The sequence below is a fragment of the Quercus lobata genome, chromosome 8 (genome assembly GCF_001633185.2).
Source record: "Quercus lobata isolate SW786 chromosome 8, ValleyOak3.0 Primary Assembly, whole genome shotgun sequence".
NCBI classification, from domain to species: Eukaryota; Viridiplantae; Streptophyta; class Magnoliopsida; order Fagales; family Fagaceae; genus Quercus; species Quercus lobata.
The window spans coordinates 7,806,053-7,878,141 of record NC_044911.1 but is presented as its reverse complement, the minus strand read 5'-3'; the positions used below and the strand labels follow the sequence as shown (position 1 = coordinate 7,878,141).

At 38.1% G+C, this 72,089-nt stretch overlaps 5 protein-coding genes across 9 annotated transcripts in view; 2 read left to right on the top strand and 3 right to left on the bottom strand.

The window, feature by feature from the left end:
- LOC115955664 (prohibitin-3, mitochondrial-like) overlaps positions 1-1,279 on the bottom strand; it is a 4,938-nt gene extending 3,659 nt beyond the window's left edge. For all 5 annotated transcript variants that reach the window (XR_004084166.1, XR_004084167.1, XR_004084168.1 and 2 more), the window contains exon 1: positions 341-1,279. Coding sequence is in view for 2 of the 5 variants with exons in the window: in XM_031073891.1 (XP_030929751.1) it covers positions 350-1,186 (837 nt within the window). In the remaining 3 variants the exon portion in view is untranslated. The remainder of the gene's footprint in view (positions 1-340) is intronic.
- Positions 1,280-20,990: 19,711 nt separating this feature from the next.
- Positions 20,991-28,785, top strand: LOC115955812 (serine/threonine-protein phosphatase PP-X isozyme 2). The gene is made up of 8 exons (XM_031074168.1): positions 20,991-21,251; positions 23,519-23,671; positions 25,291-25,353; positions 25,459-25,544; positions 26,690-26,765; positions 26,837-27,105; positions 27,183-27,261; positions 27,978-28,785. The coding sequence occupies exons 1-8, from the start codon at positions 21,111-21,113 to the stop codon at positions 28,026-28,028; spliced, it is 918 nt and encodes a 305-aa protein (XP_030930028.1). The 5' UTR covers positions 20,991-21,110; the 3' UTR covers positions 28,029-28,785.
- Positions 28,786-31,037: 2,252 nt separating this feature from the next.
- On the bottom strand, positions 31,038-49,256 carry LOC115956263 (disease resistance protein TAO1-like). The gene is made up of 13 exons (XM_031074692.1): positions 48,766-49,256; positions 46,017-47,127; positions 45,583-45,855; positions 43,621-45,501; positions 42,969-43,535; positions 41,430-42,855; positions 41,248-41,346; positions 40,497-40,761; positions 33,350-33,743; positions 32,883-32,974; positions 32,051-32,121; positions 31,850-31,939; positions 31,038-31,620 (listed from the first exon to the last, which is right to left on the bottom strand). The coding sequence occupies exons 1-5, from the start codon at positions 49,254-49,256 to the stop codon at positions 43,230-43,232; spliced, it is 4,062 nt and encodes a 1,353-aa protein (XP_030930552.1). The 3' UTR covers positions 31,038-31,620; positions 31,850-31,939; positions 32,051-32,121; positions 32,883-32,974; positions 33,350-33,743; positions 40,497-40,761; positions 41,248-41,346; positions 41,430-42,855; positions 42,969-43,229.
- LOC115956265 lies at positions 36,608-37,822 on the bottom strand. Its single transcript, XM_031074694.1, has one exon. The coding sequence runs from the start codon at positions 37,820-37,822 to the stop codon at positions 36,608-36,610; it is 1,215 nt and encodes a 404-aa protein (XP_030930554.1).
- LOC115956264 (heat shock 70 kDa protein 6, chloroplastic-like) lies at positions 40,488-41,868 on the top strand. Its single transcript, XM_031074693.1, has 3 exons — positions 40,488-40,631; positions 41,498-41,698; positions 41,854-41,868. Exons 1-3 carry the CDS (start codon positions 40,488-40,490, stop codon positions 41,866-41,868), a joined length of 360 nt encoding a protein of 119 aa, XP_030930553.1.
- Positions 49,257-72,089: the final 22,833 nt, after the last annotated feature.

Sequence of the window (72,089 nt, the reverse complement as noted above, 5' to 3'; positions counted from 1 at the left end):
GCTCTAGGAAGCACAGACATTTCATTAAGGGTGCTATACCCACGTCATATCTGAGTCATGCCCGTATCATACTAGTGTCGTAACAGCTGTTTCATGTTATAATTTTTCAAAAATTGCTCGTGACATGTAATTATTAGGATTTGAAACAATTATCATCAATAGCAATACTATTTTGCATAGCATTGTTGCAATTCAACGTTGTCATAGAGAAATTGCTAAACAATTTTTAATACTTACAAAGTATCACAGTACATAAATTTCTTGTTCTTATAAGTTAATATCACATTAGCAATTTATAAAGTAATGAAAACAAACATGATAATGATAAGAATGAATATACCTTAGCTCTTTAACGGTTGGCATTGAGAGCCATGAGAAGCTTCTGGCCACTGGGCAAGTAAGAGACATTCGGGGACTTAGCAAGCGTGGCGGCATTCTCCCTCATGGCCTCAATCTTCCTGAGCTCAATGAGTCCCGTTCCAGCCTTCTCAGTAGCCTCCGATATCATCTTCGCCGACTCGCTCTCTCCCTCGGCCCTAATGATGGCGGCGCGCCTCTCCTGCTCCGCCTTCGCCACCACAAACTTCGACCTCTCCGCCTCCTGCTGCGCCACCTGCTTCTGCTCCACGGCGCGCGAGAACTCCGAGCCGTACGACAGGTGCGTGATCGCCACGTCATCGAGCACGATGTTGAAGTTCCTGGCGCGCTCGGTGAGCCCGCTCTGCACGAGCGCCGAGACCTGCGGGCGCTCGGTGAGGAGCTGATCGGCGTTGAACTGAGCCACGACGGCCTTCAAGACCTCGTTGCCGATCGAAGGGAGGACCTTCTCGTCGTACTCGAGACCTAGGGTTTGGACGATCTGAGGGAGGCGCGTGACCTCGGGGCGCGAGAGAACGCGGAGGGTTAGGTTGACCATCTGGAGGTCCTTGGTGCCGGAGACGGAGGAGAAAGTGTGGGGCTTCGTGCGGATGTCGAAGATGAAAGGCTTTTGGAGCCATGGGATGAGGAAATGGGTGCCTTCGCCGACGGTTTCGTCGAGAATTCCACGGATGCGGTCGAAGATGACTGCGCGCTGGCCGCCGTCGACGGTGTAGAGAGATGAGTTGAGAGCCGTGGTGGCTACGCCGAGACCCAAGGCGGCGCGTGCGACGTTGTTCAATAAGGAAACAGCGCCTTGGCTACCCATGATTGATACGGTGGAACTGAGGGCTGTGGTAGCACCGTTCAAGTGCGGCTTGTTTTCTGCGTCAGGGTTTTCTGAGGTTTTAGTTAGTTTTTTTTCCTTTTCAAATTTTCAATTTCTATTTTCCTCCCCATATTTTACTAAATATTTGTTTTCTATTCCTAATCTATTAAAAAGTTCGTTCTTCATCCTTAACATTATAAAAATATTTTATTTTATATCCTTAAATTTTACCAAAAGTTTATTTTTTATTTTTAAACTATTGCCAAAAGTTCTTTTATCATCCATATTTTCATTTTTAAACTATTAAAAAAATTATTTACAAATTTAAGAATGAAACAATCATTTTGAAAGTTTAGGGACAAAAAACAAATTGTTGATAAAATTTAAAAACTAAAATAGTATTTTATCATTTTTTTTTTTAAGGGATAGTATGAGGTTTTTTGAAAGCCTCATTTAAAATATTGGGTAAACTACATATTTTGTCCTTATTCTTTTCATCATATTTTAATTTAGTCTCTAACCTTTCAAATTGGTGATATAGCAAATGGCTAAAATAAAATTTTAATTTATTCTCACATCAATAAAAGCTAATTTTTTTATTTTGGCCATTAGACGCATCATCAATTTTCATCCAAAATATAGCTACAAATACTAAATTGACATTGTACTAAAAGATTAATGACTAAATTGACACAATTGAAAAGTTAAGGATCAACTTGAAATGCGGTCTATAGAATAGGGACCAAAAACATTGTTTACCCTAAAATATTTTATGTAGCCTTATTTGGAACACAATTTTTTTAAAACTCAAGTTCCATGGATAAAAAACCTGAGTTGAGATGTTGTTAAGTTCCCATTCATTTTTTGAAGGAACTTGAGTTGAAGAGAGTTGAGTTTTTCACATTGGAACTCAACTCTAGCTAAATACCTAAACAGCTTCAAATAAGACTCTTTAACAACAATTTTCTTCATAATAAATTTCTTAATAAATAACTGTGGGGCCCAATAGTTTATGGGCCAGGCCCGTTTACTCGTAGGGAGTCCAAAGGCCCAAGCCGAAGAGGGTTATGGCCCAAGCCCAATAATATAAAGCATAAGATAGCCTTAAGATACCGCCGAGGACCGCTCAGTCCTCGGCAGACCCAAAATCCCACCAGAGAGAGGGGCAAAAACGGTATAGGACTAAATTTGAAAGAAAATCTAAAATATCCGGGGAAAGCTGCCCTTACTGCCATCCAATGCTCTGCACCTAACAGAGCCGCATTCTTTAGCTTTTACAAGCACCCCCAACGACTTTGAGTATGGACTGATGGGACAAGTATCAATCTTGGAAAGTTTAACCCTACGCGTGAACGAAGGACAGTGGACACGGGCTAGTATAAAAGGAAAAGTGAGTAATCTATAGAAGGGGCTGGAAAAAATGGCCAAAAACCAAAGCCTCCCAGCCCACCTCCAGGAGAAAGACTCCAGGGGTGAAGAAAACATAACCATGTATGAACACCACGAAAAACCCACTGTCTGGTGACCAAGGCCTAGCCTTTCAAACCCACGCTCTACAAATGATATTGTTTGGGCCTTTTTACATGCGAACCCAAACTATTACGGTTCGTTACGAAATCGTGTCCTTACAATTGGCGCCGTCTGTGGGAAAGACTTGTGTGTTGGCATAGACGGTAGGTTGAGAGAGCTCCTTTGTCATTTTTAACAACTGGTTATAGAGTTTTAGTGTAAAGTAAGGTCTATGCTTCTTGACTAGGGGCTACGCTTGGTAGCGTTAATCGCATGGATAAACTCTAGGGGCTTGGCTGAGGAGGTAACTCCCCTAAAGTCAAGGTCCTACGCAAAGAGAAAACTAGGTTTTGGACAGAACCAAGGCATTGCATGGTCCTTGGACTCAAGCCTATGGGGAAACCAACTACTTGGATGAGGAAAACTAGGTTTTGGACAGAATCAAAGTATTGCATGGTCCTCGGACTCAAGCCTATGGGGAAACCAACTACTTGGATGAGGAAAACTAGGTTTTGGACAGAACCAAGGCATTGCATGGTCCTTGGACTCAAGCCTATGGGGAAACCAACTACTTGGATGAGGAAAACTAGGTTTTGGACAGAACCAAAGTATTGTATGGTCCTCGGACTCAAGCCTATGGGGAAACCAACTACTTGGATGAGGAAAATTAGGTTTTGGACAGAACCAAGGCATTACATGGTCCTCGGACTCAAGCCTATGGGGAAACCAACTACTTGGATGAGGAAAATTAGGTTTTGAACAGAATCAAGGCATTGTATGGTTCTCGGACCCAAGCCTATGGGGAAATCAACTACTTGGATGAGGAAAACTAGGTTTTGGACAGAACCAAGGCATTGCATGGTCCTCGGACTCAAGCCTATGGGGAAACCAACTACTTGGATGAGGAAAACTAGGTTTTGGACAGAACCAAGGCATTGCATGGTCCTCGGACTCAAGCCTATGGGGAAACCAACTACTTGGATGAGGAAAACTAGGTTTTGGACAGAACCAAGGCATTGCATGGTCCTCGGACTCAAGCCTATGGGGAAACCAACTATTTGGATGAGGAAAACTAGGTTTTGGACAGAACCAAGGCATTGCATGGTCCTCGAACTCAAGCCTATGGGGAAACCAACTACTTGGATGAGGAAAACTAGGTTTTGGACAGAATCAAGGCATTGCATGGTCCTCGGACTCAATCCTATGGGGAAACCAACTACTTGGAGGAGGAAAACTAGGTTTTGGACAGAACCAAGGCATTGCATGGTCCTCGGACTCAAGCCTATGGGGAAACCAACTACTTGGATGAGAAAAACTAGGTTTTGGACAGAACCAAGGCATTGCATGGTACCAACTACTTGGATGAGAAAAAGATTGAGTTTCATAAGGTTGGTTAATCAATAAAATTTTTTTAAGTTACTCAGTTCTCGGCTCAGATACTGCAAAAGGTTAAGGCCAGTAGGAGTTAAGAAGATGGTGAAACGCCCCACCCTTCAGTAGCCTAGGGGGGCTGTTCATTTTGCGGGTGATAGTTCCTCAGATGATTACTTCCTACACCGCATCGAGCAGTCAGTTATCATCTCGGCTAGTTTTGGGGTAAGTGTCCTTTTTCTCAAGTCGACATTGTTGTGCCAAACAATCCTATTAAAGTTGTGGTGATATCTTTTTCTTAGCAAGTATTTTGGCCCTATGTGTCATTGATTTAAATGCTATATTATTGTGCCGAACAACACTTGCAAATTCATAATAACGCCATTTTCTTTGGTAAAGGATTAGGGCCCCAAGTATTGTACTCTAAGTTCGGCGGTATTGTGCCAGGCCGACTCAGTAAGCTCATCATAATGTCCTTTCTTTTCCTGCCTAATGGGAGTTTCAGCCCTAAGTATCATTCGTTCGATTCAGTATTATTAAACCGGACTGTTTCTATAAACACAGAGCAAGATCTTTTTATTTAACTGGGACTTTGGTCCTAGACGTCGGTCACGGTTTAAAAATAAAAAGAATTCACAAGGGTGTATGTCTTTGCATTGCGTTATTATTTCGAAAATATGGAGATAGAACATGTAAAGTAAAGTGATAACAGTTTTTATTAATATAAAGATGTATTACAACGTACAAAGAGGGGCTTAAACAAGCCTATACAAAATATAGATTGCCAAAATCATAAAAAAAAAAAGCAATCCATTGAGTAAACAGTCAGATCTCTTTTTAAACTCGTCTCCGAAATCTTTCCTAACTCTGCCTCAGTAGCGCCCATATCGAGAGAATGACCTTCCTCAGAAGAAGATGGAGGAGATGAATGAAGAAGATGGAGGAGATGAATGAAAAGAAGGAGGAGAAGAAGAGGGAAGAGATGAAAAGAAAGAAGAAGGAGTAAAAGAGGGAGAAGGAAAAGCACCAGGATGGATCTGGTGCTGGAAAGAAGAAGAAAGAGAGGCAAAAGGAGGCACCAGTGAACGAAAAGAGGAAGAAGCAGGGGCACTTAGTCCCTGCCTCAGTCCTGACTCCTAACACACCAGTGCCATGTTAGGTATGCTCATAAGAGAGCAGTTGGTACTGATCATGGGTGTTCTTGACTCAGTCACGCCGAAAGTTTGACGCGACGAGTCCCTGCTTCGGATTTTGGCTGAAAGGAAGGTGAGACCAATCTTGAGTCTCCGCCATCCTTACCCTGACAGAGCCATTTCGAGTTTTATTAGAACATGGTACTTTTGGGAGGGGTATGGTTCTTTCATTGCTTATTACAATGGTAAACGTATCACAATTTAAGGTATAACCAGAGGGTAAAAGAAAACTCTGCGAGAAGTCTAAGGGTTTCAGATTTTGGGGGGATTAAAGGGGTTTATGTATGGGAGAAATCACTCTCGCCTTTTCTTTTTATATGAGGGGCGAAGCAGGAGGAATTTAATGTGTTCAGATCTCCGAGGAAATCGGCAAACAAAAATATGCCTGTTCCGCTTCCCCACCTCATCAGTAACCGTTAGATCTGAAAGGTCTCGTAAAGGGAGGCTATTAAAGACACGCTTTGGATAGCCAAACGGCAGGAGCGTGTCGTGAGTAAATTAAGGGGAACACCTTGTAAACTGATATATTTTCTGGGCAGGTGGAGAATCGCCAACATCAATGAAAGGCTAAATTAAATGAACCATAATAATGGCTCGGTATTACCAAAACCCACCTTTCCAACTCAAAGGTCGAATAGCAGGGTTTTGAGGGGCTATTGTGGGGCCCAATAATTTATGGGCCAGGCCCGTTTACTCGTAGGGAGTCCAAAGGCCCAAGCCGAAGAGGGCTATGGCCTAAGCCCAATAATATAAAGCATAAGATAGCCTTAAGATACCGCCAAGGACCGCTCAGTCCTCGGCAGACCCAAAATCCCACCAGAGAGAAGGGCAAAAACTGTATAGGACTAAGTTTGAAAGAAAATCTAAAATATCCGGGGAAAGCTGCCCTTACTGCCATCCAATGCTCTGCACCTGACAGAGCCGCATTCTTTGGCTTTTACAACCACCCCCAACGACTTTGAGTATGGACTGATGGGACAAGTATCAATCTTGGAAAGTTTAACCCTACGTGTGGACGAAGGACAGTGGACGCGGGCTAGTATAAAAGGAAAAGTGAGTAATCTATAGAAGGGGCTGGGAAAAATGGCCAAAAACCAGAGCCTCCCAGCCCACCTCCAGGAGAAAGACTCTAGGGGTGAAGAAAACATAATCATGTATGAACACCATGAAAAACCCACCGTCTGGTGACCAAGGCCTAGCCTTTCAAACCCACGCTCTACAAATGATATTGTTTGGGCCTTTTTACATGCGAATCCAAACTGTTACGGTTCGTTACGAAATCGTGTCCTTACAATAACAAAAGATGCCTTTTTAGAATATCGCATTCGAGGTAGTGTTGTTTTTTCTAGCACTAAGAAATAAATAAATTAATAATGAGGTGGAAAATTGTGAGTCCTCCAAAGTTTAAATAAAGTGATCATACAAAGTCAAATACTTCTTTATAGATATAGATATACATATGGATCTAAGTATTTTGGCTGAACATTGCAAAAACTGAGTTTATTGGTGATATAGGTACAGTTTAAAGTTATTTGAAAAAATGAGGAAAGAGAGTGAATTTTGGCAATAGTGTTGCCAAAATAGCAAGAAAAAGTATGAGAGAGAGTAAAGATAAGTGATGTGATGGAGAAAGGAGAAAAAATTGAATTTTAGTAATGAGATTACCGAAATTCTTGCTACCCGAAATTGCTACCCAAGTGAGTGTGAAGTGCCCGAAGTGCTAGTGCTAGGTGGAGTGCCCAAAGGGAAACTAATTGTGGCAACTAAGTTGCCGAAATTGTAAGGAAGGGAGGAGAGAGAAAGTATGAATTGTGACAACCAAGTTACCGGAAAAAAAAAAAAAATTTGTGGCAACCAAGTTGCTGAAATCTTGGGGATGAATTTAAAAAAAAAAAAAATTGTGGCAATTGATTTATGGCATTTTATATAACTAAAATTGAGTCCCTGATTATTATAATACATTTCACATGGCATGGGACATGGCTAGTAGTTAATAAATATATATTCATGCATGGCATCGGCTAGTAATTAAAAAATATAAATTCATTCACAATACAAGTCAAACTATTCAAAAGCTTATAATGGTCTAAGGCTTAGAGAGTAAGATAATATAGAAAAATAATAATTAACAAAATACATTTTTGTGCAACAAATTTTGCACAAGGTTGCCGAAATCTTGGGGAGGCATTTAAAAAAAAAAAAAAATTTGTGGCAATTGATTTCGGCAATGTCATTGCCACAATTTTTTTTTTTTTTTTTTTTAAATTCCTCCCCAAGATTTTGGCAACTTGGTTGCCACAATTCATATTTTCTCTCTCCTCCCTTCCCTACAATTTCGGCAACTTGGTTGCCACAATTGGTTTCATTTTGGGCACTCCACCTAACAGTAGCACTTTGGACACTTCACACTCACTTGGGCAGCAGCTTCGGCAGCAAGAATCGATAACTTGTCGGCATTATGTTAGAGCCAGGGGGTTCAAATGAACCCCCTAACTTGTCAATTTTTGTTTTTTGTTTTATATATATATAATTTTTTTTAACTTTTGTTTTGACCCTTAAAATAAAAATTTGAACACCCTGATTCTAAATTTTATTTAAATCCAACTAAAATAAATTTGAATATGATCATCTTAATGCTACTTTCACAACATTTTCACAATAAATGTTATATGGCAAGTTGTAACTGGTTTTTATTTGGACCCATAATTAACATCACTTTTTACCTACCATTAACAACTTGCCACCTAGATTTAGTTATAAAATTTTTGTGAAAGTATTGTGTATTGAATATTATTAAAAAAAAAGTTTCATTTTTGCTTATAAAATTTTTGTGAAAATATTGTGTACTGAATATTATTAAAAAAAAAGTTTCATTTTTGCTCATTTGTTAAAAATATATATGTATATTCTCTGCAAGACTCTGACTTACTTTACTATTAACAGCAAAATGAAGCTATTTTTTCATGCACTTTTTTCCACCATAAGCAAAAAATTACACTATTGTTGCAACTAATATATCTCTATCTACATTTGTGATTTTTTCCCATTCTCTTTATCTTTCTTTCCTTCTTATGTACTTTTTTTTTGTTTTAGTTTTTCTCTTTATTTGATCAAATTGTTTGATAAATACTCTATAGATTTTCAAGTCCAAAAAGTTTTTTAGTGCTTGCTCGAATTCCAAGAGAGCTATCACATGTATGATTAAAAAGCCATACGTGATTCTAAAAAAGCCATACACTTCAAAAGCAAAAACTTATATTAGTTACTATTTTTTTTTCTTTGTTTCACATTACTCCTAGTTCTACTCTTAGGTGTGTTAGTATTCTTCTTTATCATATATTTTTATTTAATTGATAATACATATAAATATAATAAGTTATTATTAATTTGACAAAAATGTATGATTAATTATTTAATTATATTTGTTGTTGTAGGGACACGATTATTTAGCGGCCCAAGGATGACATTGGGCTCGTAAGTAAAGGGCCCTAACAATATGATTTGTAGAGAGTAGGCTTGAAAGGCAGGACCTTGGTCACAGTTCAGCGGTTTAGTCGTGGTTTTAAAAGGAGCTTATTTACGGGTGGGCTTGGCTTCACTAGCTAAGCCTTCCATTAGCGCGGGTTGTAGGATTTAAGTCCTCGGACAGCGTCCGAGGAGCACAGTATCCCTCCCCTTCTCCCTTTTCGTAGGATTCACCCCCCTTTCTCCTTCGCTTTCTTTTCCTTTTATACTAGTGTTCCTCTCCTCTTTTAGTGTCCACGTGTAAGTTTTACTTTCTGGGGTGCAGATCTGTCCCGTCAACCCATACCTAGAGTGGTTGGGGGCGGTTGGAAAAGTTAAATAGCATGGTTTGGGGTATGGGCCTGTCAGATGCTGGATTCTGTATTACGATGTTGGCAGCTTTCTCCCTTGTCCTGTCCCTGTACGGAGTTTGTCCTTTTCGTCGAGCGTTTTGTGAGGTGCTGAGCATAAGATCGTCCTCGGCCATATCCTCGTGCCTTCATTATGCGTCCTTGGCAATAGCTCTCCTCGGCTTGGGCCTTGGGCCCTAACGTAGAGTGGGCCTGGGCCACGAATTCTCTGGCCTCACAATAGCCCCTCAAAATCCTGCTGCCCAACTTTCTAGTTGGGGAGGAGGGTTTTGGTGATGTTAGGCCCACATCATGGCCCGCTCAAATTCTGTACTTTACTGATATTTGTGTTTTTCCATTTGTAAGTGAGACGTGCTGAACTAAGAGGCATCCCTTTAGTTTTTACTCGTGCGGTGTCCTCTAGTATTTCAGTGTTCGAGGCGCGCCTTCACGAGGATCTTTAAATCTTGGGGTTACAGATGGTGTTGGAAATCGAGCTAAAATCGTCTTGTCCGTAGCGTTCCTTGGAAACCCGCATAAATTAAATGCCACCACCTTGCCCTTTATATAAGCAAGATAGGAGGTTATTTCCCTTACACATAAACCCTTCGGCTCCCTTCAAAATCATAATCCTTTAGCCATAATCACAGTCTCCATACCCAGTGCTATCCACCCTTTGTGCAGTATGTTTGAGGCACAGGTGGGGGTGAAGGGACTACACCCGCCACAGAGGCACCAGACCCCTCCGCGACTCAAGGTGGTGCGGTCTGGACAGGGGAGACACAGACTCAAGATGATCTTCCGTTTTGATAAGGTGGGGATGGTATCTCTGCCTCTTTCAGTCAAAATCCGAAGCAGGTACTGGTCGCATCAAATTCTTGGTGCGTCAGAAGTAAGGTTTTCCGCCATCAGCGCCGTCTGCTTTATCGCAGGCGTGGTTAACATGGAGGCTCATCAACTTTCGGCTCCCTGCACCTTTTCTTCAACGGTGCCAGCCTCAAGTTGGGCTCCCTGCACCTTTTCTTCAATGGTGCTAGCTCCAAGTTGGGTTCTTTTGCTACCTGAGTTATAGGCATGTAAAAGTATTGAGGAATGGTCTCCTCAGACAACATTTTGGAACGGCAGCATCCCTCTTCTCTGTACCACTTCTTCGGCTTTTTCTTCACTCTCTTGTATCTTTTCTTTCCGCTTATGTAGTTAGCTTTTAGTATAAGCTTATTCAAGCTTTTCCATTGTACGTTGTACTGTTTCTTTGTGCTAATAAAAGATGAATTTGTTTCCCTCTAAATACTTTTCTTTTTTGCAGCAATTACTTTGTGAATGGGGTATTATATGTGTATTTTCCTTTAACGATACTTAGAGTAGGAAAACTTGAAACAGAAAGCTACTAATTTAAACTTATCGACATTATCAAGTACAACAATGCTAACTCACAGTAGATTAAACTTGTGAGACTAACCGAGATAACAGCTGAGTACTCCGTAATGCATGTGAGGCAACCGTCCGAGAACGATAAACTCAAAATAAACCACCCGAGAGGGTTGCCGAGCAGTGAGGGACTTCGGCTATGTTTTGATAACACCTGGCCCCATCACAATCGCATCAGTCCCCATAGCATTGAGGATCCAAGGGCAGACTGGGGATTTCATTCAGTCTAGGGTTCGACCCAACTATTAATGGGTAATTCCTCTCCGGGGTAGAGTCTAAGGGCCATATAACGTCCAGGTTGTGTCCAAAACTCGTATTGTCTCTGTTAAGTAGTTGGTTTCCCCATAGGCTTGAGTTCGAGGACCATACAAGGCCTTGGTTCTGTCCAAAACTCGTCTTTTTCTTGTTAAGTAGGTGGTTTCCCCATAGGCTTGAGTCCGAGGACCATGCAAGGCCTTGGTTCTATCCAAAACTTGTCTGTTTCTTGTTAAGTAGTTGGTTTCCCCATAGGTTTGAGTCCGAGGACCATGCAAGGCCTTGGTTCTGTCCAAAACTCGTCTTTTCTCGTTAAGTAGTTGGTTTCCCCACAGGCTTGAATCCGAGGACCATGCAAGGCCTTGGTTCGGTCCAAAACTCATCTTTTCTCGTTAAGTAGTTGGTTTCCCCACAGGCTTGAGTCTGAGGACCGTACAAGGCCTTGGTTCTGTCCAAAACTTATCTGTTTCTCGTTAAGTAGTTGGTTTCCCCATAGGTTTGAGTCCGAGGACCATGCAAGGCCTTGGTTCTGTCCAAAACTTGTCTGTTTCTCGTTAAGTAGTTGGTTTCCCCATAGGCTTGAGTCTGAGGACCATGCAAGGCCTTGGTTCTGTCCAAAACTCGTCTTTTTCTTGTTAAGTAGTTGGTTTCCCCATAGGCTTGAGTCCGAGGACCATGCAAGGCCTTGGTTCTGTCCAAAACTTGTCTGTTTCTTGTTAAGTAGTTGGTTTCCCTATAGGCTTGAGTCCGAGAACCATACAAGGCCTTGGTTCTGTCCAAAACTCGTATTTTTCTTGTTATTTATTTATTTTTCAAAGATTAGCCCCTCAACCAAGGTGGGGAGAGTTAGCTTGATGTTGGAAGCCCCTAGGGCCGCCCGTGCCATTGGCACTACGAGGCGTAGCCCCTAGCAGAAATTTACGTCGGAGCAACAACAGCATGTCGTTGGAAATGGAGGAACCTCCGCAGACCTTTACTTGATAGAGGCTTAACTCCACCGCCACCTATGCCAACGCACAAGCCTCCCCACGGTGGGCGCCAATTGTAGGGACACGATTATTTAGCGGCCCAAGGATGACATTGGGCTCGTAAGTAAAAGGCCCTAACAATATGATTTGTAGAGAGTGGGCTTGAAAGGCAGGACCTTGGTCACAGTTCAGCGGTTTAGTCGTGGTTTTAAAAGGAGCTTATTTACGGGTGGGCTTGACTTCACTAGCTAAGCCTTCCATTAGCATGGGTTGTAGGATTTAAGTCCTCGGACAGCGTCCGAAGAGCACAGTATCCCTCCCCTTCTCCCTTTTCGTAGGATTCACCCCCCTTTCTCCTTCGCTTTCTTTTCCTTTTATACTAGTGTTCCTCTCTCCTTTTAGTGTTCATGTGTAAGTTTTACTTTCTGGGGTGCAAATCTGTCCCGTTAACCCATACCTACAGTGGTTGGGGGCGGTTGGAAAAGTTAAATAGCATGGTTTGGGGTATGGGCCTGTCAGATGCTGGATTCTGTATTACGATGTTGGCAGCTTTCTCCCTTGTCCTATCCCTGTACGGAGTTTGTCCTTTTTGTCGAGCGTTTTGTGAGGTGCTGAGCATAAGATCGTCCTCGACCATATCCTTGTGCCTTCATTATGCGTCCTCAGTAATAACTCTCCTCGGCTTGGGACTTGGGCCCTAACGTAGAGTGGGCCTGGGCCACGAATTCTCTGGCCCCACAGTTGTCTTACTGATCTTTAAACTATTAATAACTTTTTTATATTATTGTAAAATATAGTTGTATTATATACTAAATTGTATGTAGAATACTATTTTAGATTATTGTATATAATATGGAAGTTATATTTACAAAAAAAAAAAAAAATCATTTTATTTTTTATTTACTCCATGACAAATTTCTTGCTCTATCATTGTTGAACCTCCTAGAAAAAAATCTTGGAGTAGCCATTGCTCGGCAACACTGTTGCTGAAATTTACTCTCTTTCCTCATTTTCCCAAATAACTTTGAACATTACCTATATCACCAATAAACTCAATTTTTTGTATTATTCAGCCAAAAGACTCTATGGATCCTAAAACCATTGTTCTGCCAAGTGAATGCCCTAGCCTAATTGTCATATGTATTGCTTGTAAAAATAGGTTCACTATTGATTGTTTACCAACAATCGTAAAATTTAAATGAGTCAAATAGAATAATGGTAAAATTGTCATAATGTATAATTTGCATTTATTATATTAAAGATTAGGATTTCAATTATATAAAGACTTCTTATATTATATTTATAGTTTTATACCGTGATATTTACTGTCACAACATTTTAAAAAAATGGAGATAGGTTTGTACTAAACACAATCATAATATAATCCTAGCCAATAAGTATTTGGATTAGTTTGGGATTGTGTTTAATTTGTTACTCACCTTTACACGAATGATGATGAAGACTAGCAGTGTGTCTTGTAGTTATGCGGAACTCATCAAACCCACAAGAGGGAGAAAGAGCCTGCAGCTAGCTTACATAGCTTGTGTAAAGTGTAAACCATACTTTGATTTGCGTAAAAAATGCAAAGATGTAGTTCCAAAAAAAAAAAAAAAAAAATGCAAAGGTGTATAAGTATAACTGTACAAGTAAGCGAAGGTTTTGTGTTTTCTCTCTCCCAATCTATTTCCCTCACTTTGGCATCGGGTCCCTTGCTCTTAATGATGATGCTATATAATCATTTAATGGCCTACTAAATGAGGGAAAGATCAATTATATTTGCCGGGCATCATTCAATTATAGCAAATATTATATTCTCCTCGTAAACTTTTTTGTTACACCTTGCATTTTTAAAGGATTGGTTTAATGATTTTTAAGGTTTTACAATACTTATGAGATCTTGAGTTTGAAATCTTTTACTCTTTTTTAGGACTCTTTAAAAGATTTCTCCATATAATAATTCTGTGTGTGTGTGAGAAGAGAGAGCTGCACATGCTTGATGAATAGTCAGATACTCAAAGATGTCTCAAGCCCATTTGAGAGATTTTTTTGTTGAGACCAAGTTGGTGTGAAATGTCTCTTTTTGTCTTCCATTCCACCTCTCATGGTAATCTTTAGCTTATCTTAGCTTTTCAGCATTGCTTCCTTCTTCATACATGGCTGGTCTCAGCTTTGTGGGCTTCATTAGCGGGTTTCTTGGGCTGGGCTTCCTAGCCCAACTTAAATCAAAACTACATGTTAATCTTGATTGGCCTCATGAATCAAATCCATTGGTGATATGAGAGTATTTATCTCGATGAGTAAGAATATCTTTCAGTAACTTTTGTCTTATTTTTATATTATTGTTCTTATTATTACTTTTGGAGTGGGGCCAACCCTAAACAGCATGTTGATGACTTTTTAAATTTTTTTTTTTTTAGAAGAAGCATGTTGATGACTTCATACTTCACCAATCACCATCGCACATTAGCATGCTTACGGCAGCAAACTGCAATTAGCATTATAAAAAGGGCTGGAAACCAAAAATAATTTATCTGTTAAAATACGCCTTTTCTACCCCAAAATATTTATATAATTTTGTGTTTTCATTCCTTAAATTGGATAAATTATAGCTTAGTCATTGAAAAATTTTAGGATTTTTGAAAAATATTATCAATGGACTCTATTGTATCTCGTAAGTGCCAATTTACATTGAATTTATGATTCATTGACAATTAAACTATGCACATTAAGTTTATGACGAATCAAATCTTCTAGTAATGTTTTATATTAAAGATTTGTGAATTTAATCACATTATTAACACATAATTTTTATCATATTATCTTATAATTTTTTTTGTCATATTATCAATAATTTTTAAATGATATATTTTTACTAAAAACACATTACCTAATTAAATCCATAGATTGAAAAAAAAATGATAAATCCATTAGACTTAATAAAGAATAAAAACAAAAAATTTGATTTGTCCTGAAATAGATGTGTAAGGGTAAGTCATTAGGGTTTGAATTTTGTCAATATAGTCGTTCACTTTGTCAAAGTGAGTCAATCTAGTTATTTTTTCCAAATATATTAAATGAAGGCATTTGAACATTTTCTTAATGTTTTGTTTTAAACAATAATTATCAAAACAATAACAAGTGATAACCTTAAAATGGGTGAGCAAAATTTTCAGCACGAAAAGTATAATAAGTCAAAGATAAATGATAACCTTTTAAATTTATTATTGTAGGTAAATCAAACTTGGATCGAAGAAAAAAAAAAAGCTTGTACAAATGATGGCAATAACTCTTAAATCACAACAGGCGATACATTGTTGTTAATTAAAACAAGATAAGAACCAATAAAATCTACAAATTCAATTGTTTAAAAAAAAAATTATTGCTTACATAACATTGTTCATAATTTGTTTAAAATTTCAAATTAAAATTGTGGGGCCCAATAATTCATGGACCAGGCCCATTTGCCCTTAGAGAGTCCAAAGGCCCGAACCGAGGACAACTGTGGCCCAAGCTCTGCAATACAGAGCACAAAACAATTTTGGGAGGCAGCCGAGGACAGTTCAGTCCTCGGCAGATCCTGAATCCCACCGGAATAAAGGGGTAAAACTGGTATAGGGACGAATTTGTAAGAAAATCCAAAATATCTTGGGGAAGTTATCCTTACTACCCTTCCAGATAAGACCCAACACATGACAGGGCCGTACTCTACAGCCTTATCAACCATCCCCAACAATTCTGGGATTAGACTGATGGGACAAATATCAGTCTTGTAAAGATTGACCCTACACGTGGACAAAGGACAATTAACGCAGACGAGTATAAAAGAAGAAAGTAAGTAACTCTAAAGGGGGATCCCATCCCACCTCCAAAAAAGAAGGATCACATGGGGGAGAACATCTCAACAACACCGGACTTCACCGAAGAAAGTTCGTCGTTGGATAACCGGGATAAGGCCTCAATGGTCCTCGGATCAACTCCGAGGAGTCCCATCCCATTGGGTGCGACGCCTTAGGGCTTAAATGTTCAAGCCCAACTCCTTTTTTCTACACGAATTCCTCCAAAACCAGGACCGGGCACCGCCCCGTGACCAGCGGCTAGCTTTTCAAGCCCACTCTCTACAAATCATATTGTGAGGGATCTTTCATGCGCGAGCCCAACATCCTTATTGGGCCGCCAGAGAACTGTGTCCTTACAATTGGCGCCGTCTGTGGGAAAGCTTGCGCGTTGGCGCAGGTGGCGGTGGAATCAACTCATTGGCAAGCAGAAATTTCTGGGATCTCCTCCGTCTCCGGCGACATATAGTTGTCGCTCCGACGAAAACTTCTGCTAGGGGCTACACCTCGCAGTACTAAGGGCGCGGGCATCTCTAGGGGCTTCCAGCCTCGAGCCAACTTTCCCCGCCCTGGTGTAGGGGCTTATGGTCGAAAAAATAAATCAAGTAAAAAAAAAAGAAAATCTGATAAGTTTTGGACAGAACCAAGGCCTTGCATGGTCCTCGAACTCAAGCCTATGGGGAAACCAAGTACAAAAAAGAAAATCTCATAAGTTTTGGACAGAACCAAGGCCTTGCATGGTCCTCGGACTCAAGCCTATGGGGAAACCAAGTACAAAAAAGAAAATCTCATAAGTTTTGGACAGAACCAAGGCCTTGCATGGTCCTCGGACTCAAGCCTATGGGGAAACCAAGTACAAAAAAGAAAATCTTATAAGTTTTGGACAGAACCAAGGCCTTGCATGGTCCACGGACTCAAGCCTATGGGGAAACCAAGTACTATGGCACGTAAACCTCAAGATCCATCCGAAGAGAACTTCTCGTTAACGGTTGGGTCAATCCCTTAATTGCACGGGTTCCCCGGTCTACCCTCGGATCCCCCGTACCAAAGGGAATGATGCGCTACGGTACAGCATATTACCCGAAAGCACAAAGTCCTTCGCTACTCGACTATCATCTCAGACGAATTGTTTAGAGTTTATCATTCTCGGGAATTGGTCTAGCGTGCATCGCGCAGCGCTCAACAGCTATCTCGGTTAGTTCCATGAATTTAATCTATTGAAGATTACCATTGTTATACTTGATAATATTTGCGAGTTTAAACTAATAAGGGTTTGTGCTAAAGTGTTCTTCTGCCCAGAATACTGTTAAGGGCAGGCTTAGACTTAATATTCAGACCCAAAGTGGTCGTTGCAAAAAAAAAAGTATGTATAAAGAAACAAACGCATCTTTTATTAAGACAAAAGAACACTACAGTGTACAATAAAAGTTGAAACAAGCTTACATTAGAGTTAACTGCGTAAGCAAAAGAAAAGTACAAAAGAGTGAAGATGATGCCGAGGAGATAGCTCAGAGGAGAGATTGGCTACTGTTCCAAGATGTTGTCTAAGGAAACTATTCCTCGACGCTTCTACATGCCCATAACTCAGGCAGCCAAAGAACCTGACCTCAGGCTAACACCATCTACAGAAAAGGTGTAGGGAGCCGGAAGTGGGGAAGCCCCCGTAAAAATTTGCCTGCTACAAGGCAGACGGCGCTGATGGCGGAAATTCTTTCTTCGGACATACTAAAAATCTGGCATGACCAGAGCCTGCTTCGGATTTTGACTAAAAGAGGGAGGAACCCCATTTTTCTCCTGTCAAAACGGAGGACTGGCCCAAATCTGTGCCATCCTTGTCCATACCGTATCCCCTTGAGGATTCGGTGCCTCTGAAGCACGCGGAGACCTTTCACCCCCATCCACGCCTCAAACATCTTGCTTTAAGGCAGTGGCACTAGAAAGAGAGATCGCGGATATGGAAGAAATATGGTTCTGAGGGGAGTAGGAGAGTTCATGTGCAAGTGAAGTGATCCCTTATCCTATTTATACCCAGAAGTTAACCGGTGGCATTTGATTCGTGCAAGTTTCCAAGGAACGCTACGGACGAAGCAGACTTGGCTCAATTCCAACTTCATCCTCAGTCGTAGGATTTGAAGATCCTCGAGAAGGCGCACCTCGAACACTGGGACGCCAAAAAGTACCGCGTGACCAAAAATTACGGAAATGCCTCTAAATCTGTGGGCCTGGTAAATTCGCGGCCCAGGCCCATTCTGCATGGAAGCTCACGGACTATGGCCCACACCAAGGAATAACCGTTGCCGATGACAACTTCCTGCTCGGCAGCTTATGAGACACCTGAGGAAAGACAAGTGCAAAAAAAAAGGGAGAGCATAAAGTTTTGGACAGAACCAAGGCCTTGTATGGTCCTCGGACTCAAGCCTATGGGGAAACCAAGTACAAAAAATTGTTATTATTACGAGTTTTGGACAGAACCAAGGCCTTGTATGGTCTTCGGACTCAAGCCTATGGGGAAACCAAGTACAAAAAACTATTATTATTACAAGTTTTGGACAGAACCAAGACCTTGTATGGTCCTCGGACTCAAGCCTATGGGGAAACCAAGTACAAAAAATTATTATTATTACAAGTTTTGGACAAAACCAAGGCCTTGTATGGTACTCGGACTCAAGCCTATGGGGAAACCAAGTACAAAAAATTATTATTATTACAAGTTTTGGGGCAGAACCAAGGCCTTGTATGGTCCTCGGACTCAAGCCTATGGGGAAACCAAGTACAAAAAATTATTATTATTACGAGTTCTGAACATAACCAAGGCCTTGCATGGTCCTCGGACCAAAGCCAAGGGGGTAAGTATTACTTTTTATTGGTCTGCCTTATTATGCCAAGCACTTCCATTAAAGTTATGGCAACATCTTTTTATTATTAAGTATTTTGGTCTTAGTCGTCATTGATTTAGATGCTATATTATTGTGCCGAGCGGCGCTTGCAAATTTATAAAACAGAGACAAAACATGCAAAATGAAATAGAAACAACTTTTATTAATATGAAAAATCATTACAATGTACAAAAGGGGCTTCAACAAGCCTATACAAAAGAGGGGCTGCCGAAGCAGCACTAACATCCCCAGTACAGATAAGCAAACGGTCAAGCGCCTTTTAAACTTGTCTTCAAAGTCTCTCCAATCTCTGCCTCATTGTTGCTCATACTAAGAGAAGAACTCGCTTAAAAAAAAAAAGAGAATGAAGAAGAAGGAAATAGTAAGGAAGAAATCAATGAAGAAGATGGAGGACATGAGTAAGAGAAGGAGGAGAAGAAGAGGGGGAGAGATGAAGAGATAAAGAGAGGAGCAAAAGAGGGAGAAGGACAGCACCAGGGCGGAACTAGTGCTGGGAAGACTATAAAAGGAAGGCGGAGGAGGGCACCAGTGAGCAAAGAGAGGGAGAAGCAGAAGCACTTCGCCCCTGCCTCAGCCCTGACTCCTAACACACTGGTGCCATGTTAGGTACGCTCGTGAGGAGCCGGGTGGTGCTGGTATTAGGTGTTCTCGACTCGGTCACGCCGAGAATTCGACGTGACGAGTCCCTGCTTCGGATTTTGGCTGAAAGAGAGGCGGGACAAATCTTAAGTCTGCGCCATCCTTGCCCTGATCGAGCCATTTCAAGTTTTATCAGAACATGGTGTTTTGAAGAGGGGCATGGTTCCTTCATCATTCGTTATGGTAGGCGTATACTGATATGGTGTATAACAAACGGGCTAAGCAGACGCTAAAGGAGGCTACGGGTTTCAGATCTCAGAAGGAAGGAAAAGAGTTTGCACGAAAGTGATGGCCTCCTGCTTGCCTTCTTATAGGAAGGACAAAACGGAGGGTATTAAATGCATTCAAGTTTCCAAAAGAATCTGAAGAAAAAAAAGAATCTGAAGAAAAAAGAGACGTCCGTTCCATTTCCCTATCTTATCAGATGAGCCGCCGGACATAAATGAGCCTCGTAAAGGGGATTCATTAAGGGCGCGTCTGGGACAGCCAAGCGGCAGGAGTAGATCACGAGCAGATTAAACGGAATCCCTTGAAAACCGGCTAACTTCCTGGACAGGTGGAAAACCGCTTACATAAATGCGGGGTTGAACTAAATAAGCCACATTAAGGGCCCGAGTTTGCCAAAACCCTCCTTCCCAACCCGGAAGTCGGATAGAAGGGTTTTGAGGGGCTATTGTGGGGCCCAATAATTCATGGACCAGGCCCATTTGCCCTTAGAGAGTCCAAAGGCCCGAGCCGAGGACAACTATGGCCCAAGCTCTGCAATACAGAGCACAAAACAATTTTGGGAGGCAGCCGAGGACAGTTCAGTCCTCGGCAGATCCTGAATCCCACCGGAATAAAGGGGTAAAACTGGTATAGGGACGAATTTGTAAGGAGATCCAAAATATCTTGGGGAAGTTATCCTTACTACCCTTCCAGATAAGACCCAACACATGACAGGGCCGTACTCTGCAGCCTTATCAACCATCCCCAACAATTCTGGGATTAGACTGATGGGACAAATATCAATCTTGTAAAGATTGACCCTACACGTGGACGAAGGACAATTAACGCAGACGAGTATAAAAGAAGAAAGTAAGTAACTCTAAAGGGGGATCCCATCCCACCTCCAAAAAAGAAGGATCACATGGGGGAGAACATCTCAACAACACCGGACTTCACTGAAGAAAGTCCGTCGTTGGATAACCGGGATAAGGCCTCAATGGTCCTCGGATCAACTCCGAGGAGTCCCATCCCATTGGGTGCGACGCCTTAGGGCTTAAATGTTCAAGCCCAACTCCTTTTTTCTACACGAATTCCTCCAAAACCAGGACCGGACACCGTCCTTTGACCAGCGGCTAGCTTTTCAAGCCCACTCTCTACAAATCATATTGTGAGGGATCTTTCATGCGCGAGCCCAACATCCTTATTGGGCCGCCAGAGAACTGTGTCCTTACAAAAATAAAATACTATTTTGGTCCATAAATTTTAACAAAGGCTTGTTTTTCATCTGTAAACTTTAAAAGTTCTTTTTTCATCCTAAACTTTATAAAGAGATTTTTTAATAATTTTTTTCAATGAAAAAAGAATTTAATAATGAAAAACAAACTTTTAGTAAAAATAAATTATATAAATGAAATATATTTAATAATTTAGAGGATGAAAGATGATATTTTCAATAATTTAGAAATGAAAAACAAATTTTCGGTAAAATTTAGAATCAAAATAGTATTTTATCATTTCAAATTATCTATATAAATCAGTAATAATAAACATATATGATATTTCCATAAGAGTGCAATTACGGCAACTTAAAAGGGCACCATAGCAAAAACCTCGAAAACAGAAGCGAGTCTACAAAAGGAAGTGAACAACACTAATATATTACAACTAAAAAGGTTGCAGATTCACAGAGAGAGAGAGACCCAAAACCAAATCGGCTTTTGCTGTTTTGGGTCTTTCTGAGGAAGAAGAGGGTTTTGGCTAGAGAGAGAGATGTCAGACCTAGACAGACAAATAGAGCAGCTGAAGAAGTGTGAGCCTCTCAAGGAGTCGGAGGTGAAGGCTCTCTGTCTCAAAGCCATGGAAATCCTCGTTGAAGAGAGCAACGTTCAAAGGGTCGATGCCCCTGTCACTGTAACCTCTCTCTCTCTCTCTCTCTCTCATTGATTTTGAAGTGGGAAATACTATTGTTTTATGTGATTTGGGTTTCTGGGTTTGTTTTGTTTTTTTTTTTGAGTTGTGGGATGGATTTGGCTGTGGATTTCAATGCTGGGTTTGGTTTTTTTCAAGTGGGGTTTCTCTATTTTGTTTCATGTATGTGAAAATGTGACCTAAAAGTGATAGGAAGTTATTAGAATAGTTGGATTTGATAGTAAAAATAAATTATTTATGGGAGATATGAACTGGGTTTAGGGATTTTGAACAAAGATTTAAGGGCATGGCACTAATTTTTGAAGTCAATTGGTTGCTGATATTTGTTGTATTTTTAGTTAAAATGTTTAATCAACTGAGTTTAATAGGCATGGAAGGAAATAAACTTGTTTTGGTAATGAGTCTGCTCAGTTTAGGTTATTGTTTTATGAAGTAGGGAATCCATGTGGTTGTGAGCTTTACTGGATTCATTGCTGTATCAAGTGTAAGTGTTTGACTTGCCAATGAGCCCTGGCTCAAATGGCAGTTTCTCCTCTCAAAAGTGTGTGTGGAGTGCGACGTCGTGAGTTCAAAATTTACTTGTTGCTGTGTAACTTGTTTTAAAAAAACAGTATAAGCAAGGTAGTCAAAGGCGAAAGGCGACCTTAAGGCACCAAAGCCTTATATTGCCCAAGTTGTGAGGTGACAAAAAGGTGCTAGCCTGATTAAAGGAAGGTGCCAAATTCTAAATATATTTAGTATACGTGTAGAACTTAAATCATATGTTGACATGTGTTGCATGAATAAATTTGGTCTATTAATTGATTTTAAAATAGACTTAACACGGTTTAAGCTCTTTTAATCATTCTAACAATAGGTTTTACAACAAGCTTCTATAAATTAATTAATCTAACAAAGCTTTTGTAAATTAATTAATTTCACAGTAGGATTTATATCAAGCTTCTGTAATTAATAATCTAATGATCGGTTCTACAACAAACTCCTATAAATATTTAATCTACCAATAGGTTTTACAGCAATGCTCTCGCCCTAGGCTTAGTGCCTTGTACTTGGTTTAAGGTGCTCTTGCTCGCCTAGGCTCTAAAGGCAAGCACCTCACCAAAGGCACCTGCCTAGCTTGGACGCTTAGGTTAGCACCTGGATTGCCTTTGACTACCCTAAGTCTTTGATTTGCCAGAGTATGCATGTAGCTTTTAAAGGTCATGGCATATATAATTCATCGTAAACAGCCAAACACATAGTTAATTTGGATTTTTCTTTGTTGGGTAAGGTGCTGAAACTGGCAGCAATACAGGTTGCCTTTCAGTTGTATCAGGTTGGGCTTCAGGTCAAACCTAAATTAAAAGATTTTGCGGATCTCCTATATGCGGAAGATTAAAACACAGCTCCTATCTTGTGATTATGTGTGACACTAACAAGAAACAGGAGCTTCCCATTCTTTTATGGAACCATAATTGGCAGAATAGGTGATTGGATAGAAGGTGCATTCTTATATAATTTTTTTAAATTTTTATAAGTAATGAATTTTATTGACGGTAAAAAATACTTTATGTGCATGATGATGAGAACAAAGTATCTTAAAAAAATTACAGTAAATCAAACTGAAAATCTGATAGAGTTTTGAAACTCCAAAATGGAAGTACAATGCCTGTGCTGATTCCTCTGAGTGTAATTGTCTCTTGCATTACGCTTAGTTTTTTGTTGCATTAAGTGAGCTTGTTGGAAGTCACTTGAGATGATTTGGTTATGTTTAGAGTAGAATGATTAATGCGCTAGTGAGAAAGAGTGAGTTGATACAAGTTGAAGGAACAAAAAAAAGATAGAGGAAGACCAAAACTAACATTTGTAGAAGACTAGAAGTATAAAAGGTCATGTCAATTAAGGATTAAGGAAATGACATAGTATAATTTGGATAGAATATAATGGCGGAAAGGAATACATGTGGCCGACATTGACTAATCTATTGAGGATCCATAGCCAACCCCAAGAAAATTGGGGCAAAGGCTTGGTTGTTGTTGTAGTATCAGTTGCAATTGCTTTTTATCTTTAACCATAATTTGATTCCCCTTTTTGCCTTTCTGCTCTATATTGTGAAATAGTTGGAGGGAGCAGAGGGATGGGCATATCTGGAGTGGAAATAGTGAATTCATGATGGTTTTTATTTTACACCTAAGTATATTTCATTGTTTAAGAGTCTGACTGTGATTCAGGCTGTGACTAATGTCAGTTGGCTTTGTATTTTTGCATAGATATGTGGTGACATCCATGGGCAGTTTTACGACATGAAAGAGCTTTTCAAAGTAGGAGGTGATTGCCCCAAGACTAATTACTTGTTTCTTGGAGATTTTGTTGACAGAGGATTTTACTCTGTGGAAACATTTCTGCTTCTACTAGCCCTGAAGGTATTTTATAATATACTCATGATGATTTCAAGTTAGAGTTTTGTTGACTTTAAGTTATAATATACTCTTGTGCTTGCTATTTATATTTCTCTCTCTCTCTCTCTCTCTTTTTCTCTTTCTTTTGACTTTGTTGTCCTGCTAACTTGCTAGGAGGTTCTCATACATGCACTTCTGTGGCTTCTATAGCATAGTTCTGTCTTGAAAAAGAGGCTTTAGTTGACTACCAATATATTCTTATTCAAGTCCAGATTTTTTTGTTTATTTATTTATTTTTGATTGGTAATTACACACACACCCGGAGGGTCCTGAGTCCACGATCCCCCCACCCCCCTCTTCCCCCTTGCTCTTACAAGGAGAGAATGTGCCATTTTAGCTTGAGCTAATTGCCCATGTCAAGATTTATTTGGGAACACTACACTGGGTGATTGAACTGATGCAGTATTCTGAAGACTTTTTTTTTTTTTTTAAAAAAAAATTTATAGGCTTTTGCAATTGTTAATATGTTTAGCAACAGCAAAGCTTTGCTTTTAAGTGATAAAGAAAAGTTGGCATTGATATTAACTCCCAGAACACTGCTTGATGACTCAAGAAAGCTACCCTGAGTTTTAAACAATCGGACTCACCTATCAAAAACAAAAGTTTTAAACAATCGGACTCTTGAGAAAATAATGTTTGATATTGATAAATTAACAGTTGTCCCCAAAGCTTAAACTGTTAGGAAATTGTGAATTTAATCATGTAATCATTATTTTAACACTCCCTCTCATGTGTGTGTCCAAACTCCCCCTTAATAAGTGGGGCCAAACATGTGAGATTTTATTTTTTTAAATGGGAGGTATAGTGCAGCCAAGGTTCAAACTTAGGACCACCTACTTTGATACCATACCATGGTAAATTACCTATTGTCCCAAAAGTTTTAGCTATTGGGAAATGATGAATTTAATTACTTAATTATTATTCTAATAGATATAATCGGAGTAGCAGCAGCAAAAGAAGCACTCCTGACCAAATGAGCTTGGTAGAGTAAAAAAGATGTTCCAAAATACTGTAAATGCTTACTAAACCAGCACTCATAAAACTTTGGGTGCAAACATTTCCATCTTAAATTCAACATAAGAAAAAATTCACTGATATATATTTTTTTTGATAAGTAAAAGCTGAAAACATTCACTGATATATTGTAAATTAACTTATAATCATAGGTACATTAACACATCTTAGACTTTAAGCGAACCATTAATGATGGTTAACTTCCTCAAAGAGAACCCTTTGCATGAGGAATACCCATTTACTATCCTAGTAAGACCCACTTCTAGTGATACATGAAGAAGGCTTGAAACTAAGCAACAGGCTGTTTGTGGAATGTCAAAGATTTATATCACTTTAATATATTCTCACACTGAGTAATTATACATAATTTCATTTATTTTCCAGACCTCCCGCCTGGTTGTTTAGTCAAAGGGATTGCTTGAAATCCAACTGTTTAATGAATTGATTGATTGTGGCATATCCATTTTGACTTGCGAATTGCCAAAGGCAGATTGCAGATATTAATAAATTACGGATTATAATTCATTTTTGTTTATTAAGGCGTTCAACTAATAATTGTTTACAATCAGGTGAGGTATCCAGATCGGATAACTCTCATTAGAGGGAACCATGAGAGCCGTCAAATCACACAGGTTAAGTCTTTTTAACTTGTATATCTGTACTTTCTATGCTCTTCGATTTACTGATTGTCACTTTTTAAGCATTCTGAGAATTTACCATTTACCTTTACATTTCAGGTATATGGATTCTATGATGAGTGCCTACGTAAATATGGCTCTGTGAACGTTTGGAGATATTGCACCGATATATTTGATTACTTAAGGTTAGCCAATATCTTTTATAGAAACACAGGACACCTATCTGTTGGAATGTAAGGAAGGTGTAACAATTATAGACTGGTGCAGGGGATGGTAGCCTGTTAGGACACAGTTGTCTGTTAGACAATTCTTGTGTTAGTTGCCTAATCATTCTCCCTTTTCTTGGTTGGTTAGAATTATGTTCCATAAATTTCATCAAGTTGGATGGTTGGGATCATGGGCTTGATATATTGCTTCTTCCCTAGAGAGTCATAACTCATAATTGGGAATCACTAAACTAAAACTATACTGCTGCCATAAGAACATGGATACCAGTACCATAATATGCTATAACATTGATAAGTCAGATGTTAGTCCTTCTGCATTTCTCCTTGTCATGCAGTTTCTGTGCCTTTAGTACAGCTTCCTTATTATCCAACTTGATGGGTGTCCTGGATTTTAATTTTGCTATGGTTTTGGAAGCAACTGACAAACTTTCATATTAAAGTTTCATTGTTTGGTTTCCACACCATTTTCGAATTTCACAAGTCCAAGAAACTCACCATCGAAGCAGTTCCTAGAAGTAGGTATCTCTTGCTTAATTCTGTAAATCTAAATGGAGCCTTTTAACTAAGAATAACGGACACGGACATTGACACTGACATGACATGGGACATGGTGACATGGCACTTCTTGAAAAATTAGGACGTGGAACGGTGGGATATATGACAAGTAATAAATGAATTATTATCTCTAGGTATATTTTTATTCATTTATAGACATGTTTTATGTTAATTTTAAGTTCAAAAAAATATGTAGCAACTATCAAAATCTTTAAATACATTGAAAATCAATTTTATGCTTTATATTTAAAATATATATTCCCCCGTCACAAAATGAGAATACATATGTAGGAATGTCCCAGCATGTCAGACACGGACACGCCAGAGATTATGAAGTGTTTGTGCTTCTTATTTTAAGTGACTTATAGTAAAAGTAATATGGTTTTGCCTTTAGTTTTGCAAAGTTTTGGTATTGACCATCACATGTTACTTAGTGGCCAATTTAAGTTATTCTTCGATACAGTTGCTTCCAACGCAACCCAAATTTGGGTACTTTTGTTATGTCAGTCCCTTACAACTTCTAAAGTTTCAGCTGTGGTTTGTTACAGTCTGTCTGCCCTCATTGAGAACAAAATTTTCAGTGTCCATGGAGGTCTCTCTCCTGCCATAACAACATTGGATCAGGTCAGAGAATTTATCATGAATTTGTATATATTCTCTTAAGATTTACATACTAATAATGTTTTGCTTGCCAGATACGAACAATTGATCGGAAGCAAGAAGTACCTCATGATGGTGCTATGTGTGACCTCTTGTGGTCTGATCCTGAAGATATTGTAGATGGTTGGGGTTTGAGTCCCCGTGGTGCTGGCTTCCTATTTGGTGGCAGTGTTGTTACTTCTTTCAACCATACAAACAACATTGACTACATATGTCGTGCTCATCAGTTGGTAATGGAAGGATATAAATGGATGTTCAATAACCAGATAGTTACAGTCTGGTCAGCTCCAAATTACTGCTACAGGTAAAATAAAAATTTAGATTTCTGCTCTCTGGTTTGTTCTAGTATTTAATTGGTTTCATTCTTGGATGTGTTTGCAGATGTGGTAATGTAGCTGCAATCCTCGAGCTAGATGAGAATCTTAACAAGCAGTTTCGTGTGTTTGATGCTGCTCCACAGGTTTGTGTATATAATCCACTTGCAATTGATTATCCGAGGAAATTAGGCGGTTGACTTCTGATAGCAATTACTTCATTCACTTTTTATGTTTCTCACGGTTGTTAATCTTGAGTCATACCCTCTGGATGAGGAATTTATAGATTTCATCTGGTTAAAAATATGCAGGTTTATTTGGTAAAGGCAGCTATGTGATATTTTGCTTTATATATATATATATATATATATATTGAGGAAATTGCTTTTTATTTATATATTTACATTGTTTGGGACATTTTTGAATACCCCTATCAGTTTGTTGAGGATTCATAGCCGATCCCAATATTTTGGAACCAAGGCTTTATTGTTGTATTATCTGGGAAGTTTTGAATCTAAGAGTAATCTAACCCATAACCACCTGAGTCATTGCCAAGGGACATAGCACCTATATTACATGAATGAGTATAGTTTTTGAGAAGGGATACAGACATACAGTACTACTGGATCTGATTTCTGCAATTCTTTGACTCAAGACTATATGGTTGCATGACCTACCATCAATGTATGCTCCTTATGTAAATTTTTGCAGTTCATACAAACAGATAATGCTCCATTGACTGAAAGGCATGATCTGTGACTCTGTATGACATAATATGTGAAGAGGTGTTGTGTTTCATGCTTCTTGATTGAATTTACTTCTTGCATTCTGTGGTGCACTGAAAGATTAAAATGATGTGCAGGAATCGAGAGGGGCCCCTGCCAAGAAACCTGCACCAGATTACTTTTTATGAAACCAATTCAGTATAGTGTCACTTTTTATCATTCAACATGCTTGCATTGATAGACAAGAAGATATACGGTCACATGGAGATCTCGAGTAATACCAAAGGAACAGGGGTGGAATAGAGGTTGGCTGCTTAATGATCAGTTCCCTGAAATGATCACCAAGGGGTGTACTTTCCAGTTCGTGATCGGTTTAGATTATTGGGTTTACATTTCTTGTTTGTCTGCTTCTACCACCTTTGTTGTTAATGTGTAATTGTAGCATGCATTGCATAGTCTATGCCAGTGAATCATCGAATATAGAATCCCTATCCTTGTTCATTTGATGGTAGAGAGAGACAGGTCTTGGAAAGGAGAAGCTCTGGTTCCATCAATAGGAGTATGAATAGGAAGTACTGGCTTAGGAAATGAGGAGGGAATTATTCTGAACATCCATAGAAGAAGACATCATGTTGGGTTTTGTTTGTCCTATTGGACAATAAAAGTTCCTCACGATTATCTTCTTCTATATGTTACATTAATTGTGAGACTTTGAATAGTCTACTAAAGATTCATAGCCAATACGAAAATTATGGGATTAAGGCTTGATTGTTATTGTTGCTATCTGCATGTAAAACTCTGCTGCCCCTTATGTACCACTATACTAGTACTCAGGACCTCACCCCATTTTGACCGAGAAAAAGTTGTAATGCATCAAGTGAACTGTGAGAATATTTTTTAAAGATATGTCCAATATCATGGATACCATTTTCCTTCCCATGATTATATTTCGGTGTTAGCAATGACCTAACGAAGATACTCATCTCTCTCTCTGTCTCTAATAAAAAGTTAAGGTTAAATTAAGTACTTTAAGTTTTAAATTTATTAGTTTAAGCTTTTTGTCAAATTTAACTAAAAAATTACCAATACAAAAATATTTCTCTCATGAAAAAAATCTATATAGTTAATAAAAATATTTGGCGAAAATGTAAATTGTGCCTTTTAAGTTTGACTGAAATTTATTTCAGTTCTCTAATTTTACTTTTATTCAATTGAGTTTTTTAAGCTTCAAATTTATACCATTCAAGAATCCAATTTTGCTAAGAAGTTGTGATTAAGAAATTATTTTCTAACATGAAAAAATATATAAAATTAATAAAAATATCTATAGATTTTTTATGGGATAATTTATTTTCAAAAACTCTTTTTATTAGTTAATTCCGTACCCGATGGCAATTTTTAATGGAATTGGAAGGATATCTTGAATTGAATAAATTTGAAAAAGGATTTAACTGAACGAAAGTAAAATTGGAGGAGTGAAATGAATTTTGGTTAAACTTAAAAAATGTAATTTGCATTTTAGCCAAAATATTTTATAGATTTTTTATGTGAGCAATTTTTTTTCATTACTTAATTGTATACTTAATGACAATATTTTTAATAGAATTGGACGAAAGGTCCAAATTAAATAAATTTGAAATTTAGAAGACTTAATTGAATAAAAGTAAGGTTATAAAACTTAAATGAATTTTAGTTAAACTTCGACGGTGCAATTTACATTTTAACCAAAAACTAATAAAGAAATTTTGGATCGTTTGCTATTTTTTTCAGGCACAGGCATTTACTCCGCCTATGAATGAGGGGGAGTTGAGAATGTCTATTATGTGAAATGTTTGTTATAAATCTTATGGGATGGAATTGGCATTTCTTGAAGCCTTTTACCAGCCATTGCAATTCCATGAACACTGCCATGCTCAGGGAACCACTAAAAATTGAATGGACTATAATTTCCTCATAAATATATTTAAAGTTTTATAATCCGGTTTTGTCTCCAAAGCATTGTTTCATATATATATATATATATATATATATATATATATCATTCGGTTGAGGATGGGATGGGTTGGAGCCTTGGAGGTATTTTGTGGCTTCAACATTAATAAGGTAGAAATGAAAGAGAAATGGAATTGTGCCTTCAAGCTTAATAAAGTAGAGATGAAAGTGATGGGGAATGGTTAGTGGCGTGTGAGTGCTAAAAGAGAAAGAAAACTAGTGTTTTAAGGATATTAAAAAATAATATGTATTAAAAAAAAACGTTTAATTACCATGTTAGTCCTTAATGCTTGTCCTATGTGTCAAATGGTCTTTAACATCTTAAATATGTCAATTTAGTCTTTAAACTTTTGATATTGTGTCAAAATAGTCAACATTATTAAAAAGGGTTTAAGTCTTGACTTTTTAGTTAAAGTTCTCATGAATGACATTTGAAAAACATACTATTTAGCTAGTTTTAAAATAGAAATTAAAAAAAAAGAAAAAAAAAGAAGCCAAATGCCAATTTTTTTGCATTATCATTTTTTTTAGAAGTTAAAGTTATTACCAATTATATAATACAATCCTTATAAACTGAATATAATTGGTGCTGTGTCAACAAGGTAATTTTTTTTTTCTCTCTATTTTATGTTTAAAAATTGATACATCTATTTAATATACATCTATTTAAAATTACTAGCTGTTCATGAAATCACAGTCCCATGGCCCTTTTAGCCGACTAATACAAACATATTCTTACTATTTTTCAGTATAAGAATAAACTACAAATTCTTCAGCAAAAAAAGAAAAAAAGAAAAAATCTATGACTCAGACTAACCTTGAATTAGTAAAGTTCCCATAATAGATAACATAAGACTTACAAAATAAGTTAATATTAAATCTATGTAAGGAAATCCTCAATTGAATAAGCTTATTGAAGTCAATTTAGTAGTCTGATAATGTTAAAAAGTTATGTTTTCCCTTTTACTTGGAACTTATGTTAAGTTATCTAGTTTAGATGAATAGCCTCAAAGATTGAAGTTATATATATACCACCTTATCTTAAAGCAGCGGACATTTAGATTTTCGCAGTGATAGAAAAACTCACATTGATTACTGCCAAAAAATAGAGAGTAAAATAATTCAAAATCTCTGGGGTTAACAGTTATGTGTTTAGTTTATACACATAACATGATCGAGGACTATTATTATAGTATCACAACTGATAAAAATAAATACAAACTAACAAGATTAAGAATTTCATGTTTTTACAGATATTTAAAGAATCGCATATCCTAGACACAAACAACAACATTCAAATTGCAAACCTAACATATATGGTGTTGAACATATTCACATTTTCTTCATCTGAACAAACTCCTCAATACAAAAAGAAAAGTATTGGTCATTTCCAGCACCCAAGGATCCACTGTACAGGAAGAGTCAGGTATGGCTCTACTTTTTTCCTCCCCCCCCCCCAAAAAAGAAAAGAAAAGAAAGAAGTGTGGCTCTACTCGGGAATTACTGATCAACGTCGACCCCTAGCTCTGAAGTTCAGCAATATATTCCTTCTTGAATTTGCAGCAAAAAGTTTGAATGAGAGAGATATGTGTGTGTCACTTTACTTATAGAATAGAGTCAGGATCATAGAATTTTTTGTAGCCAATTAAATGCCCTTGATGCACTAGTTGAATTCCCAACTAAATCAATAAGCAATTCATCGAGCTTGGGAATCTCAATGATAAATAATATTTACCACTGACTTGCTGCTATATACTGTAGGCACTTCAATTTCAGCTTTTCCACTTTCTGCATTTGAAAATTCTAGCTATTAAGAATAAACCCCAAAGACAACCAATGAAATTGGAAATTAAGTTCTTAATATCAGATTTTGGTTCCAACTTCCAAGTTTGTGTCTAAATCAAATAAATTGACATTTATAGTCGCAAATATCAGTAGTTTATAACAATATCACAAACAAACTAATTTCATTAAATAACTTGAATGCTAAGAAAATGTACAGTATGATTTCTTTTACCTCTACAACTCTTTTAACTTTGATAGGTGCTCTTCAGGGAATGTGTACCAAAGAGGGAGCCCGATGGCTGCAAGTTTTTTGAGACTCATGCTGGTTATGAGTTATAAAGGAATAATATTCATTAATCATCCAACTTGTCAATCCAAATGAAACTAGACCAGCACTCAAGCAGTCAAGTGTTGCTGATAAAAGAGTACCAACCTTCACACGGGCTAAAAAAGCAAATGTTCACTGAGACACTTATCAAGGAGAAAACAATGGTGCTGGATAATCTGTTTCAGAAAAAATATGATTACATACACATCAAAGACTAGTCACTCTCAACACATAAGCAAATACTGCAATATTTGACAATACACAGCTTTATTTCTCTAAAAGAAACATGCATATTCAACTTTTTCTTAGAAATTGTACATTCAAATCTAACATAATTCCTTTTTGCTAGAGAAAAAGAAGCTATTTTTAAATGAAGGCCATACCTCATCTATGCCTTTTCCAGTCTTAAGTTTGTTATGCATTGCGTGCCAATTATATTCAAGAACATGAGAATATGCATTAATATATTAAAGTGTTGGTGCACTCAGCATTTTTGAAATTTTATGACAAATTTCGCACATAAAAATAACATGGACGGAATCATAAAATTATAATGCAGAAAACAATAGAATTAAACCAACTTAATCAAAACACAGAAACCACAATAAATTTTTTTTAATCTGATATCTCCGAACTTATTTTTCTACTTTGAATTTATGCAGCATGAACTAGAACAAGGGCCATGGATATGACATAGCTGACACACACTAACATGGGCAGATCATGGGAAAATAAGACAATAACATTAATCTGTTTCTGTTTGTGTGTTCTAACACTTGTTAAGTAATAACATTAACAAGTACCTGTGTATGTTTCTGGCCAATTAAGCACAATTTAGTCCATGACATTATTAAAATAGTGGCAGTAAACACATAATCAGGGATGACTCACGATGCAAAAATTTAATGACAAATTCCAACAGCAAATCAAATTATACCTTTCTTAGATGTCAAGATATGCATTGCTTGCACATTGCGTAATTTTTTAAAGCAATTACCTCACTGCACTATCAGCTGCCCTGGCCCTGTCCTGGATGCACAAAAAGCAATTTCAGGAACTAAGAAAACACATACTCCCTTCATGCCATGACAAGGGACAATATTCTAATATATCTGTACCTTGTCAAAGTCGAGGAATATTTATTTTCTCATTACAGATAACAACCATTTATTTTTATCACATCAGTTACAAGAGATAAATTGAATTTTATGCTCATTTAAATGTTGAAGTAGGGTGAAGATTGGACTTTACTTATGAAAGATAATTGTAATAACACCAGACGCATTTTTTTTTTTTGTAAGTTGTATAGAACAAGCTCAAAACTTTAACTGCAAAGAGAAAAAAAACCATCTAAGGAGAAATATTATTTTTTAAACAAAAGAATAATTCGGATATATGGTTTACCTGATTCTTCAAGGGGTTAAGAACAGCGGAACATGCAACATCATTAAGAAGCTCTGCATCAGATTGAACAATGCTTGCATAGATACATCATGGGTTGCAATACATGGTGAAAATCCCATCAGTGAACATTCTAGGAATGATTGTGCGGATCCAAGGCACCAATCAAACTTGAAAGTGAAACCACAGTTCTTGCATCTTCCAACTAGAAACTAGTGCCTAAATTCTGCAGCTGTACCACTATGCCCTAGTAATTATGATTAAGAATTTTTGACATTTAATCAAACGTGTATTGTGAATGGCATAAAATTTTTTAAAAGGACATTTACCTGAAAAATCATAGTCCAATAATATGGAATTGCTTGAACTGATCTAGTAAATGAATGAGTATTTTGAACTGGGAGGGAACATTTAAATGCAAAATTAACATTATATATACATGAGAGGCTAAGTATTTACTTGATGTTGTCTTTTTGCTAAGTATGTACTTGATATTTAAACTTAATCATTGGTTACGACAGGTACAAAATTAACAAAAGGGGAAAGGAAAAATATATGCAACAAGAAACCTTTTATTTATTTATTGGCAAGTACGAACCTATTGAGTTTTGAAACCATGACCTCACCCTCAATTCCATTATTATTGGAGGAGATAGTGCCAACTGAGCTATAGCTCATTGGTCATAAGTGACCTCTTCTCCACAGTTTTTTTATTTATAAGAAAGTTCCATGCATATTGTTTTTTTTTTGATAGGTAATAAGACTTTTATTAAAAAAATTGAACATCAGGTTCACGATGGTGAACACTTTGAACAATGAAACAAATACAAGTAGATCAAGAGCTAAAAGAAATAGAAACTAAAAAATCAGCTACAACAGTACAATTCTTACACCCCCAAATACGAGCCCAAAGAAACAGAGTACGAAAAAGTAAACATTTTAGATGTTCCAAAGTTCTCGCCTTGTCTTCAAAAATGCGGGCATTACGTTCACGCCATACTAACCACATTAAACATGTCGGGACCATGTTCCAAATGATTGAAAGATGCTTTCCAAACCAGTTTCTCCAAATAAAGAAAAAAGATTTCACTGACCTTGGCATTACCCATTGAATCCCAAACACTGCAAAAACTTCATACCATAAGGCATGAGAGAACTTACAGTGAAGAAGAAGGTGGTTTACTGATTCCCCATCACAACAACACAAGCAACACCTATTAACCAAAAACTGACATTTCTTAATAAGGTTGTCAATAGTGAGTATCCCATCATTAGTTGCTGTCCATATGAAGAAAGACACCTGTTTAGGCACCTTAGTACGCCATATACATTCCCAAAGAAAGGCATCAGTGGTAGGACTAGATAGTAGCTTATAAAAAGAGCGCACATCAAAAACACCAGATGTAGTCAATCTCCAGACCAGCTGATCCTCCCCCTCACCCCTCGGCATAGAGGAATAAATAACTCAAAGAATGAGTAGACAGCGGTTGCCTGCCAATCCTGAGGACCATGACGAAACAATAAATTCCAGCTCCTACCTCCTTCTGAATTTGATACAACCAAGTCAGAGACCCATGCTTCTTTAGCAACAGAGCAATCATACATGGAAGGGAAGAGTTCCTTTAAAGGAGTAGGCCCACACCATGGGTCATGCCAAAAACTAACACGGCTGCCCTCCCCCACATTAAACAAAATCTGGCTAAAGAACTTCCCTGTTCCTTCTTTAATACTCCTCCACATCCCACACCCGTGAGCACCTCTTACCCCTCTAGTGCACCAACCTCCTCTCGCCTCTCCATATTTGTCTGCTATAACCTGATGCCATAATCTATGATTTTCTTTCCCAAACCGCCACAACCACTTCCCAAGCAAAGCCTTGTTAAACAGCCCAACTCTCCGGATTCCCAAACCACCACATTTAACTGGCAAGCATACCTTATCCCAAGCAACTAAAGGATATTTAAAAACATCCTCTGATGCCCCCCAAAGGAAATTCCTCTGAATTCTTTCAATTCTTGCAGTCACAGCCTGAGGGATAGTAAATAACGATAAAAAGTAGGTGGGAAGACTCGATAGGGTACTTTTTAACAAAATAAGCCTACCTCCTTTCAACAGATACAGCCTTTTCCATCCAGCCAACCGTTTCTCCATTTTTTCAATAATAGGATTCCAAATTGATGAATCATTATAATGTGCCCCAAGGGGCATGCCCAAATATCTCATAGGCAGAGTGCCCACCTTGCAGCAAAGGATACGAGCCAAACCATTCAAATCCCCAACATCACCAACAGGAACAATCTCACTCTTGCCTACATTCACTTTTAGGCCTGTAATAGCTTCAAAGAAGATCAGCACCATTCGCACATATAATAACTGGTCCCTAGAAGCATCACAAAACAGTATAGTGTCATCAGCAAAAAGAAGGTGAGAAATATGGATACCCCCATGTCTATGGGACCCCGCTTTAAATCCACAAAGAAAACCACCATTTTCTGGCCTCTTCAATAGTCTACTCAACACTTCCATAATCATAAGAAATAGAAGTGGAGATAAAGGATCCCCTTGGCGAAGACCACGAGAACTACCAAAAAAACCTGCAGGAGATCCATTAACCAGAACAGAGAATTTAACTGTAGAGATGCATGCCTTGATCCACCTACTCCACCTTGCCCCAAAGCCCATCCTTTCCATAAGGTAAAATAGTGCATTCCAGTTCACATGATCATAAGCCTTCTCAATGTCCAGCTTTATTATAACACCTGGAATACCACTCTTCAACCTGTTGTCTAAGCATTCATTAGCAACAAGAACTGAGTCAAGGATTTGTCTCCCTCCCACAAAAGAGTTTTGAGAGTCGGATATCAGTTTATCCAAAACTCCTCGAAGCCTATGAGCCAACACCTTAGCCAACAGTTTATAAAGGCTGCCCACAAGACTAATAGGGCAAAAGTCTTTGATATTTACTGCATTAGTCTTCTTGGGGATCAAACAAAGAAACGTGGCATTAAGAGATTTCTCAAAAACACACTGACTGTGAAAATCTTTGAAGAAAGCCAATATATCCCCTTCTAAAACACTCCAGCATTTCTGAAAGAATGCCATAGTAAACCCATCTGGCCCAGGGGCCTTATCGTCTTCCGCCTCCTTAAGAGCCTCAAGAATCTCATCCTTCTCAAACTCTCTCTCCAACATAGACCTCTCAGTTTCGTCTAGACAAGCGAACTCTAACCCATCAATAGTAGGTCTCCAAGTTTCTGGTTCCTAATATAATCTCTTGTAAAAATCCACCACTTGATCCATAACATCTGACTCCTCCTCAAAGAGAACGCCATCCACCTCCACTCCCCTAATCTGATTTGTTCGCCTATGGGAATTGGCAATTCTATGAAAGAACCGTGTGTTGTTATCACCTTCCTTGATAAAAAGAGCCTTGGATTTCTGCCTCCAAGAAATCTCTTCCAGGGAAGCTAGAAAATCTATATCTGATTTAACCACCGACCTTCTAGTCCTATCCTCTTGAGTCAACACCTGCATCTCTCCTCTCATGTCAATGTCTAAGAGCTCTGTCAAAAGACTCTTTTTCCTAAAAGCTACATCTCCAAAAACATTCTTGTTCCAATGCTTCAAATCCCTTTTAAGGGCTTTCAATTTACAAGCTAGAACATAACTTGGAGGTCCTATGAAATGATAACCATTCCACCAATGACGAACCATATCCACAAAACCCTCCACTTTTAACCACATATTTTCAAATCTAAAAGGGCTCTTCCCCCTCGACATACCACCAGCCTCTACTAGCAAAGGACAATGATCTGACACCACCCTGGGGAGAGTTCTTTGAGTCACATCTAAGAAATGCTCTTCCCAATCTGCTGTCATCAAAACTCTATTAAGTCTGGACATAGAAGGACTATCAGAGTCTCGAAACCAAGTATATTCACCTCCTACCAAAGGCAGATCAATCAGCGAATGTTTAGCAATGAAATCCGAGAATTTAAACATGGCTGGACTGAACGAGTTACAGCCAAGTCTCTCAGCCGGGTAACGGATAACATTGAAATCTCCCAACAAGCACCAAGCCCCAGCCCACCGTGATCTCACTAAGTCTAATTCTGCCCACATAGCATCCCTAAGACTTCCATCAGTCGGTCCATACACCCCTGAACAAATCCATTCAAAGCCATCTGACACACCCTTCAACACAACAGAAATTGAAAAACTTCCAACCACTGAATCTACTCTCTCAAAAACCCGTCTATCCCACATCAGAATAACACCCCCAGATGTATGTATGGCATCTAAAGCCCCCCAGTCTACAAAGGGACTACCCCAGAGACTTTTAACCAAGCTGGAATTTGTGCTGTCAAGTTTAGATTCTTGAACACATACGATATCACACTTCCATTCCCGTAAAAGATTCTTCACAACATCTCTCTTATGAGGATTATTCAAACCCCTCACATTCCATGACAGCATTTTAAATTCATTTACCAACAAATAAACCCAAACTAGAGGATTTCAAACTGCCTCTAGAACTTCTACCAGAATGCCCATTGTAATTAATAGATGAAAACAAATTTCTTAACTCCCTCATCCCCTTTTGGTTTGAATTGCTTACCCGACGAGTAGTAACAGCAATTGCTTGCTGCTCCCAAACCCTCTCAAGTTTTTGAAAAAAATCAATACACTGTCTCTCGCAACAATCAATTGGGAAACCCACATAGGTACCAAAATCTCTAATCATCCTGCTCACCCATTCTGAAGGCTCCAAAACCTCTTCCACTGAAATCCCATCCGAGCCATCATCCATAGAGTCGAGATCAAGAGAACCATTTGGGTCCCACAGAGCCAGAGGTGTAATGACCTCAGGATTAACAGCCTCCTCACCCTTACCCGAAGGCAAAGAAGCATCCCAAATCAGTCTAGAAACCTCAGAGTCAACCGACCCACAACCCACCTCAGAAATAGGAACATTCAAGTCCGAAACCACCCTCACTTGGCTCTGAACCTGAACTGGACACCCAAAATTTTCAACGGTCGTCACACGAGCTCCAAGACCTGTATCGGCAACCAAAAACCCAGTCCCTTGGTCCACGTTTTGATCAGCGACAACAGGGGAGCGTGCCGGTACTCTATCGACACTCAAGTCTGCCTCCACAACAGTGCCGTGAACAACTGACCCCAACTCACAATCGACGAGCTTCGAATCAGTCACGAGTGGGTCGCTCAGTCTCTCGCCGGAGCACTGGAACTCCCCTGACTCTTCCATGTGAGCCGGTTCCTCAACGGACTTCATATCGGCAACATGGAAGCCACCCAGTCCCTCGCCGGAGCTTGGGATCTCCCCTTTCTCGTCCTCATGTGTTCCCGATCCTTCCCCAGTCACCCACTCAGAAATTTGCAAGTCATCGGACCCATCACTTATACGGATATGACTTGAAATGTCAAAAGAGGGCTGGCCCAACCCATTCTCACGATTGGTTTGGTGGGCTTGATTGGGTCGGCTTGCAATGGGCTGTAATTTACCCCAGGGAACAGTCCGCTTACCCTCACCCACTAAGTCAATGGAAATTTTTAAACAAAAATGGGCCTGGGTCCATTTTAAATGACTTACACGGACAGGCCTACCAGCTGTTGACACACTAGCAGATATTGTCTTTTTGGAAACATCATCAAATCCCCCCAAAGACTCAAACTGATTATGCTGACCAGTTATATTTGGAAGATGCTTCACCAACCGTAAATTACTCCCTTTATTATCGAGGCCATTTAATTTTTTCCAAACTGGGGGTTTTTGCATGTCAACTGCTTTTTCAAACTCTCCGCCTCCGGCCACCACCCTTTCCACCGGTCCAGCAACCTTCTTCCCCAAAAAATAGTCACTTAATCTTCTTCCAAACAAAGTCCAACCACTTATCTTGGTCTCCTCTGGAACTCGTAGGCAACCCCTTCTTGCACCATTGTGGTATTCAGAGATTTCCACAAATAAGCCGCCCTTGTTAAATCTACTGGCAACCTCCAAAAGTTTAGAATTCTCTCGTAAACGTTTGAAAAAAGGTTGTTTTCGAAAGTTCCACTGATCTAGGTCTGTCAAGCAAGCAATAATCCAATCCAAACCCAAACGGCCTACCCTAATGGCGCCATGGAACTTACCCCGTCGTTCGTGAATAGCATAGGAATCTATCCTACCACCATCAAAAGCTAAAGAAAAAACCTTTGAATCAATACGAAAAACAGCTGAAATCCTCTCTACCCCCCTTGACTGTGGTTTAGGCTTGGGCTGTTGAGGTTTAGGTGGCTGTGCAAGAGTAACGGTGGGCTTGGGTTGGAAGGTTGAGGGAGGTGAGATGTTTTGTGGCTGTGTGGGAGTAACGGTGGGCTTGGGTTGTAAGGTTGAGGGATGTGAAACGTTAACAATATGGGAAGCTATGGGCAAGGGGGGTGGTGGTGGTCCTTGGCCAAAGGTCGGCCAAAAAAATTGTGGTGGTGTGAAAAAAGGTAAAGGGGGGTGATAAGGGTTGTAGGGATGGCATGTTGGTAGGGATGGTGGTGGTAATGAAGGTGTAAAATGGACTGGAGGGGGTTGTGGATATGGTGGTGGTGGTATAAGGGTGGGGTAAGGTGGTAGAGAGGTCATGGTAAAACTCTATACATTACTCTATAAAATTATATTAAAGCATAGGAACCTCCTCATGTATATATATGGTGTATAGAATGGTGAAGCCCATGCATATTGTGTGTACAAGATATACAAGCATAACTATTTGCTCATGAACAATGTTTACTTTTCTCTTCAAGACATTCCAATAATCTAAATTTGGATCACTGTTTAGATATCATGCTAAATTATCACTTGTTGCAAAAGTTTAAACTCAGAATTTTAATAATATTTCAACAATTAGTGTAATTGATTAGAGATAGCAACTTAGGATAACCTGTATCATACCATGATATCATGGTAAGCTATCATTTATTGCAAAAGCTTAAATTGTTAATTTTAATAATCTTTTAACTATTAGTAGAGACTAATTGGGGATAGGAACTTTGGATCACCAGTATAATAACATGATGAACTATTGCTTATCTGCTTATTCAAATAGAAAAACGTATATTTAATCGTTTAACTGTTATTTTAAGACAGATGTCTTACAAGGTTGTGTTTGACGAGAATGGCAATGTGAAGCTTGAGTGTCCAACCATAGTCCAGCAGTTTGCAGCAGAGGAGATATCTGCACTGGTCTTGAGGAAGCTTGTGGAGGATGCATCCAAGTTTCTGAATGATAAGGTGAGCAAAACAGTGATCACATGCCTGCGTACTCCAATGATTTGTGAAGGATGGCGACCAAAGATGCAGGCCACATTGCAGCGTTAGATGTTCTGCAAATTATTAATGAACGCACTGCTGCTTCGCCTGCCTATGGGTTTGAGAAAAAAAACAATGAGACCAATCTGGTTTTTGACCTTGGAGGTGGTACCTTTGATGTTTCAGGTATGCCAACTGCTTTGTTAGATCTCTTTTAGGAATTTTTTGTTATTGGTAAGTTACATGTGCAACTGTTGAAAAATCTCACCCACAGCCCATTTTTATGGGAGGAGTGTCATTGGAGGCAGAGTTCATCAAATATTTTTGACTTCTCTCTTGCTAGTCCACTTCATATGTTTATTTCTACTTGTTGGAACAAGACAAATGAGCAGAGCTTTCGCTTATATTCTTTGTTTTCTGATCCATTAGCAGTTACTAATTACAGTTTTGCATTCTATACTATAATTTTCAACAGAGAATAAATTGGCAAAAACAGAACCTTCGGAATCAAAACACAGAAAACTGATTTTTGGAAATCAAACACACACTGATACTTCATAGAGGAAAACCACAGACTGGCATTTGTCAAAAGGCATACCTGTCTAATAAATTTCAACACAATTCTTCAAACTTGACCCTTGTCAGAGTGGTGTCAATGTGTTTTGAGCCATTTGCAGTGGAGGTAATGAAAGGTAAACTGGAAAATCAAAAGTATATTCTCAGTAAATATGAAAAAGAGAGATCGACTTATCGAAAGAAGTTATAGAAATAGCCACATACCTAATATTGGTCTGGGTCAAAGACGACAGCTCCATTTTCACTTTCTCAGCACTCTCAGTGAGACGTAGAGCTTGCTTGTCTTCCGAGGACAAGTTGAAACTGTCTTGAGTGATGCAAAGCTTTCCTTCAAAGATATAGATGAAGTAATCCTCGTTGGTGATTCAACTTGCATCCCAGCTGTTCAGGAACTGGTGAGGAAGATGACTGGAAAAGAGCCCAATGTGACTGAAAATCCTAATGAAGTTGTTGCTCTTGGAGCTGCAGTTCAGGTTCATCCTTTTCTCCTATTGAAACCATGACCTCACCCTCCATTCCATTATTATTGGAGGAGGAAGTACCAAATGAGCTATAACACATTGGTAATAAGTGACTTCTTCTCCACAGTATTTTTATTTATAAGAAAGTTAACTATTTGTTTGTACAGGATATACAAGCATAACTATTTGCTGATGAACAATGTTCACTTTTCTCAACAAGGCATTCTAATAATACGTTCTCAAGGTGATACTTTATGTGTGTCTATATATATGTATTCAAAATTGAATTTGTACATATCAGTAACTCAAAGTGAAATAAGTAAGAGAATGCCAAAGAACCATAGAAAATTACCATAATAAAACTAATCGGAGGTAATCCTAAATTTATTCACAAAGGATTTGCAAGTAGGTGAGACATGAAATGGTTACAGAGCTATAGTCTTCAAAGGGATAGAAGACTTGTTCATTGCTGCAGATATAGTGATTCATTCTAATGTCTACAAAATAAGGACATCAACTACCAAAGAAAAGACTTACATCTGTAGAGAAGTCATCCAGTATGAGGTCATCAAAATACCAGAACAGAGAACTATGGCTGAGAGAAGCAATAACAGCATCACCCATCATAATTTTGACAATTCGATGGCAGCGGCAGCGGAAGGTTACAAAGCCAAGCGAATCCATGATGACTGTGATGGGGCTGGAAGCTCTAATTATGAACCTTACCCAAAAAGGATTGAAAGGCTGACAGAATTTATGGCCCAGGGTAACTCTAACTGTGAGGAGTCAAGTGAGTACGAGGAAAGTGCTGAAGAGCTAGGTGATTGGCAGGAGTCTAGTGAAAGTGTCCTTGAAGGTTAATCAACTTTTTTCTCTGTAAGTCGCTGTCTTTCATCTTAATTCAAGTTTTGCTGGTTGCTACAATATCTTTTTCTTGTGTACAAATATTAATGGATTGCCCACCATATGTTTGATTAGAGTTGTTCATGATTTTTTCTGCAACAATAAGCTTCTTGTTGTTCGACCAAGGTTTTCTTGCCTTCTTTGATGGTGGATATAACTTGGAGTTGGAACCATCATTAACATAAGTGTGGGCGATTGAAAGCCCTGAATCTTCTGCTCCATTGTTGAAAGCCCTGGGATCTATCTCTTCCATTTCCCTCAAAGCCCTTGAGTTTCCCAAAAAACATAAAAAAAAAAAAACCAAAAACACACAACTTGTTTGTTTCCTTTTCTTTGGTTTTCCAAACAGAGAGAGTGAATAATAAAAAGAAGAAAGTACCTGGACATAAGCGTTGCAGTTGGAAGGTACTGTCGGCATTGATGTCTGGAACCTCCTCCATTGTTGGAAGCCCATTGACAGATGCACTCTACACCGACCCCCCACCTTCTTGGATGGTTTTTAACCCAATCTTCCATTTCACATATTACCTCAACGTAATTTAGTTCAGATGGGTTTGACCTATTCAATTGGTTCTGTAATTCGTTATTAGATTAAGAAAATATCCACAGATGGTCGGATAATTCATATAGATAAGTTGATCTAATGTTCTTTTTTTTTACAACCATTGATGGAAAGGTCAACATAACACCAAGACGGCCATGGATATTTTACCGGTCCAAAAGCAAAACAGACATAAAAAATATTTGGAAATGTGCGACCAACCCAAAATGATATGACATTTCCATCACTCTCATGGTTTAAGTTTAACCACTTTGGAATCTCAGTTCCTGGTAGTCTAATTCCAAAATAATCATCTTCAGGTTTAGATGTTTGTGGATCCATTAATATCCTGCTTCTTGTTCCCTTGCGAGCTCTATTTGGTAAAATCCCTGAAATTTCTACAATCTGCATTCAATTAGCAAATTGAATTAGGGAAGAAAGTAACGAAAATTGTTTCTTTTTTATAACTTAATAAAAAAAAGAGAGAAACCTGATTCAATAATCTGCTTGATGATTGTGCATTCAACGAATAGCAATTTCTTACATCCACATCTCGCACAGATTGGGGAAGCCTTGGAATTTCCCGAAGCTGCTTGCAATTTCGTATACGAAGGACCGCTAAATTAGCAAATCTGCTTAGGCTTTCAGGGATGCTAACAATATTCGTTTCAGATAGATCTAGAAAATTCAATAAGGGGAAGTACTCGGGTTTCATCAAAAAATCTAATTCAATTATATTTTTATTGCTCCTGGAACACAGGGAACCCAAATTTTTACAATGGGAAAGTTGCAATCTTTTTAGGCTTAGGGTACAATGGGAAAGATACAATTTTTTTAAGCTTGCGGTATAGAACTCAGGTAATTCTGTAAGGGACTCACAGTTGTTGAGATTGATATATTTTAAAGATATCAACCTGAGGCGGTTTGGAAGAATTTGAAGTTTTCCACAACCTTCGAGATCCCATCTCTCAAGCTTATCAAGAAATCCAACCGACTCATGAATCTTAACTAAATTTTTACAATGGGAAAGATACAACTTTTCTAGGCTTGGGGTACAAAACTCGGGTAATTCTATAATGGACTCACAGTTGTTGAGATTGAGATATTTTAAAGATATCAATTTGAGGTAATTTGGAAGTTTTTGAAGTTTTTCACAATCTTTAAGACTCCATCTTTGAAGCTTATCAAGAAATACAACCGACTCATGAACCTTAACTAAATTTTTACAATGGGAAAGATACAATATTTTTAGGCTTGGGGTGCAGAACTCAGGTAATTCTGTAATGGACTCACAGTAGCTGAGATTGATGTATTTTAAAGATATCATCTTGAGGTAGTTTGGAAGAATTTGAAGTTTTCCACAATCTTGGAGATCCCATTTCTGAAGCTTATCAAGAAACCCAACCGACTCATGAACCTTAACTAAATTTTTACAATGGGAAAGGTATAATTCTTTTAGGCTTGGGGTACATAACTCAGGTAATTCTGTAATGGATTCACAGTTGTTGAGATTGATATATTTCAAAGATATCATCTTGAGGTAGTTTCGAAGAATTTGAAGTTTTCCACAATCTTGGAGATCCAATTTCTGAAGCTTATCAAGAAATCCAACTGACTCATGAACCTTAACTAAATTTTTACAATTGCAAAGAAGCAAGTTTTCTAGGCTTGGGGTACAGAGCTCAGGTAATTCTGTAATGGATTCACAGTTGTTGAGATTGATATATTTCAAAGATATCATCTTGAGGTAGTTTGGAAGAATTTGAAGTTTTCCACAATCTTGGAGATCCCATTTCTGAAGCTCATCAAGAAATCCAACCGACTCATGAACCTTAACTAAATTTTTACAATAGGAAAGATACAATGCTTTTAGCCTTGGGGTACAGAACTCAGGTAATTCTGTAAGGGACTCACAGTTGTTGAGATTGATGTATTTCAAAGATATCATCTTGAGGTAGTTTGGAAGAATTTGAAGTTTTTCACAACCTTGAAGACTCCATCTTTGAAGCTTATCAAGAAATCCAACCGACTCATGAACCTTAACTAAATTCTTGCAATGGGAGAGATACAATTTTTTTAGGCTTGGGGTGCAGAACTTCGGTAATTCTATAATGGATTCACAATATCTGAGATTGATATAATCTAAAGATATCAACCTGAGGTAGTTTGGAAGAATTTGAAGTTTTCCACAACCTTCGAGATCCCATCTCTCAAGCTTATCAAGAAATCCAACCGACTCATGAATCTTAACTAAATTTTTACAATGGGAAAGGTACAATTCTTTTAGGCTTGGGGTACAAAACTTGGGTAATTCTGTAATGGACTCACAGTGGTTGAGATTGATATATTTTAAATATTTTAGCTGGATTTCCTGTAGAAGAAAAAAAAAATTTCATCCAACATTCAAATAAAATTTAAATAAATTATAATTTATAAATACTAATATTTATACCAATTTGAATGTTGTCTCCAATCTAATAAGACTATGTGGCATTTCAAGTCCAACAAGTTGTCGAGGATAATAGTTAGATGGCAAAGAAAATGGAAATTCAGGCCATTGAAGCAACATTAACCCGTTGGAGAGATATTCGAGTTCTTCACAAATTTGTACATTACGAACTATAAGAAATTTGAGATTCTTCATCTTTTCAAAAGCTTTGGCTTCTATTGGCATTGTCAGCAGTTGAGGTGAGCAGCACATAATGCCCCGAATTTTACTTGAGCCCTAATTGGACAAAGCATTAGTTACACTTTATAATAGAACAAAAAATTTAAAAAATTAGAAAAACATATCCAAATAAAATTAAAATTTCTTCAATGTTAAAAAAGAAACAAAATAAATGGAAAAAAATCATTTGGAAAAAGGAGATGCAAAAGAGCTTATACCATATTTGTAGTTAGTATTTCTTCAGCATCCTCAAAACACCATATCCTGCTACGTTTTTCGAGCTCTTTTGATTCTTGTTGAACAATTTCTCTCCCCATTTGTTGAAGCAAGTCATGCATCCACAACTTGCCAGATTGATCAACAGTTATGAGACACTTATCAATAAGTTTTCCAATTCCATAACCTGGATATAATTTGCAAGCATCTAATATATTCTCTACATAACTCCTATCGAATCCCTTAAAGAAACATGCAATATCCAAAAAAATATCCTTTTCGGTCTTTTCAAGTCCGTCATAACTTATTTTGAGCTTTTCCACAATTTTTTTGTGAGGAATGTTTTTATACTTTTCTAACGCACTTCTCCAATCACATATACTTTTTCCACACAAATCATAACCTATTACTTTAAGAGCTAATGGAAGGCCATTGGCATAATGTATGATTTGCTTTGCAACTTCTGAATAATCTTTTTCAGGTTCAATTTTCGGGAATGCATGCAGGTTGAAAAGTTCACGAGATTCAAATTGATTTAAACCATTAAGCTCATAAATTAGATGATCTTTTCCAAAAGTATTAAGCACTTGTTTGTCTCTTGTTGTTATGATGACTCTACTTCCTAAAGCAAGCCAATCACATTCTCCAAGCAAATTTTCCATCACTTCTGACTCATCCACATTGTCAAGAATTAAAAGAAGTCTTGTACAAGAAAGCATTTCCTTTATCATAATAATTCCTTTGGGTATGCTGTCTACCTTTACATATGTGCCCTGTGAGATCTTAGAAAGAAGCATCTCTTGTAGATTGATTATGTCAGCATGTGTTCTTGACTTTTCTTTGACATCCTCTAGAAAGCAACTCAATTCAAAAAAATTAGTGATTCTGTTATAAATAGCCTTTGCAATTGTAGTTTTACCTAGTCCTCCAATACCATGAATCCCTACCATTCGAACGTTATTTGAGTCCATATCTAAAAGCAATTCTATAGCATCCACACGACAATCTATTCCAACTGGGTGTTTGGTAACAAATAACTGAGTGTGATTCAATTTTGTAATTGATATCTCTCTAATAATTCTCTGGATAAATTTAGTTTCAGATTCAATAGAACTGTCACACACAAAGAATAAGGAACATATATTAAGTTAGAAAAATTGAAAATATACATAGATGGATCATTCATGTATGAAGAGTTCAGAAGTTCAAAAGTTATTATGTGTTGGAATAGTAAGTTCATCTAATGTGTAGTGCCTAGGGGCAAGGATCTTGTACTAGATTTGTAACTTCTCTTCATATAGTGAATTGCCTTTGTAATCTTTTTTTTTTTTTTTTTTTTTTTTTTTTTTTTTCCATTGGAGATGTTCTTTATAAATTTTTTTTTTTTTTTTTTTCACTTTCTCATCATATCATTTTGTTATTTGTTTATAACTTTTATTGCTTGCTTTATTGATTTCTGACTTGATGGTTTCATTGATTAAATCATTAAAATTGGGTTGTTATAATTGGGAATTAATTCATCTCCAAGACTATTTTACAACTGAATTTTGTGAGTGAGTAGATTATTTTTTGTGTGATCTACAATAGATTCTCAATTAAAAGAGTTAAATAATCGTTTTAGTGAGCATGCAATGAAGTTTCTTTGAATGTCATTATTGAATAGATATTTTTTCAGCTACAATAGATTGTCAATTATAAAATTAATTTATGGTTTTATTAAGCATACAATGAAGTTGATTATTCTTAACTTAGCATTACATCTTCAAGAGAACAATGATTTCTTTTATTTAGAATTGATGATATATATTTGTTTGTTGAGAGAACAATTACTTACAAGATTTTACAATATAATGAAAAACTATTATTATAAACAGAAGTTTATCATTATAGGTATAATTTAGTTTAATTTAGTACTCAAACTTTAAAAAAAATTTAAAAAAAAATTCAGAATTGTACAAATAGATGGTTGGGAATAGAAGATCAATAGCTTATCAACTTGTTTTTAGAGTGGTTTGTTATGTACTTACTTATCTAAGACTTATTGTAACTACAAAATGAGGACTTTCTGTCATAAATATAGTGAAGATTAAGCTCACAACAAAATGAGAAGACGATTATCTAACACTCTTTGATCATGTATATTGAAAGTGAAATTGCTATTAAATTTAGAACAAAATTAATTATAGATTATTATATAGAATAAAAAAGAAGATCAAATGCTATTTTGATAGATCATATATAAGTGGGTTGAAATATATTAAAAACAGTTTATTTTTTCTATGTTTTTGTTTATATTTTATTAATACTTAATAAAAACAAGTATATTTTTTTACATATTTATGTAGTTTTGAGCTTTAGTATACTTCCTCTGTGAATTTTTTATATTCAAGATTTGGGCTTGCCAAAGATGAAATCCTAATTCCCTCGTAACCTTTTTCTAATCCATGATAGGGTCTATAAAGATCATTTAAAGTTTTTAACTCATAAAAGTACACAAGAATTAATAGTCGTAAACTCATAATAGGTAAAATTATATGGCTTTAATATATATATATATATATATATATATATATATATATAAAATTTATACCATCGACTTTTATAAATTAACTACCTCTTTAGTAGAAGATTCTATGAAAAACAGGATACTTTCATAATCTAGAATTTAGTGAACACATTTCTTTTTTCGGGAATCCATAACAAAACTATTAAACTCTATAACTTATAGAAGATTAGTTAATAGTTACATACCCATCCTTGTAATGCAACCCAGACAAATTAGTTGCTTTAGTCAAAGCTGTCCTCCACTTGTGAACCCTCTCCATGTTATCCTTTGAATTTTCTTCATGCTGAGTTAGCGCTACTCCAAACTTTCCCTTTGGTTTACGTATTTCTGACGGATCTACTTTGTAAAATATAGGTAGAACTAACTGTCCATTATTCCTGCATTCAAGAATCTTTACAAGTTCGTCTAAGCACCAACTGGAAGATGCATAATTTTCAGAGAACACAATAATCGAAATCATTGACAATTCAATAGCTATAAGAAGTTTTGTTGAAATTTCTTCTCCTCTCTGAAGGTCATCATCGATAAAAGTGTTAAAACCCTTATCACATAAGGCTTGATATAAATAACCTGTAAAATTATAGCGGGTATCTTCACCTCTGAAATTTAAGAAAACATCATAGGTGAATTGGGGAGTGAAAGAAGAGGAGGCTCTGTAGTTGATTTGGGGAGCCATAGGAATCTGGAGCCAAAAAATTGATAAAATTTGGAGAAAAGAAAGATGTGATGAAATGTGAAATAGAATGACTTTAATGACAAAATGCAATTTGACTGGAGAAGTGGGAGTAATCCTCCTCGCTTCTCTCTATATCAATATGATAGTTGTGATGGTCCACGCGTTTTCACTTTTTAGTTTTCTATTAAAAAGTAAGAATACACAATTTGATTGATTCTCCAAAATTTCATACTTTTTTTCTTTTTGATGAAGTTTCATACTTTTCTCACAACTCATAATTTTGAGTAAAGTTTGTTTTCTAGAAATTTTCTTAGCACAATCCTTCAGGTGGTCCCATTATTTTTTCAAAGAAGACCTTTCTTTCAAAGAAATTGTATTAATGCAGTCCTTCTATGTATAACTCTCTCTTCTTCCCTTTCCCTTCCCTTACTTTTTCCTCCCTTCTTTTCTTTTTTGTCATCTCCCTTACAACCAAACAGGATATTAGTTTTCAGATTCAGCTAATAAAAAAAAAGTGTTTTGAGGATATTAATAAAAAGAATCCAAATTCGGTAAGAATGGGGTGTAAAATTCATGTTTTATATCATCTAATAAGAGATTGTCACATTAACTTTTTACTTAAACTCTGTACATCATACCACAATTAATAACATCTTAATAAACTCCCAATTTAGTTGAATTTTCAGATGAGTATTAGAATTGATTGAGTATGGTTGGGCTTATTCTTTAATATGTGATAAGATGATGTGACATGTTGGGATTGGAGGGTGTAAAACTTGAGTTTTAAACCACATCCTTATAGAATTTAATCTTTAATAAAAATATGGAAAAAACATGTTTAATTACTATTTTAGTCTTTAACACTTGTACCATGTGTCAAAATGGTTTTTAACATCTTAAATGTGTCAATTTTGTTTCTAAACTTTTGGTATTGTGTCAAAATAATCATTATTAATATGCGGTACATGAAAAAAATTGATGTAACGTTAATATCAAAATAATATTTTATGCCATCTAAGCTATCCGTTGGGTTAATTATAAAATAAATAAAATATTTGAAAATATATTATTTGCAGCTCTCTAAGTAAATGAGATGTCATTTTATTAGCAAAAATTGAAAATTTATTTTATTTTCTTTTCCTTTGCTTTCTTGGCAACTAAACGGGGTTTAAGTCTTGATTTTTTTAGTTAAAGTGCTCATAAATAGCATTTGAAAAACATACTATTTACCTAGTTTTAAAATGGAGATTTTTAAAAAACAAAAAACCAAATGTCAATTTATTGCATTATCATTTTTTTAAGAAGTCAAAGTTATTGCCAATTATATTTTTTAAAAAACCTTATAAAATGATGTGGTAATGAATACAATTAGTGTCATGTCAATAAGGTAATAAATAAATTTCTTAATTATTTTTCTATTTTTTGTTTAAAAATTGATAAATCCATTTAATAAAATGTATAGTAACTTGCCATCACTCTATATTTAAATTTACTTGTTCATGAAATCACAGTCCCATGTGGCCCTCTTAGCTGACTAATACAAATATATTCTTACCATTTTTTAGTATAAAAATAAACTATAAAGTTGTCATGAAGAGGTGAGCCAAAAAAAAAAAAAAAAAAACTATGACTAACCATGAATTTGTAACCTTCCCATAATAGATAACATAAGACATGCATAATAAGTTAATAACAAAAAAGTACGAGATAAGAAGTTAAATCTATGTAAGAAAATCCTCAATTGAATAAGTTTGTTGAAGCCAATTTAGCAGTCTGATATTAGTGTTAAAAAGTTTTGTTTTCCCTTATAGTTGGAACTGTGAAACAGTGAAAGGATACACGTTCTTAAACTTTGAATATGCGAATATTGTGCATGGATGCTTGTCTTTGCCAAAATTTAGCAGATGCACTCCAGAAGATGACAATTTTACACTCTCCTTTTGCAACATCGAAAACTTTAAAATTAATACCAATTTTACTTGGGAAAAAAAAAAAAAACTTACAAACAGACTTAGCTAAAAATATGATTGATGTCAACCAAAAAAAAAAGATTGAAAGTCACATAAAGTTGTAAATGAGCCGGTATTAAAAATTCAGACTCATTCATTGAGCTTGAGTTCATTATGTTCAAGTTTTGTACCTATATTTGTCGAGCAAGCTTGAACTTGTTTACGAACTATTGATTAATAACTTTTTTTTTTTTTTTTTTCCATATACAAGACATGCTAACATGAATTGACGATGCTAATTAATCCAAACTGAAATCAGCATAAACTATAAGAAGGAAAGAAAAGACTTATGATGGAGAACTAAAAAAATAACACTAAAACATATCAACTCGAAGTAGAGTTGTAAAAGAATAAATATACAAAAATTCATTAATTTATAGCAGAGGTCTAAGAAAAAAAATCCACCAAAAGAGAAGAAAAAAGAATCGAAAGAAAGAGAGAAGGCAATGACCTTTTTGGAAAGCTCTAGGTGAGAAGTGATAGCAATAAACTAAATAAAGATGTTTGTATACATCGGTACATGAATGCACATTGTAAAAAAAAAAAAAAAAAAAAAAAGGAAGAAATTGGATCTGTTTGGATTGAACTTATTGTTGCTGAAACTAAAAACTAAAAACTGAAAATTGAAAACACTGTAGCAAAATAATTTTTAAATGTGTAAAAAGTACCGTAAGACCTATTTTTAATATTTTTAATGCGTAAATAGTGCTGATACAGTATATGAACAGTGCATGAACAATAATTTTTGTCTTTGCACGGCCAAAATGGCCCATTAGCATTAATTTTTGAAATATTTAGCAACAGAGCACTGTTTCGGAAATAATTAGGGAAATACCACTTTTTCGGGCCCTATAGTGGCGTTTTCCTGCAAAATTTTTTTATAAGTCCCATAACAGGTTCAAGGGGCCTATAGTGGCGTTTTTAAGCCCAATAGTGACGTTTTTGGGCCCTATAGCGGCGTTTTCCTGCAAATTTTTTTTATAAGTCCCATAACAGGTTCAAGGGGCCCTATAGTGGCGTTTTTTAAGCCCTATAGTGACGTTTTCGGGCCCTATAGCGGCGTTTTCGAAAAAAGTGGTACTTCCCTAATTATTTCCGAAACAGTGCTCTGTTGCTAAATATTTCAAAAATTAATGCTAATGGGCCATTTTGGCCGTCTTTGCACAATAAATTTACTGTTCATATGCTAAAAAAAAAAAAACAAAAATATGAAATGAAAACGTGAATGTTGGTTTCAGCTGAAACCAAACGCTCACTAAAGTGATTCCCACTTTCTCTCTTTATGGAAATGCAAAACGTGTAAGACACCCAGGTTGAAAAATTGCATTGTGGAAACTTCGTGGAGAAAGGATCTCTACTTTTTTTTTTTTTTTGGGTCGAAAGGTAGAATATATTAGATTAACTAGCCACAAAAGGCAACGTAATAAATCAAGAGATCCTTTTTGGTCAAAAGGATCTCCACCTTTTTTTTATATATAAATCAAAGGATCTCTACTTTTATTCACTATTGTGGTTATTCTTCTGTACCATATAGCATAGAATAAGTAAGTAATAAATCAAGTGGCCCTTTATCGATTGCACCATTGTTTTGTCTCTTTCGGACATATTAGATTAGGAGCCACTATCTCATAAAAAAGAAAAAGAAAAAAAAGGTTAGTATTACTGTAATTCAATGTATTAAAAAAATCGGTTTTCATGAATTTTTTTGGTCATACTAAATTTTGTTTCTATTTTTACATGAGAGTGGTACATGTTATTTTTTTTTTATTGTTAATGCCTTATGACTAAAAGTATACGTGGATGATTTTATTAAATGCCATGTATTGAGTTGAAAGAATTTTCCTTCAAACTAATGGAGGTAAAACTTTTTTAATTATTATTTTGGGTGTTAGATGCCTTTTTATTATTTATATTTTTTGGAGATAATATATGTTTTGACATTGTTGTACATAGACTTTATCTATCATCTTAAGATTATTTGTATACTATTCATAGACTCATTGTAGACACATGTGATGTGTGAAAATATATTAATATTTTGTAATGTGGTATAATGTGTAATTTGTTTTATGAAATTTATTGAAGAATGTTTGATCTCTTTAAAAATAAACATATTTTACAAGTATTTTTTATCTCTATTTTTCTATTATATATTTGGGTGTGTTTGAAAATTTGATTGATATATATTTTTTGAGGTAGTCCATATTCATTTAACTATTACTTATAGTGCATTATGTTTTCATGATTGTTTTTTTGTAGAACTAAAATTTTTAAGTTTCAAATATATTCTTCAAATTTCTTGCTTTCTTGAGAAGATTATTATAATAATCAAAACTTATCACAAAATTATAATATTATCTTAATAAAAATTAAAATGAAACCAAATGCATTAAAGATAGACAATATAATAACTTATTACTCACCCAATTTGTAGACACATTCAAAAATATAACCAATGGCGGAGCGAGGAAATTTTCTCAAGCGGGGCCGGTAAATACATTTTTGTGTAATTTTTAGATCTGTTACCAAATGTAAAAGAAGATTAATGGAAAATTTCAAAAGTTAGGGGGAGCCGTGATGCCCCTTGAGATATAAAATAGAGAGAGTAATGATGTGCAATCGACAATAATCATTTGAAATAGAAAGTAGTAATTGCATGAAAGCAAATTAACATTGTTCCACATAGATTTCTTTTTGTTAACCTCGATAGTCAACAAAGGTAGAGATCACTCAACCACGAAGTTTCCGCAATTGCAATTTTCCAGAGTTAGTCTACACGTTCTGCATTTTCCATAAAGAGAGAAAGTGGAGATCATTTTTTTTTTTTTTTTTTTTAATAATGTGCGTTTAACCATATAAATTGGTGTTTTGAATTTTTGGATATAAACTCAAAACTCCACTTTCAAAATAACTAAATATTAATCCATACAAAAATCAACATAAGCTATAAGAGGGAAAGAGAGGAATTGTGATGGAGAATTAAAAAACACTAAAACTTCATCAACTTAAGGTGTAAGAAACAATAAAAAATTCAGCTAAAAAAGAAAATAAAATTTTTTAAGGGAAAGAGAAAGAGTATTCACCTTTTTGGAAAGCTCTAGGAGAGAACCAAGAAGTTAGAGCAATATAGATGTTAGCACATGAATGCACATTATTAAGAAAAAAAAATGATCTCCACTTTCTCTCTTTATGGAAAATGCAAAACGTGTAGACACCCTCTGGAAAATTGCAATTGCGGAAACTTCGTGGTCGAGTGATCTCTACTTTTGTTGACTATCGAGGTTAACAAAAAGGAATCTATGTGGAACAATGTTAATTTGCTTTCATGCAATTACTACTTTCTATTTCAAATGATTATTGTCGATTGCACATCATTACTCTCTCTATTTTATATGTTAGAATATGCTATAATTGGGGAGTTGATCCCTCTATGGTGCTTGTTGATTCTTATCTAGCTTGAGGGGTTAGTGATTTGCTGTTTTTTGTTGTTAGTAGTTTATGCTTTGAGTTTGTGTTGATTGCTTTTAGGTTCGCCTTTGTGATTTAGATGCTGATAGTTTACTTATTTTAGTTGTGATGTCTGATGGCCTAGACTTTGTAAAGTTTCAAAGAGATGTCCAATCTCTCTCTCTCTCTCTCTCTATATATATATATATATATATATATGCAAAGTTTAGAGAAAGCCCAACTAGAATTTCAAATTAAAATCCAATTTTGCGTCATGTGTCATAAATTTTTTATTTTTAGAAAGAGTTTTATTTCCTAATTTAGAGTCAAATGTGGGACCACATTATAAATATTCATCCAAATGAGTTATTGAGTACAAAAACCAAAGAGTCTAGAATAAATGAATCATAAAAAAAAAGTGTTTCACAATAACAAAAATTAAGAAGTAATAATAAATAAAAAAACATAAATAGTTTACATTTTACACCTAATAATATTCTTACAAGACTTTTTAAAGAGTTAACAAAATATAAAAATGGCTATCAATAGTATTTAAATTATATATATAGGAATTATATTATGTATCTTACTGTATATCTTACTGTATATCTTTAAGTATATCCATGCATATGCATGTGATTATAAGCTTCTCTCTCTCTCTCTCTCTCTCTCTCTCTCTCTATATATATATATATATATATATATAGCCAAAACTTAGAGAAAATGTATAGTAACCTACCATCACTCTATTTAAATTTACTTCTTGTTCATGAAATCACAATCCCATGTGGCCCTTTTAGCTGACTAATACAAATATATTCTTACTATTTTTTAGTATAAAAATAAACTACAAAGTTGTCATGAAGAGGTGAGCCAAAAAAAAAAAAAAAAACTATGACTAACCATGAATTTGTAACCCTCCCATAATAGATAACATAAGACATGCATAATAAGTTAATAACAAAAAAGTACGAGATAAGAAGTTAAATCTATGTAAGAAAATCCTCAATTGAATAAGTTTGTTGAAGCCAATTTAGCAGTCTGATATTAAATTTAGCAGATGCACTCCAGAAGATGACAATTTTACACTCTTTTTTTTTTTTTTTGAAGAGGACAATTTTACACTCTCCTTTTGTAACATCAAAAACATTAAATTTAATACCAATTTTACTTGAAAAAAAAAAAAAACCTTACAAACAGACTTAACTAAAAATATGATTGATGTCAACCCAAAAAAAAGATTGATAGTCGCATAAAGTTGTAAACGAGCCAGTATTAAAAATTCAGACTTGTTCATTGAGCTTAAGTTCATTACGTTCAAGTTTTGTACATGTATCTGTCGAGCAAACTTGAACTTGTTTACAAACTATTGATTAATAGCTTTTGTTTTTTTCTATATACAAGACATGCTAACATGAATTGACAATGCTATTTAATCCAGACTGAAATCAGCAGAGGTGTAAGAAAAAAAAAATCCACCAAAAGAGAAGAAAAAAGAATCGAAAGAAAGAGAGAAGGCAATGACCTTTTGGAAAGCTCTAGGTGAGAAGTGATAGTTGGAGATGATAAAATGGTCTGATGGGCCGACCTTAATGGGCCGGACGGATTGAAACTGTTGGGTCCGTGTAAAGATGGTCCCACGCGCCTCGAAGGCCCATCGCTCACAGGTGCAGTAAGGGCCCATGATCCGAAATCTCTATTGCCTAGAAAAAGCCCTAAGATCCAATAAGGGAAATTGTATCAGAGTCCCACATTGGAAAGATCTGGAGGTCAAGAAGAAAAGCCAACTCTCTATTACTATAAAAGGAGTAACATTCACCAAATCAAGGTACGAAAAATTGACCCTCTTTAACGCTCTAGAGGAAAAAGGACGAATTCTGACTTGACCTTCGGAGAGTGTTTGGCCGGCACCACACCGGTGCTCTCTAAAGGTCTTCTTCCGTTCGTTCTTGGTGTGCAGGTTCGCTTTGAGTCGCGAGTACGGTGTGACTCATTGGTGACAATTTTCAACGTCATCAGTTGGCGCCGTCTGTGGGAAAGTGTAGCGCTTAATCGCTTCCTAGACAAAAGAGTTACATGGTACTCACACGCTCAATGACAACCACGAATGACGTTCAAGAAGAAGCCCCCACGACTGCCCTTGAAAAACAGGTCAAGACGCTCGCCGCAGCCGTGGAGCGCCTAACCAAACAAAACCACGACCTAGAAGAGCAGCTGAACCAAAAGAATGCAGCGGTCAATAACCAAGGAGCGGATCAAGAAGGGACCAGCGCTGAAAGGATAGATCAGGACGGACAGCAGGAGAGTAACGCCCCGAGCAGACCAGTGCGACGGGACGTTAACATCCCTTCCCCGACGGATACAGCTCCACAATCCATCATCGTGGAGATGCAGGCGATTAAGGAACAGATGGATGTAATGATGAATGCTCTCAAGGGTCGAGTGTCAAGTGATCTTGACGACCTTGTCAACCGGATTGACTCGCCCTTCACGACAACCGTCAACTCCTTCCCCCTGCCGAATAAGTTCCGCATGCCGAATATGGATAGTTATGACGGAGTCAAGGACCCTCTAGATCACCTAGAGACCTTCAAGACCCTGATGCATCTTCAGGGAGTGGCAGACGCGATTATGTGCAGGGCCTTTCCTACTACCCTAAAGGGCGCAGCAAGGATTTGGTTCAGCCGACTAGCACCCAACTCCATCAGCACCTTCAAGGAACTAAGTGCTCAATTTACCACGCACTTCATCGGAGGACATCGGTATAGAAAATCCACGGCTTGTTTAATGAACATCAAGCAGCGAGAGGAGGAGACGCTGCGGGCCTACATATCACGCTTCAATAAGGAAGCGCTCTCGATCGACGAAGCCGACGACAAGATATTGGTAGCAGCATTCACGAATGGGCTGAAGGGGGGTAAGTTTTTGTTCTCCCTATACAAAAACAACCCCAAGACCATGTCGGAGGTGCTTTACAGGGCCACCAAATATATGAACGCTGAGGACGCACTATTATCGCGAGAAGATAGACCCAAGAAAAGAGACAGACAGGAGGATTCCCGACAGGACCAGGGGTGGAAGAAAGGAAGGATGGGAGACCGAAGGGAGGACAGACGTCCAAAACCCATGGGCGGAAGGTTCGCAAGTTTCACCCCGCTAAACGCGCCGATTGACCAAGTCCTAATGCAGATTAAGAACGAAGGGTCCCTGACGTTCCCAGGAAAGCTGAAGAGTGACCCCAGCAAAAGGTCCAGAGACAAATATTGCCGCTTTCATCGTGACCACGGCCACGACACGGCCGATTGCTACGACTTGAAGCAGCAAATCGAAGCCCTTATCCGACAAGGGAAGCTGCAGAAGTTCGTTAACAAGGGGAGAACGGATCAACCCCCGCAGGAACAACAACTCTGCCGAGAAAACGAGCGACCAAGACCCCCAATAGGAGACATAAGAATGATAATCGGAGGAACTACTGCGACCAGATCGTCAAAGAAGGCTCGCAAAACATACCTTCGGATGGTACAGAATGTCCAGTCGACGGGCAGAGTGCCAAGGATAGCAGACAGAGAAGTCCCTATTGTTGGGTTCACGGAGGAGGATGCACGGCGCCTACATCATCCACACGACGATGCTCTCGTCGTCAGCATGTGGACAGGAGACTACAACGTGCACCGAGTGTTGATCGACAACGGCAGCTCGGCCGACATCTTGTACTATCCAACATTCCAGCAAATGAGGATTGACAGGGAGCTGCTAATACCGACAGACACCCCGCTCGTTGGTTTCGGAGGGAGTAGGGTATTCCCTTTGGGCTCGGTAACATTACCGGTGACAGTAGGAGATTACCCCCAACAGATAACCAGGAAGGTGACATTCTTGGTGGTCGATTGCTCGTCCGCTTACAATGCTATTCTTGGACGGCCTACGCTCAACTCGTGGAAGGCGGCAACGTCAACTTACCACCTAATGATCAGGTTCCCAACGGAGCATGGGGTAGGAGAGCTACGCGGAAGTCAAGTTGCCGCACGAGAATGCTACATAGCTATGATGGAGATGCAAGACCAAATCCAAGCTTTGAACATAGAAGAGCACCGAACGGTGGCGGAACCCACAGAGAAGCTGGAGGAGATAACTCTCGACAGTTCCAATTCGGACAGAACAACCAAGATCGGAACGCTTGCCAAACCCGCAATCCGTCAAGAACTCGTAGCTTTCTTGAGGAGCAATAAGGATGTGTTCGCCTGGAGCCATGACGATATGCCGGGAATCGATCCCTCGGTCATGGTACACAAATTGAATGTATTGCCCTCATTTCCACCCGTCCGACAAAAGAAGAGAGTGTTCGCACCGGAACAAGACCAAGCAATAGCGGAAGAGGTCCGCAAACTCCAAGAGGCAAGCTTCATCAGGGAAGTCTACTATCCCGATTGGCTGGCGAATGTGGTAATGGTGAAGAAAGCGAGCGGCAAGTGGCGGATGTGCGTGGATTTCACCGATCTTAACAAAGCGTGCCCTAAAGATAGCTATCCCCTTCCAAGAGTCGACGTCCTAGTAGACTCGACGGCTCAACACCAATTATTAAGCTTCATGGACGCTTTCTCGGGTTATAACCAGATCCGCATGCACGAGGCCGATCAGGAAAAGACTTCGTTCGTAACCAGCCAAGGACTATTCTGTTACAAAGTAATGCCATTCGGCTTGAAGAATGCAGGGGCAACATACCAAAGGCTAATGAACAAGATGTTCGCGCAGCAAATCGGGAGGAATGTTCAAGTCTATGTCGACGATATGCTGGTAAAGAGCCGGAAGGAGGAAGACCACCTGGAAGATCTTAAGGAAACGTTCGGTACGCTTCGATCCTACAACATGTAACTCAATCCGGGAAAGTGCGCATTCGGCGTAACGGCAGGCAAATTCCTAGGGTTCATGGTATCCCAGAGGGGGATTGAGGCTAACCCGGACAAAATCCGAGCCATAGTAGAGATGGCCCCCCCACGAAATGTGAAGGAGATACAAAGCCTTAACGGCAAGATAGCGGCATTAAATAGATTCGTGTCGAGAGCCACGGACAAGTGCTTGCCATTCTTTCGCACATTAAAGAAATCCTTCGAGTGGACGGACGAGTGTCAGCGAGCGTTCGAGGAATTAAAGGCATACCTATCTTCACCACCACTATTGAGTCCCTCGCAGCCCGGTGATGAACTTTTCCTCTACTTGGCTGTCTCCTCTGTTGCCGTCAGCGCGGCCTTAATTAGAGAAGAGGATAATGCACAGAAGCCTGTATACTACGCCAGCTGGGCGCTCCGCGGTGCCGAAGAAAGATACCAACCTATGGAGAAACTGGCTTTCGCATTGGTCACGGCGGCTCGCAAGCTCAAACCCTACTTCCAAGCCCATACCGTGAACGTAATGACCGACAAGCCCTTGCGAAGGGCACTGAGTAATCCTGAAGCCGCAGGTCGACTAACGCTGTGGGCAATAGAATTGAGTGAGTTTGATATCAAGTACCGTCCGCGTGTGGCCATTAAAGGACAAGCTGTAGCCGACTTCATAGCAGAGTTTACGCGTGACGAGGACAAGGGGGTAGAGGAACCCCCCAAGTGGAGCATCTACACCGACGGGTCATCCAATCGGCGAATTGGAGGGGCCGGCATAGTGTTGCTGTCACCCGAAGGAGACAAGATCGAATGTATGGTCCGTCTCGACTTCCCCATTACCAACAATGAAGCAGAATACGAAGCGGTGGCGGCAGGACTAGACCTAGCCAAAGCCGCCGGAGCTGAAAGTGTGGCCGTCCATTGCGACTCTCAGGTCGTGACCAATCAAGTAAACGAAGACTATGAATGCAAGGGGGAAAGGTTGAAGAGATATCTTGATCAAGTGAGGGCAAGAGTTAACGGGCTAAAAGCGACGGTCGTCCAAATCCCCAGGGGAGAAAATGAGCTCGCCGATCGGCTAGCCAAAGCCGCCTCAGCAGAACATGTGACGACACCGGGTAATGTACTTTCCTTTGTTCAACTCTTTCCACTAATAGACCCCGACAATATGCAGGAGATACGCTCTGAAAGAAACTGGACCACCCAGATAACTTCATACTTGAAGGACGGGTTACTGCCACAAAAGAAGGAGGCAGCGAGGAAGCTGAAAGTCCAAGCTGCAAGATTCGTCCTGATAAAAGACATTCTTTACAAGAGAGGTTTCTCCCGCCCTTACCTAAGATGCCTCGGGGTTGAGGAGGCAGACTACGTAATGAGGGAAGTACACGAAGGAATATGCGGGAACTACTCTGGATCGCGGTCGTTGGTGCACAAACTGGTACGGGCTGGGTATTACTGGCCAACCATGCAGAAGGATGCCGAGTCTTACGTTAAAAGCTGCGACAAATGCCAGAGGTTCAGCAATTTTATCGGACAGCCAGTTGAGGAGCTGACCCCTATGACGGCTCCATGGCCGTTCGCTCAGTGGGGACTGGATATCATGGGACCTTTCCCAACGGCAGTAAGGCAGCTAAAGTTCTTGGTAGTGGGTATTGACTACTTCACAAAATGGGTAGAAGCGGAAGCCTTGGCCACCATTACAGAAAAGAACATTAGAAGTTTTGTTTGGCGGTGCATCGTATGCAGGTTTGGTATTCCTAGAGTCCTTGTCTCGGATAACGGGAGGAAGTTCGACAACGGCCACTTCCGGGATTTCTGCACACAGCTAGGAATAAAAAACCACTACTCATCACCCGCCCATCCTCAGGCCAATGGCCAGGTTGAAGTCACGAACCGATCCCTGCTAAAGATTATCAAGACTCGGCTTGAGGGGGCAAAGGGAATATGGCCCGAAGAATTACCGAGCATACTATGGGCATACAGGACAACGGCGAGGACTCCGACAGGAGAGACGCCATTCCAACTGACATACGGGAGTGAGGCGGTCATCCCCGCAGAAGTTGGCCTCACAAGTTACAGGGTTCACAACCATGACGAAGGCAGGAACGACGAATCTATGAGGCTACAGCTGGACCTGATAGATGAGGTGAGGTCGGCGGCGGAGCAAAGGATCGCCAGATACCAGGATCGCATGGCCAGACATTACAATTCCCGGGTTCGACACAGAGACTTCCAAGTAGGAGACCTGGTACTCAGGAGGGTCCTGGGTGCAGCTAGAGACCCTACACAGGGAAAACTCGGCCCCAACTGGGAAGGACCTTACAGAGTCACGTCATGGAAAAGGAAAGGAACATACCACCTGGAGACTACAGAGGGGGAGAAGCTACCGCATCCATGGAATGCTGAGCATTTGAGGAAATACTACCAGTGATAGTAACACGGCGAACGGCAACCAATTTTCCATTTGGCTTTTATTAACTATTTATAAGTTTTTTCTTTAAACTATGTTTCTCTTGCTACAATCTTGTCGTGCCTTTTTTAAGCCCAAGGGGGCAGACACTTTTCCTTTACGCATCTCTATAATTAGATACAATTATGATCTTCTTCTACTTGGATGTCATTACAATTGTCCTCAAAGTTAACGAATGCTAGTTAAAAGTCCACAAAGTGGACGGATCACCAAAACGGTGAGTAATTCTATAAGTCCATAAAGTGGACGGTATAGCCTCCACAAAGTGGACGGATCACCAAAACGGTGAGAATTATACAAGTCCATAAATTGGACGGTATAGCCTCCACAAAGTGGACGGATCACCAAAACGGTGAGTGATTCTACAAGTCCATAAATTGGACGGTATAGCCTCCACAAAGTGGACGGATCACCAAAACAGTGAGAATTATACAAGTCCATAAATTGGACGGTATAGCCTCCACAAAGTGGACGGATCACCAAAACGGTGAGTAATTCTACAAGTCCATAAAGTGGACGGTACAGCCACCACAAAGTGGACGGATCACCCAAAACGGTGAGTAATTTAATAAGTTCATTAATTGGACGGTATAGCCTCCACAAAGTGGACGGATCACCAAAACGGTGAGAATTATACAAGTCCATAAATTGGACGGTATAGCCTCCACAAAGTGGACGGATCACCAAAACGGTGAGTAATTCTACAAGCCCATAAAGTGGACGGTACAGCCACCACAAAGGGGACGGATCGCCCAAAACGTTTTGTAAATTATATACGTACATAAAGCGGACGGTGTAGCCGCCACAAAGTAGACAGATCACCCAAAACGGTGAGTAATTTAATAAGATCATTAATTGGACGGTATAACCACCACAAGGTGAACGGACCATCGCCTTGATAAAAAACTGCCCATAAAAGTGGACGGATAGTATATCGTATACGTCATAGACGGGTCCGATTAAAGGTGAGGAAAACTTTTTAAGTGGACGGATAAACAGAACAGTTTGTCCAAATTAACACTTAATATACAAGAAGACGGAGAGAAAATCCTTAAACGGATACAAATAATGAAGAAGCATATTATGAAAGAAAAACATTGTTCAGTACAAAAGCAAACTTAAAACAAACCGTTTAAAAAGTACTAAAAATATATAAAAAGGGGACGGATCCTCCTCAACAATTACAAGGGGTTAATCAGCTTTCTTGGCGTCGGCAACAGGAACCTCATTCGGCATAGCGGACTCTCCGTCACCCTGAGCTGCTTCGTCTCCAAAGAGGTCCTCCGTATTTTCTGAGGCGACGGGCAGAGCAGACGTCTGATCTTGATCAGTGAGTGTTATCATGGACACGTCCAGATCTGGGTAGGCCTTTTTTACCTGACGGAGTGCATCGTCAAAACCTTGAAGGAACGATCCCCCAAGCTCTTTCAGCAAAGCCTCAGAGTCGCGATACTCTTTGACGGCGTCCTCCCTGGCCTGACGGAGCTTCTTCTTCAAATCCTTCACTTCATCATCCTTACCCTTCAAGGCCTTCCCAACTTCTTCCGTCCTCTGTTCAAGCTCTTTTCTGGTCTTCTCAGACAATTTGAATTTCTGCTCCATTGTGGACTTCCACTTGTGCAGTTGGCTAAGCTCCTCCTCTGTCTGCCTAGCTTTTGACCGAACACGTTCTAGAGCCGCTTCACGGTTGAGGCAACGGTCCATCAAGCCCTTCATCATAACCAAGGACTGAAATAAACAAAATTAAGAGGGGTTAAATATAAAACTAAGAGCGGACGGACATACACTGACGGATAAAAAGGTTACCTGTCCAACGACGAATAAACCCGTCTCCCCCATTGCCTCCGTCGAATGATTCCCCAGGTCCTCGTAGTCTTCTGCGGAAATTATCGACGAAAGCTTCTCCAAAGCAAACTTCGAGTCGTCACGGAGAAGGGGAGGGGGTTTCTCCTCGCTGACGGGTGGGGCTTGCATGAAGCCCTTACCAGATCCGTGTTTGGCTGGGGTGACGGCTTTAGAACCCTCAGCCATCAGGCCCACAACGGGTTCCAATGAAACCTTCGGCTGCTTGAACGGACGGTCAGACTTCGGCGGTTGCTTCCTCTTGGCCGACGACCCCGGCGCCTTGGGACCTACAACCTCACCCGTCTTCTTTTGCTCGACGGCCAGCGTTTTTATCATTGCCCTTCTCTTCGCGTCGTCCATTTCTGCAATACAGGACGGATGAGTATGTTCTCAAAATTAAAGGCTATTTTCAAGGGTAAAAGCTGACGGACTTACGTCTGTGTATTCTTTCGTCGTATGCAATGGCCTCGCGTGTAGGTTCTGGACCGTCACAATACCAGTGTATTGTTTTCGGATTCACTAACTTGGCCCAGGTCCTCTCTTCCGGCTTACTTTTTCTGCAAATCTTTTCAAGGAAGCTGAATTCTTCAAGGCTAACTTGCGGGCGCCGTCTACCTGCAGAGAGAGACGACTAAGACATACAAAAAAATGGACGGATATGAAAAGCATTGCAAAATTAAGACGGGTGCATACACGATTGATTTATCACTGCCCAGGTTGTGTCAACGGGCAGATACTCCGTCTCCCCTGGACGGTTCATCCATCTGTCACCCTCAAGGAAGAAGTAACGACTCTTCCAGTCTCTGTTTGAGTCTGGGGTCTCAAAGATCACCTTCAACAAGGGGCTCCGACTAGCAAAACTATACATTCCCCTTGATCCAGAAATCTCGTCTGGACGGTAACAGTGAAGAAATTCACGGACCGTCAGTCTCCTTTCTCCATTCGACATGGCACCATACAGAATCTCCATGGTTATGAAGACCCTCCAGGCGTTAGGGGATATCTGTGTGACGGACAACCCCAGATAGTGCAAGAGTTCTCTATAAAGTGTTGAGAGCGGGAACCGAAGTCCTGCCTTCAACGCCTGTTCGTATACTCCGACACCCTCAACCCCTTCATAGTAACACTTCTCCGACACATAGGGTAGACGGATGGAAACATAGTCTGGTATTTGAAAGTTGGTTCTGAAAGTATTGAAATGTCTCTCCCTGATGACGGATGTGAACCTATGCACTGTCCACTCTGGCAGCATGATGAACTGCCTTAGTCTATCAGCACCTACAACGGACTCCGGTTTCTGATTCCCGTCGTCATCAGAACCCTCTATTTCGACTATCTCCACATCCTCATTTGTTGAGGACGAAGAGGAGGCAAACAGACTCCTATCTTCGCCGGGGCTCTCTTGGTCTTTATGACCGGACGGGTATACATCTTCGTATTCCGCCCCGTCACAAACCACCGACTGGTTACTTGACGCACTAGACATTTCCTACAATTGACGATGAAACCTAAGACTAACGGGTTTGAAAACATTGACGGGTATAATAATCCTAACAACAATGCTTGGACGGAAATGTAACTTGATTATTGTATTAAAGTAAATACTTACCTCCCTTGGCAAAGGATGGGTGCCGGTTGTTGTAATCGGGGGATGCTCGTCCTCGACGGGGTGCTCTGACAAGGTTGACGGTTTCGCTCTGACAGACGATTTCTGGTTGAAAAATGTGTAAATGGGATTGAGGCGCCTTATATATATATAGAAGATGCACGGAAGACGAAGCGACGCTTCGATCCCATACAACGGCCAATCAGAGATTGACACGTGGCATGCTCAATAAATGCTGACAACCTGTCAGTACGCATCGACGGATTGTATCCTTCATGTAACCGTCAACTTGATGAATCTTCTTCTGACAGATTTATCTATCTGCAACCGTCATTACATCTTGCATGAATCCGTCGACCAATTTAAACATTGACATATCACGGAGTTCATTCCGTCATAAAAGGACCCGTCATACACCACGTTGGGATCGTCACCCCATTGATCCTTGGCCTAAAGCGGACGGACCATTGGGGTGAAGGGGGCAACTGGAGATGATAAAATGGTCTGATGGGCCGACCTTAATGGGCCGGACGGATTGAAACTGTTGGGCCCGTGTAAAGATGGTCCCACGCGCCTCGAAGGCCCATCGCTCACAGGTGCAGTAAGGGCCCATGATCCGAAATCTCTATTGCCTAGAAAAAGCCCTAAGATCCAATAAGGGAAATTGTATCAGAGTCCCACATTGGAAAGATCTGGAGGTCAAGAAGAAAAGCCAACTCTCTATTACTATAAAAGGAGTAACATTCACGCAAATCAAGGTACGAAAAATTGACCCTCTTTAACGCTCTAGAGGAAAAAGGACGAATTCTGACTTGACCTTCGGAGAGTGTTTGGCCGGCACCACACCGGTGCTCTAAAGGTCTTCTTCCGTTCGTTCTTGGTGTGTAGGTTCACTTTGAGTCGCGAGTACGGTGTGACTCATTGGTGACAATTTTCAACGTCATCAATAGTAATAAACTAAAAAAAGATGTTCGTATACATCGGTACGTGAATGCGCATTGTAAAAAAAAGAGAGGAAAAAATTGAAGTGATTCCCACTTTCTCTCTTTATGGAAATGCAAAACGTATAAACTTCGTGAAGAAAGAATCTCTATTTTTTTTTTTTCTTTTTTGGTCAAAGGGTAGGGTATATTAGATTAACTAGCCACAAAAGGAAACGTAACAAATCAGGAGATCCATTTTGGTCAAAAGGATCTCTACTTTTTTTTGGATAGGATCTCTACTTTTATTCACTATTGTGGTTATTCTTCTGTACCACATAGCATAGAATAAGTAATAAATCAAGTGGCACTTTATCGATTGCACCATTGTTTTGTCTCTTTCGGATATGTTAGATTAGGAGCCACTATCTCATTAAAAAAAAAAAAAAAAGAAAAAAAAGAAAAAAAAGGGAGGTTGGTGTTGCTGTAATTCAATGTAATAAAAAATCGGTTTTCATGAATTTTTTTGGTTATACTAAATTTTGGTTCTATTTTTACATGAGAGTGATAGATGTTATTTTTTTTTTATTGTTAATGCCCTATGACTAAAAATATACGTGGATGATTTTATTAATTGCCATGTATTGAGTTGAAATAATTTTCCTTCAAACTAATAGAGGTAAACTTTTTTAATTATTATTTTGAGTGTTAGATGCCTTTTTATTATTTAAATTTTTTTTGGAGATAATATATGTTTTGACGTTTTTGTATATAGACTTTATCTATCATCTTGAGATTATTTGTAAACTACTCATAGACCCATTGTAGACACATGTGATGAGTGAAAATATATTAATATTTGTGTGGGGCTAGAGAACTTACGACCAGGCCCACTTTCCATTAGGGCCCAGGGCCCATGCAGAGGAGGGTAGTTGCTGAGGACGAGTAGGGAAAGACCAAATAGCCTATAGAGGCAGCCGAGGATGACCCTGTCCTCGGCATCCCAAAACTTCAAAAGAAAGAGCGACATGTTGTCAAAGGCAACCTCCAAGGCGCCCCCAGAGGAAGAGGCGAGTAGAATGGGACTCACATGGGAGTACGTAGTGGGGGTGGTTCAAGGTAAATATGTCACCTCCGTATTGAATGCGCCCACAAACGTCCTAGCCATATTAATGAGAAAAGACTTTTGAACAGTGTGGTTTCGGTTATTGCAACTAACAGAAAGCAGGGGGAGGCTGCTGATGAGACAGGTGTTTGAATAGGTACCTGCCTGATCAACAGATAGAGGGTCAAGATCAACTGAGAAGAGCTATATAATGTGAAGATTTATGCGCCAAAAAAAGTGGGGGACAAGTTGTCTCCCAGACCATGGAGTCCTAAAAAAGGAGAATAATAAGAACATGATGCTCCTCGGACGAGGTCTAGGGACCGGAGCCACTTAGGACGTACCGGAAAAGATTATTCTTAAACACGTCAGGTTCATCCTAGTGCAAATCGCTATGGAAACCATGATTAACTACCGTCTGGGGACCAAGGCCTAGTTTTTCAAACCCACACTCTACAAATTATATTGTTTGGGTCCTTGATGTACGAACCCAATATTATTTTGGGGCCGTTACGAATTGAGTCCTTACAATTTGTAATGTGGTATAATGTGTAATTTGCTTTCTGAAATTTATTGAAGAATGTTTGATCTCTTTAAAAATGAAACATATTTTACAAGTATTTTCTATCTCTCTTTTTCTACAAATATATTGTTCTATTATATATTTTGTAGAACTAAAACTTTTAAGTTTCAATTTTTTTTTTTTTTTCAAATTTCTTGTTTTCTTAAGGAAATTATTATAATAATAATCAAAACTCATAACAAAATTATAATATTATCTTAATAAAAATTAAAATGAAACCAAATGCATTAAAGATAGACAATATAATAATTTATTACTCACCCAATTTGTAGACACATTCAAACATATAACCAATGGCGGAGTTAGGAAATTTTCTCAAGGAGGGGCGGTGAATACATTTTTGTGTAATTTTTAGATCTATTACCAAATGTAAAAGAAGATTAATGGAAAATTTCAGAAGTTAGGGGGGCATGAACCCCCTTCCCCCCCCCCCCCAAACTTCACTTTCAAAATAACTAAATATTAATCCATACAAAAATCAACATAAGCTATAAGAGGGAAGGAGAGGAATTGTGATGGAGAATTAAAAAACACTGAAACTTCATCAACTTAAGGTGTAAGAAACAATAAAAAATTCAGCTAAAAAAGAAAATAAATTTTTTGAATGGAAAGAGAAAGAGTATTCACCTTTTTGGAAAGCTCTAGGAGGGAACCAAGAAGTTAGAGCGATATAGATGTTAGCACATGAACGCACATTATTAAAAGAAAAAAATGATCTCCAATTTCTCTCTTTATGGAAAATGCAGAATGTGTAGACACCCTTTGGAAAATTGCAATTGCGGAAACTTTGCAGTCGAGTGATCTCTACCTTTGTTGACTATTGAGGTTAACAAAAAGGAATCTATATGGAACAATGTTAATCTGCTTTCATGCAATTACTACTTTCTATTTCAAATGATTAAAGTCAATTGCACATCATTACTCTCTCTATTTTATAGAATATGCTGTAATTGGGGAATTGATCCCTCTATGGTGCTTGTTGATTCTTATCTAGCTTGAGGGGTTAGTGATCTGCTATTTTTGTTGTCAGTAGTTTATGCTTTGAGTTTGTGTTGATTGCTTTTAGGTTCGCCTCTGTGATTTAGATGTTGATAGTTTGCTTATTTCAGTTGTGACGTCTGATGGCCTAGACTTTGTAAAGTTTCAAAGAGATGTCCAATCTCTCTCTCTCTCTCTCTCTCTCTCTCTCTCTCTCTCTCTCTCTCTCTCTCTCTCTCTATATATATATATATATATATATATGCAAAGCTGAGAGAAAGTCTAACTAAAATTTCAAATTAGAGTCTAATTTTGCACCATTTATCCTAAATTTTTTATTTTTAGAAAGAGTTTAATTTCCTAAATTAGAGTCAAATTTGGGACCACATTATAAGTATTCATCCAAGTGAGTTATTGAGTACAAAAACCAAATAGTCTAGAATAAATGAATCATAAAAAAAAATTGTTTCACAATAACAAAAATTAAGAAGTAATAAATAAATAATAAATAAACATAAACGGTTTACATTTTACACCTAATAATATTCTTACAAGACTTTTTAAAGAGTTAACAAAATATAAAAATTGCTATCAATAGTATTTAAATTATATATATAGGAACCATACTATGCATCTTACTGTATATCTTTAAGTATATCCATACATATGCATGTGGTTACAAGCTTCTCTCTCTCTCTCTCTCTCTCTCTCTCTCTCTCTCTCTCTCTCTCTCTCTATATATATATATATATATATATATAGCCAAAACTTAAAAAAAATTCAATTAAATTTTAATTGGATTCTCAATGTTGCGCCATGTATCCCATTTAATTTTTAATATTGAGTCAAATGAATTATTGAGTGTAAAAATCAAAGAGTCTAAATTCAATTAAATTCTAAATTTGATTTCAATTGGAGTCCAATTTTTTGCCATGTTTCCATCTAAGTTTTTAATTATTTTTTTTGCAAGTGAAGTATTTGTTGCAAAAACCAAAGAGTCTAAAATCAATTAAATTCTAAACCACATATATATAATGAGAAACCATTACATATTTTAGAAATGTATCGTTTAAAAAAAGTGTAAGCTAATACCATATATAATTTGAACCTCTTCTAAAAAAGAAGTATAATTTGAACCGTATAATTGTGATTATTTTTTAATTGTACCTGTGCATATACATGGAACTACACACTATTAATACCCAATTTTGTGACACTATTTTTTACAAGACCAATTCAACCAATTCTAACTTCCTTGTGGGCTCAATTTATGTATTCTATTCTATTATATTCTTTTAAGCATGGCCTAAGCCCATATGACATATTGGTGGAAATTGAGGAAGTGTGGTTTGGAGGATGTGAGTTGGTTTCTTTCGGACCTTTTGCATGAGCCTAGCCCATGTGTGCTACCAAGTGGGCAAGGGACATTGGTAGCACCTTAGGCTCATGAATGAGGTCTTGTATTTGAAATTTCCACCTCAAAAGAGTTTTTATGCTTTGGCTAATTGTGGCCCAACTTTTTTGCTCTGTACTTTTTTTTACCTAAAACACATAGCTGACCCTAAGTGGCTAGCCTTGTCTGCTACAACAACCAAATGCAAACTCTAAGGGCTTGCCATGTTTAGGAAACATCAACCCATGAATTTAGGCCACTCCATTCCCAAATTATGCAAAAAGAAAGCTAACCCTCTTACCCAATTAAAGCAAATCTAACCATAACCTTTTTGACTAAAAACCAGTCACTTAGAGCACCCCAAACTCAATACAAAAAGGCCCCAATCAAATTCGAAATGAACCACATTTTCCCACTAAGCTGAAACTTTAGAGCTAAAGCCCATTCAGCCAACTAACATCCTCACAATTTTGAAGTTTGAGGGTGGAAATATGGGTACAAGGGAACCTTTCCTCTCTTCCTCACAACCCTTTTCAATTTCTTCTTCTCGCTGATTGTGGGTCGAAATTGTTTGATTTCCCTCTTGTTAAAGCACCATTAACCTTTTATTCATTATATATACATTTGGAATTTTGGGCTTGATTTTCCACAAATAAATATTTCTAAAGAACCCAAGAGGAGATTTAGGCTAATCTTGCATTTTTTACCCTTGTCTCAAAATGTCCCCGACATTTTGGCAACTCCGTTGGGGACTCAAGCAGTTGAAACAAGAGGAATTATGTCTCTGAATAAACGAATTGAACAAAAAATGATGCTATCAACACCAACTTGTCATTCCAAAAGGCATCGTATGATGTCTTGTTATCACAAAAGAAGCATCATGATGTATTGTAAGAAGTGGTCCATTTTCAGCTTGTCAACATGTTAAGGACACTAGAAGACATGCAACAAATCTGCTACAGCCTTGCATAAACCATCCAAGAAGAAAAAGACTTTGAGGATGGAAGAGGAAATAAGGATATGTTTGGTAACTGTTTTTTCCCCTTATTTTTTGTTTCCAAAAACAATTTTCCATTTTTGAGACTAAAAACTGGTTTGGCAACCCAAAATGGATAGAAAATCTCAAAACTCAATTTGTAAAGGAAATTGAAAAAATGCAAAAGATTATTTTCAGTTTCTAATTTTCAAAAGTTAATGAAAACATATATTTAATTTAATGAATCTGTCTCATTTAATGAGTTAGTATTAGAGTTCAAATCCTAGTAATAACATATTTTAGTATTTTCTTTTTTTTTTCTTCAAAAAATTATATATATATTTTTTAATTTCAACTAACCAAACATGTTTTTTATTTCAAAAATATAAGAAAATTGTTTTTTCTTTACATTCCCCAAAACAAATTTTTGAAAACAGAAAACAAAAACTGTTACCAAACTTAACCTAACTCCCTTATTAATGGGAAAATTTTCCTTCTACTCATTTATATACTCTTTTAGCTATTATATTTATGGATGAACCATCCTATATCTCTTGTTTTACTTGATATTTGGGAAATTTTTGCTTTTAAGTGATAAAAAAAAATTGGCATTGATATTAACTC

Bases quoted from the DNA above. Each gene is read 5' to 3' on its own strand.
- LOC115955812 (XM_031074168.1), top strand. From the start codon at position 21,111: ATGTCAGACCTAGACAGACAAATAGAGCAGCTGAAGAAGTGTGAGCCT. The intron at 21,252-23,518 runs GTAACCTCTCTC...ATTTTTGCATAG, and splicing joins GGGTCGATGCCCCTGTCACT to ATATGTGGTGACATCCATGG. The intron at 25,545-26,689 runs GTTAGCCAATAT...GGTTTGTTACAG, and splicing joins GATATATTTGATTACTTAAG to TCTGTCTGCCCTCATTGAGA.
- LOC115956265 (XM_031074694.1), bottom strand. From the start codon at position 37,822: ATGCTGTCATGGAATGTGAGGGGTTTGAATAATCCTCATAAGAGAGAT.
- LOC115956264 (XM_031074693.1), top strand. From the start codon at position 40,488: ATGTCTTACAAGGTTGTGTTTGACGAGAATGGCAATGTGAAGCTTGAG. The intron at 40,632-41,497 runs GTGAGCAAAACA...AGTGAGACGTAG, and splicing joins CCAAGTTTCTGAATGATAAG to AGCTTGCTTGTCTTCCGAGG.
- LOC115956263 (XM_031074692.1), bottom strand. From the start codon at position 49,256: ATGGCTCCCCAAATCAACTACAGAGCCTCCTCTTCTTTCACTCCCCAA. The intron at 47,128-48,765 runs GTATGTAACTAT...TGTGTGTGACAG, and splicing joins GGGTTGCATTACAAGGATGG to TTCTATTGAATCTGAAACTA. The intron at 45,856-46,016 runs GTATAAGCTCTT...TTGTCCAATTAG, and splicing joins AAATACTAACTACAAATATG to GGCTCAAGTAAAATTCGGGG.